The following is a 60,948-nucleotide window of genomic DNA, read 5'->3' as shown; positions in this document are numbered from 1 at the left end:
TATTCTACTCTAGAAAAGAAATAGCTAAAAACAAGGAAAGAAAAATCCCTATTCTATAAGGAAAAGAATAAAGAAAACTAGAATCCTGCTAGAACTAGGATAAAGATCCTACTAATGATAGGAAATTAAATCCTACTAAAATACAAATCAAGAAACAAGAAACCTATTTAGAAAAGGATTCAAGAAACAAGAATGGGAAACAATCTTCAAATTTGAGCTGCTTGAACTTTTCTTTTTCTTGAATTTCAGTCTTGTGTTTCTTGATTTTCATGAATTTCTTGATATTCTTCATCTTTCATCATTCTCCCCTTGTTGAGAAAGACTCGTCCTCGAGTCTAAAGGCTCCATAAATGGTGAAAGATTAGCAAACAAAAAAAAAAATTGGAACAACCCATACCACCAGGCTTTAAGTTGCATTTTTCTAGTTTGTCATAGAGCTTCATCATGTTGAAAGGAATCTTTACATATGGACGAACTAAATCCCACTTCCTTAGTAGTAGTAACTTTATACCATGATTTCTCAAACGTAGCATCTTAAACTGATCTTCAATGTGTAAACCATGATCACAACTTATTTCCTTTTGATCTTCATGAATCTTGAACACTCCCGTGTCGATGTGGTATTTTCATGCAAAATCTAAGTTAGTGCCACAAAAACCTTTAAATAAATCAAATTCATGTACCTTTGGATCAGGGTTAGAGAATAAATCATGTCTTCTTATGAGCTCCTTGATGATTTTGATGCTCTCATATTTGACATGATTATAGCCATTAACCTCAATGAAATTGAGAGATATTAAATCTACACTTTCTTGCAAAGATTCAACCTTTTGAGGAATAAATCTTGCTCGAATTAGATAATAAATTAAACTCTCATTCATAGACTCCTTTTTCAGCAACTTATTCTCTTTCTCTTCCAAATCTTCATAGACTATTGGTCCTATGCAATCCGTTACTTTGGTTGGTGTGGAGTAAGAAACAAAGTTTGTATTCTTTTTTAAATCCCTTTGTGGAAACTCAATCTCACAAATAGTTGGATGCTCCAATGGATCCTCATCAAACTTTGGAGGTAAATCCTCCACTTGTGGATCCAATACATTCTCCTCCCTCTGTTTGTTGTTCCATATTTATGGGACCAATGATTTAGAATTTGGTCACAAAAGAATCATCAACATTCTTGGAGTTTTTAGCAACATCTTCTTGATTCAAGGGAACCAATTTAATTTTTCGTCCATCCTTTGTAAAAGGGTAGGTATTACGATATTCATCATATTTAGCACACCTATCGTACACCCATGGTCTTCTAAGTAATAAGTGGCAAGCATCCATCTTTGTTACATCACATCAAACAAGACCTTTATATATTTTTCCAATAGAAAAAGAAACTAGGCATTGACGAGTTACCTCTAAGCCATCACCATTCTCAAATTCTATGCCGTAAGGATATGGATGATGCTTGGTTGACAAGCCAAGTTTAGAAACCATCTCCTCAGAAACAAAATTAATATGACTCTCATTATCAATGATCACCGAACATACCTTACCATGTGAGGTACATCTAGTGCGGAAAAGAGATCCATTTTTCTTTTCATCTTCTTGAACCCAACGTCCTCTTCTTTCTTGCATATAATCCATGAAATTACTCAACTGCGCTCTGATACCAAATTGATGTGATTGAGATATTACTAAATAGGCTCTGATACCAAATTGATGTGATTTTTCGAGTTAACAAAGAACCAATCGACCAGGATCTTATTCTTGAAGCGATTGATGAGCAGAATTCAAGAAACGGATGTAAATCGGGATATACTTCTCAAAATTATGTGATTTCAAGACGAGGATAAAGATGACGATTTGAACTATAAAAATGTCTCTTGAATCGTTTAAAACAAGTAAATATTAGGGGTACAATGATGGAAAGAAAAAATTAGGGTTCTCGGTATAAACTAGAACGAAATTGTTTTCAAGAAACGCGTTCTTGAATGATCAAGAACAAATAAAGTTCCTAAGTCACCACTTGAAATCAATAAACGTGATAAACAAAACACCACACGCAACTGAAAACAAGGTAAAAACTATCACCACCTTGCTTGGAGCCAAAAACAAGGATAAAGAACACCAAATAGAGAAAATAACTCTATTGCAACCTAGGGTTTAAGCTCAAAAACGTGAATTCTCTATTTACAAGTCATGAGAACCCTTTATATAGGCCTAGGGTCTCTTCTTTTATGACTACAAATCCCTATTTTACTCTAGAAAGGAAATAGCTAAAAATAAGGAAAGTAAAATCCCTATTCTATAAGGAAAAGAATAAAGAAAATTAGAATCCTGCTAGAACTAGGATAAAGATCCTACTAATGATAGGAAATAAAGTCCTACTCAAATACAAATCAAGAAACAAGAAACCTATTTAGAAAAGGATTCAAGAAACAAGAATGGGAAATAATCTTCAAATTTGAGCTGCTTGGACTTTTCTTTTTCTTGAATTTCAGTCTTGTGTTTCAAATTTGACTTTTCTTCAAATTTGATGAAAGATGAAGAATATCAAGAAATTCAAGAAAATCAAGAAACACAAGACTGAAATTCAAGAAAATGAAAAGTCCAAGCAGCTCAAATTTGAAGATTATTTCCCATTCTCGTTTCTTGAATCCTTTTCTAAATAGGTTTCTTGTTTCTTGATTTGCATTTTAGTAGGATTTAATTTCCTATCATTAGTAGGATCTTTATACTAGTTCTAGTAGGATTCTAGTTTTCTTTATTTTTTTCCTTATAGAATAGGGATTTTACTTTCCTTGTTTTTAGCTATTTCCTTTCTAGAGTAAAATAGGGATTTATAGTCATAAAAGAAAAGACCCTAGGCCTATATAAAGGGTGTTATACCCTATTTTAACCGGAGTCAAAATAGTTTATAACATTCCGGTAATTCCGGGGTTGATTAAAGTTAGAGAATCGCCACCTAATTATTTATGGTGAATTAGGGCACCTAAGGTTAATTAGAGTAATTATCTAAAGTAACTCCGTTTTAATATCTACGAAACCAAATGATTCTAGGTACGGGTTCAACTAATTTAAAGGGAAGGTATTAGGCATTCTTTAAATTCCATTAATAATGATTAACCGACCGGACTTACAATTAATTAGGCTAAGTGTAAAAATGTGAACATTTTATGAAAGAAAGTATGTTCAAGATCTGTTTCTAAATATAGTATAGAGTTTAAATTGGTTAACATGATGTTTTAACAAAAAAGTTGATATGATTTTGAAAGTAGAACTTTGGTTTGAAGACTTAGGAAAGTTTGGTAAAAAAAGGGGGCTTAGGATTGAATACCAATTTCAATAATTAACTAACTTAATTAGATGTAGAAAGAAAAATGTATCTGGCTATTGGAGTTGTTAAACGTCCCGTAAAAAATGATACAGAATAGAGTTTTGCAAAAAACGTTACTTTTATACTTGCTGAAGTGATATATTACGGACTTCCTCTTTTAAACTAACTAGGTGTTATGCTCCTATGTGACAAATATACTATTAATATCGAGAGTTAAATGACGCTAGATGATTAAATACAGTCTAATCGTTAACACCATAACGATCTGGTTTCAGCACACAAACACATGAATTAGCAAACAGAGAAAAGAAAGAAGAAAGAGAAAAAAGAAAAAAAAAAAAAAACGTAAGATGACGAGCATGTTCTTCATTCAGTTTTCCGGGGATGGTAAATTGCCCAACTTCGATATTCAACAGGCATAGACGAGAAAATAATATCATGTTGGCTCCATGTGGCGTCGGCGTCGTTGAGTCTCAAGTGAAACTCTTCGGCTTCGGTAATCATGCAAAAAGAAAAAATGAAAAAGGATTAGAAAGAAACCCCGATTAAGGAAATTATGGAAGAAAGTTAAAGAAACTGGAATGGCAACAATGTCTTCAAAATAAATTTTAATGAAGGAAAATAGGCAGGTAGCATAAAGCAGGCGTGTAGAATTTCAAAACATTTGCAGTAAAAATGGAAAGGAAACTGTATTCGGTCTAACTACAGCAGCAAAAGGATCACATATTGATATTGCCTTCAACAAAACAAAACCTAATTAGGTGAAAGAGATATCCCAACATAGGAAAACATATCCTCAAGCACACAGAAAATTCAGGGGAGAAAGTATACTCAGCAATAGAGACATTACAGTGGAGCTTTTATCTGTTTGGAAAGAGGCAGAGTGAGATAAAAGATCGAAAATCATATTGTAAACTTAAATATATTGATTCATTCAACACTAATGGCTCAAACCAGAAAAATAGGACAGAGAGTAGGCTGATTACAAAAATGAATTTCGATCGCTTAAGTTAGTTTGTCTTGAAATCGTCACAGCAAATGAATTCTGCCCGAAAAAAGGTTTAACAGTTCTTAAAATGCTCCAGTTTCTTTTTTTAATCTGATAGTACTAACTATAAATTAAAACACCCCTGCCAAATAAAGCTCTCAACACAAGGGGGCAACTAAGCATCCAAGGATGTTTTAAAATCCAAACAGATTCCAGAACATTAGCTGAAACAGCTTGCACAACATTTAACCTCAAAGTGTTGAATGGATTATAAAAAAAACACACATTAGGGTTCAAACATAAATCAATGATTGCCCATGAATCAAGTAAATCAAAACATTAAACAGAATTGTCCTTCTTAAACGTGAAAAGGGGACTCCATATTATCATGAGCATGTACAACAACTTATGTTTCAAGAAAAAAAAATTGAAATAGGTTCACAAAGACACCCATCTAATTCGACTAAGCCACTGGTCGAAACTTCAATCAAAGAATTCTAACAGGTTTTCCAACTTTGAACTAGACAATGCTGATCAAGATAATTTATACATTAACCAAGTTTTAAGTCTAAACAAGACATTCCAGTCCATGCTAATTCTGTTTAACTAAGTAACTATACAACATAGAGGTAAAAAGCCGTAAAATGACACAAGTTTATATGACACTAGTCATATTTAACTAGACAACATAAGCATACGGACACTGCCAGGACTAACATTAATATATACTAAGGTGTGAAGATATGAACATATTGACTGAAACTAGACCAAGATATGAATACGCAAATACTATTGACTATGAAACTGCAATTAACTAAACACAAATATACACGAATGCTATCAAGCTACAAACTAAGATTAGATTAACTAACAACAAAACACGCATGAACGAACTAAACTGATTGCAACGACAGACATGTGTGAACTCATAAACGCTTACTAAATTACTAAAAACTGAAATTAAAATAGTTAAAGAAGGATTGTTTACCTTCTTTTGGTGCAGTGAATTGGGGAGTCAATGCCTCGAATCTACTCTCCGCGTCTCCCCAATCAGTGTTCAATCCTCATTTCGACTGAAGACTTAGACGATATTTATAGGCAACATTAGGGTTTTCGAAAGAGGGTCACGGACTGAGATTTAAGGCGGGATTTTTAATGGTATAGGATTTGAATCGAGTCAAATGGACCGTTCAAATCTGAACGTTGAGCAGACGGTCATGTGATTCGGCTTCGGTATTTCCGAAAATGGTTCGACCATTCTGTTTCTTTGAAGATCTGTCGCATTTTGTAGCAAGAAAAGGAAACCTTTCTTTGTCAACGACAGAGTGCATAGATGAGCGGACGTAGGGACCAGTTTTCTTTGTATGGAAATGGTGTGGACAAGGCTGCGATAGTGAAAGGGAAACTGAGATTTGCTAAACATGGAGGGGAGAGAGAGAGAGTGAAGAGAGGGAGAACGAAGTGAGGTGCGGCGTTATTGAGAAAAGAACAGAACCCTAATTTGTTTCATTCTTTTTTAACGGACCGGGTCGAGTGAGTGTTGTTGGACTGGTCTGGGTGAATGGCGGGTATAGGCTGAAGGGTAATGGATTTAGAGTGTGGGCTGGTGGAAGGGATAATGGATTTAAAGTGCTGCTCCGGGTCGAGTAAGTCATTAGGACGTGGGATGGGTCCGAATTAAACAAGTGGGCTGATTATTTGGGCCATTTATTTGGCTGAAATTCTTCCTCCATATAAATTCCATTGGGCTTCTAATATAATGACTAGTACACTATATACTATGATAATTAGTGATTAATATGTAGAAAATAAAGGATTTGATAAAGTATAATTAATTTAACGAGTACAAAATCTGAATATAAAATGATGACGAACCATTTTGAAATTTTGTGATAAAGTAATGCTAGTAATAGTGAAAATGAAAATAACGATATTAATAATGAAAAATGTTTAGCTCGCCAATGAATTTAGAAGCTCAAGGAAATAAATTGGAATGAAGGAGAAACGAAATTGAGTGTCAACAAAGGGTTCTCAAGACTTGTAAATACAGAATTCACGTTTTTTAGCTTAAACCCTAGGTTGCAATAGAGTTATTTTCTCTATTTGGTGTTCTTTATCCTTGTTTTTTGTTCCAAGCAAGGTGATGATAGTCTTTACCTTGTTTTCAGTTGCGTGTGGTGTTTCTTTATCACGTTAATTGATTTCAAGTGGTGATTTAGGAACTTTATTTGCTCTTGATCATTCAAGAACACGTTTCTTGAAAAAAAAATCGTTCTATTTCATACCCAGAACCCTAATATTCTTTCCATCATTGTACCCCCAATATTTACTTAGTTTCAACGATTCAAGAACCATTTTTATAGTTCAAATCGTCATCTTTCTCCTCGTCTTGAAATCACATAATTCCGAGAAGTATAGCCCGATTTACATCCGTTTCTTGAATTCTACCTATCAATCGCTTCAAGAATAAGATCCTGGTCGATTGGTTCTTTGTTAACTCGAAGAATCACATCAATTTGGTATCAGAGCACACCTATCGTACACCCATGGTCTTCTAAGTAATAAGTGGCAAGCATCCATCTTTGTTACATCACACCAAACAAGATCTATATATATTTTGCCAATAGAAAAAGAAACTACGCATTGACGAGTTACCTCTAAGCCATCACCATTCTCAAATTCTATGTCGTAAGGATATGGATGATGCTTGGTTGACAAGCCAAGTTTAGAAACCATCTCCTCAGAAACAATATTAATATGACTCTCGTTATCAATGATCACCGAACATACCTTACCATGTGAGGTACATCTAGTGCGGAAAAGAGATCCATTTTTCTTTTCATCTTCTTGAACCCAACGTCCTCTTCTTTCTTGCATATAATTCATGAAATTACTCAACTGCGCTCTGATACCAAATTGATGTGATTGAGATATTACTAAATAGGCTCTGATACCAAATTGATGTGATTTTTCGAGTTAACAAAGAACCAATCGACCAGGATCTTATTCTTGAAGCGATTGATGAGCAGAATTCAAGAAACGGATGTAAATCGGGATATACTTCTCAAAATTATGTGATTTCAAGACGAGGATAGAGATGACGATTTGAACTATAAAAATGTCTCTTGAATCGTTTAAAACAAGTAAATATTAGGGGTACAATGATGGAAAGAAAAAATTAGGGTTCTGGGTATAAACTAGAACGAAATTGTTTTCAAGAAACGCGTTCTTGAATGATCAAGAACAAATAAAGTTCCTAAGTCACCACTTGAAATCAATAAACGTGATAAAGAAACACCACACGCAACTGAAAACAAGGTAAAGACTATCACCACCTTGCTTGGAACCAAAAACAAGGATAAAGGACACCAAATAGAGAAAATAACTCTATTGCAACCTAGGGTTTAAGCTCAAAAACGTGAATTCTCTATTTACAAGTCATGAGAACCCTTTATATAGGCCTAGGGTCTCTTCTTTTATGACTACAAATCCCTATTCTACTCTAGAAAGGAAATAGCTAAAAACAAGGAAAGTAAAATCCCTATTCTATAAGGAAAAGAATAAAGAAAACTAGAATCCTGCTAGAACTAGGATAAAGATCCTACTAATGATAGGAAATTAAATCCTACTAAAATACAAATCAAGAAACAAGAAACCTATTTAGAAAAGGATTCAAGAAACAAGAATGGGAAATAATCTTCAAATTTGAGCTGCTTGGAATTTTCTTTTTCTTGAATTTCAGTCTTGTGTTTCTTGATTTTCTTGAATTTCTTGATATTCTTCATCTTTCATCACAAACCTTTTAAATTCCTATGCTTCTAGCAAGAAGGACCACCAGCATTGATAAATTCATAGTGCATTAAGTGGCAAACCTATACTTGCAAGTAGATGGGTCATCCCAGTGGCGAATTAAAGTGTTAAAAAAAAGTCACGTGAATCTATGATCATCTGATTAAACTCGATATATTATGTGTATAATTCTTACAATATACTCCTTACGGATAAAAAAAAGTGTCCACTTAGCTTTTTTTTGGGTCAAAAAAAGTGCTCACTTATTAAATTAAGAAACAATTAACCTTATCTTTCGAGATTTGCCCCTATTGAGTGTTATGTGATCAAATCCCAATGCCTATTTAATTAGGGGTAGTTTAGTAAATTTACATATTTTTTTCTTGGAGTGAGTAGTTTCTTAAGGGATGTGCAAATGGCTAAGTGGACTCTTTTTTTTTATTTGGAAGGAGTATCAGGTACTACCTTCTGAAACCCATGGTACAAAAGTCTTAGTGGTGCATTTAGTTGAAGGCTAAGTTATTTACCTCAAGGTTCAAGGTCCATCCCCACTTGAAGCCAGTGTTTTAAAAGGCGTTTTTGTGGCGAGCCCCGGGGTAGCCCCGGGGCGAGCCGTACTAAAAACGCACTGAGGCGTATAGGCGGGGCGTAAGTATCTTGAGGCGTTCGCCTAAGCGTAAGCCCCAACATTTGGGGCATTCATTTGGGGCGTAAGCCCCGGGAACTTTTACAAATTTGAGCCAAAATTGCTTAATATCCAGTAATTAACTCATAGTAAATTTTCAAACTAAATATCTCAAAAAGTAAAAAGTTTTTTCTAATCATTTATCCTTATTTCATAAGTTTTTCTCATTGTTGTTTACAGAGTAACATACACACTTTACACCTTTGTATGTAAAGTAAACTACAAAGCAAAGAGTTTTGTCCTCCAATTCTTACTATCTTCCATGTTTGCATTTTCCTTCTTTATGCTTTATTTTCTTCAAGATTTTTTTAGCATTCTTCAATTTATCTTTTTCAAGATAATTTTTAGTGTTAGAATTTCTTTTGATATCACTCTAGTTTAGATAATGTTTTGAAGACTCTACTCTGGCTATTTGTGTTATAATGAGTATTAATTTGTATCTAGTTTTAGGTTTTAAAATAATAACTTTGTATTATTGTCAATTTTATCTTTGAAGTATTAGAACAGACTATCGTTTTGTCAACTTTAATTATGTTTCATCATAGTCATGTTATTGTGTAATACATCTTTACATTCACTTTTTCAATATTTTTTTAATAGTTCATGCATATGTTAGCATGTTAATAATAAATATATACATTTTTATACTAATTATTTTTTATTTATATAATTTTAATATATTTTTTACTTATATTTTTATTTTATTAATTTAGAAAATATTAAAAATTAAATACCCATGGGGCTTACGTCCCGTGCCTCGGGGCTTACGCCTGGGTGAGGCATATGTAAAACGCCTCGCCTTACGCCCGCGCCTTTTAAAACACTGCTTGAAGATCTTTTTTTCTCCTTTATTTAGTAGTGCACCCATCTTCTAGAAATCCTAGATTAGTCATCCAATAACTCCCCCTTCATCTACGCATGTAGAAAGACTAGCTTTTAACAATAAATCCAATGAATATTTGCACTTGGTTCCAAAACTCTTTGCGACCTCATCACTTTAATCCCCATAAGAGACTTTAAATCTCCTAAATCTTTCATATCAAACTGGGTTCTAATCTTCTCTTAAACTCATTTATCGAAGTTAAGTCATTATTAGAGAAAATAGTGTCATTCACGCAGAATAAGGACAATACGTCAATACCTGATGTCGGCCTCCAACTAAACATTGAATTATTCGATTTACTTATTTGAAAACCGGCTCTTTGCACTACTCCTATTTCGGCGCTAATCAAATATTTGGAGGCTTCCAATTACTTTGGATATATAGGTTACTCCCTCCGTTCATTTTTACTTGTCCGTTGTACTAAAAATAGATGTGCAATTTTATTTGTTCAGTTTAAAAAATTAAGAAATAATTTACCATTTTATACTATTCTACCTTTATTATTAATTATTTCTAATTCATTTTCAATGAATGATATGACTTCTAATAATTAGGGATGATATAGTAATAAAATTACCATTCGTTTTATTCTACTAAACTGCCACACCGATCTGGCCCAAATGTGGTCACACCTGTGAAAAGACTATTCTTCATGTATTGGGAAAAAAACTAAAATTGAATTGGTGAGAGATATTTCATGCAAATTTTGCACTAAGGTGCACTTTGAAAGAGAAAGGTAGCAATGACATCATATAAAAAACCTAGATACCCGTGTGAATTTGCTATGCTACCCCTATCTGGGCCATTGTACCCAAAATCAGCGTGGTAGAAATACTTTTTTTGTTTTATTTATTGCTTTTTAAGTGGTGTGTTAAGTTAAATATGGACAAATAAACATGGACGGATGGAGTATTTGCAAATAATAAAATATTTTATAATTTATCCATTACTTAATTAAAGTTGAAGCAGAGAACTTAAAGTTAAAAGAATTAATTTGAGAAGTATTTCACGCGAAATTTATGATCAAACACAATTTCAACTTTCAAATACTCATTTTCATATTTTTCAACTTCAACCAAATATTGTCCAAACGGGTTACTACTAGTAACTCTGAGTTTCCGTCCCACTATGGGGTGTTTTGTGACAGTTTGGATCCCTATATCGTTAATCAAAGTTTTGGGTTCGAATTTTAAGAATAAAATTCGTTTTATATGGAACACTTTATCTTCTTAGTGAACTTGCGAATTCAAATTAATCAAACTAATAAATTTCAAATATCTAATGATTTCAAAACCTTTCATTGGCTGTCATATTACACCCTAGTTCTAGATAAAAAGAGCAAATATTGAGTAGTTTATGATTGGAAAGGATAGTGGAGAGGATGAAAATGAATCAATATTCCATATAGGCACAGTTATAGTTGAGTGGAGGTAAGCTCTATAATTAATAAGCTGATAAAGATGGGAGTGAAAACAACTTGTTTAACGTGTAGTTTTGTCTTCTCTCAAGCCTAGTTCATCTTCTCAGTCTCTCTCTCTCTCTCCTAATCAATTGGAGTGCTCCAATTTTCTTCCCTTTATTCTCTCCTTGCAGCTCCATCTGTTTTATATTTTTTTCAAGAACAGAAAACAAGAAAGCAGAAGGAAAATCATATAGTCATGGGTAGAAGTAGGCCACCAAAATCAGAGTCTAAAACATCAAGATTGCCTGAACCACAATTTGTTGCCTCCAAAAAGAGGTGATTCAGCTCACTTTCAGTTACCAAAAACTCTAAAGAGCATATATTTATATTAGCTAATTTTTGGCATTTCTTTTTGTTTCCAAACACAGAGATAGGTGAGCATAAAAAAGGACTTTTTACTGTTTTTTTTCTGACAGTTCTGAATGTTCTCATGTTAGAAAGATGGCTCAGAAAGTTGTGATCAAAGTGCAAATGGAAGTAGAAGATATAAAGCAGAAAAATGAAGGGCCACCCTCAGATTGTTGGTCCTGGAGAAAATATGGACAAAAACCCATTAAAGGATCCCCTTATCCCAGGTGCATTTACTACTCTTCTCCCCTTCTAAATCTGTCAACTGTTATTTAGTACAGTGCCAGCCGTCAGGCTATAGAGGCGAATTCAAGATTTAGACTCTGTTGGTCAAATTAAGTGTGATCTTGGTGTATTTGCTATCATGGAAGTTATTACTTATTTTCTTAAACATATCTTCGGTGTTTGGTTGAAGTGTGGAAAATATAATTTTGAAGGAAAGCGAAGTCCGTCCAAAAGTATAGGATAATCGTGATGTATTTGCTATGATGGGAAATTATTTTCTTCCTTTTGGTGGAAACTGTACATTTAATCTTTTCTTAGTTAACTATGCTTTTGAGGTATTTACATGCAAAGAACTCAGCAAACATGAAATGGATGATTTTGGATACAGGGGTTACTACAGATGCAGCAGTTCAAAAGGTTGTTCAGCTAAAAAACAAGTAGAAAGGTGCAGTAAAGATGCATCTTTGTTCATCATCACATACACATCCACCCATAATCATCCTGGTCAAAACTTGCCTAATAATGAAGATTCTGCCTTGACTCTGCAGCAGCAAGATCAAGAACCAACAGTGGATCACCACGTCTCCCTCCAAGACAATGGTGATGATGACCCACAAAGAAAATCCCCATTAAATCGTACTACTACTACTACTACCAGTATTTCCCAAGGCATACTTGAAGAGAATCTATCCACTGATAATTTCTTGGGAACAGTTTCACATGATGATTTTCTGCCCCTTTCTTACCCTCAACTAATGAAATTCCCAAAATCAGAATTATCAGAAGAAAATGACTTTTATGATGAACTAGGAGAATTGCAACTACCTCCATCTTCTACTTCCTCTGCAGGCATTTTTGAGGAGGCAATCCTTGTAGATCCTTCTTAGTAAAATGCAGATATCAGTCACAGTTTCAGATAGGTTATAGTAGTGATCTATTAAGTTTGTGAAGTGCTTGATGGGTTTTGTTGCCATTATGTCACTTGGCACGTTGTATATAAGATATCCATCAAACATTTCATTTTGTAGTCATGTACAGGAAACTTGGTGCTTTGTTTTCTTCAATAGGATGGACAGTTTCATTTATTTGTTTTAAGTTTGCAACATGTTGTGTTAACCTTGGTTCTTTTTTCTTTTTTTTTTTCTCACTGTGTGTGAAAAGATTTTGTTGATTATTAAATTTCGAACTCAGAATATTTGGTTATTCTGGTGCTATGTCGGCAGACTCAAGTACCCAAACTGAAATTTTAAGGTATGAATGACTTTAACTTAAAATATTGATAAGCTCCTCATTTCTCTTCAAAATTGGATGTGAGTGGTGTTTTTTTTTTATAATGGCGGTGTTTTGGACAAACTTACTTATATCTCGATTATTTCATAACACATCACATCTTTGTGTGCGTAGGGACATTATACTTTTCAAACCTTTAAATTTTTTGTGTTTTTGGGACCACTGAGCCACCCAACTACCAAGTGTCTCAGAAGGATAGCTAGAGACACGAGGATAGTGACCAAAGGCGAACACGCATTTTTCATGGAGTGGTTTGATTTGATGGGGAAGATATATAATATACTGCCCCTAATACTAATTGGAAAAGAGCCAGATATATTCCAATAATTGGAAAAGAGCCAGATATATTCCAATACTATTGAAAAAGGGTTAAACATACCCTTTTTCAATGGAGTGAATAATACCACGTGGCATGCCACCTCACCGCCCAACTCATTTACCCCTCTCTCCCTTTCTTTCACCCATCACTACCATCTCCTATCCCTTCACAACCACTGCCGCCATTAGCACCACCATCTCCGCCATTAGCTGTGACCAACCATTTGTCAATTATTTAGGTGTCTGATTAAACATAAATAGCTTTTACAATGATTAAACATAAATAGCTTTTACAAAATCGTATTGTTTATTCTATGCTTAGATGATACTCTATAAAAATGGCAGAACCTATGTTGCTGCATTAAATCCAAATTCCTCAGTGCTTTTCTCTTCTCTCACTAATAAGCCAAAGCGTCGCTGCTACATATATTTCCTTTTGAATTTTCCCAGAAAAATCAGCCTTCAAGAGAGCTTATTTTCATTGCTCTTCAAATGGATGCTTTCGATTTTGGTACTGATTAGAAAATGGAAAGCAGAGTTATTCTAATATTCCGAATTTCAAAAGCGTTGCAAAGCTTTTTTGCATCGTTGTAGGTGGAGATGGTAGTGTGGTAGTGCTAATGGCGGTAGTGATTGTGAAGGGAGAGGAGATGGTAATGGTGGGTGGAGAAGAGGGAGAGAGGGGGTAAATGAGTTGGATGATGAGGTGACATGTCACATGGTGTCCACCTCACTGTATTGTTAGTGCCACGTCACATTTGGTGTCCACCTTGGATAATTTTAACGGAGGAGGGTATATTTGATCCAAAGTATAACAGTAAGGATATATTTGGACCCCAAGTATAACGAAGAGTATAATTAGCTCTTTTTTAATAGTACAGGGGTATATTTGAACCCAAAGTATAACAGTAAGGATATATTTGGACCTAAAGTATACCCTTTTTCGGTATACTAATAGGCATATAGGTGCGTGCATTGTAGCTGTTGCTTCTTTGGCATTTTGCTGCACTAATGGTTCAAAATGGGTATATGTTCTTATGCCAGAATCTGCATCTCAAAGGAGGTTTAGATGCCATTAAAAATTCCAATTGTGAACGACCCACACTTGTGGGTCCAAAGGATGAGGATTGAGGATAATGTCTGCTAATGAAAGTGTCTTTTTCACATACAGTGACAGTACATTCAATAGGAATTATTTGGCCTTGATCAATTATGTTTACAGCCTGTCTTAAGTATTTGTTGCTTACAAGTAACAAGTTGCCTCAGCTACGGGCTGTGACTTGTGAGTTCTTTCTCTAGAGAAACATCGATTTGTGGTAGAAAAAGCATTCTTAGAAGGGAGAATATCTGAATAATAGAAAATGGCCACCTAGTCAAAAGCACAATTCTAAGACAGTAACTTCTGAGCCAAGATGTCGAGTGACTGACACATCACATAACACAAAGACTAATTTTTTATTTTTATTTTGGAACTGGTAAATTTATGACACGACGACTAATTAGGTTCAAGTTGTTTCTAAAAACAGCTGATAACCAATTTCACAAACTACAAGTGAAAATAGCTCCCAGGACGAAAGAATAGCTTTTTCTTCCAAACTTGTAAAGCCACAAATCTTGTTGATTTCTGCTCTCCTCTTGAGCACTTGTCCTCACTCCAAAAACATTTTAAAAGCACCACAAATATTAAAAAATATGTACCCATGAAGCCATTTGCTATAGTACAATATGATATCAATCCCAAGTAAACTAGGATCGATTATATAAAATCTATGTTGACCATTTTGCTCCATTTACACCCATTTGATCCAATATTCAATAAATTACGTTCTCTAATACTAGAAGTTCACTACATTTCTGCTGACATACAGATCTACAAGATTAAAAAGAATACATAGCAAATATTAGGCTATGTGAGCATGTCAACAAGACTAAGGGGTGCTTGCATTGACTTTTTAAAAATAGCTTATAAGCTAAAAGTCATAAGTTGGGAGTACTTTTTTGACTTAAAAGTAAGTGCTTAAAGTAACTTTTATCTTTCTCAAACACCACAAAAAATATAAAAGAACTTATTAGCCAAAAGGCACTTAAAATAAACCAATCCAAACACCCTCTGAGTAGTAATCTTGACTAGTGACATCACCTATATAGATCTTTTTCTTCCATTGCACTCTATTTTTTGCCAAGTCTACGTGAATTCCAACGTAGTAGGTCATTCAAGACAACTTCCTATCATATGTGATGTGACTTTGGCTCTACCTTGTCTCTTTTAACACCTTCAACCATGTTCCACACCTAAGATCATTGCATCTGGAAGTCTATTTATGACGTGACGAAATGATCTCCAGCGAACGTTCATTTTATCTTCTACTTATGTTACTAGCCCCTTCTGTCAAACGTGATTATTTCTAGTGTTGTATAACCAACATGTTGGGCCGTAGAGGCCTAACATTCACTCTCATATAACATTGTCTGCCTTACAACCCTTACAAGTTACAACTGTTCGAACTTAACTTGCCTTTTGTTTTGGTAGGTATCTTGCTATTGCTCAATAACTCAAAAGTAGAAAATTGACTAGTTTTGTGCTACATGCAACCTACCGCAATCCTTCTCCTTTATCAAGACCTTGATCCGGTAAGCTGAGCAAGCCCACACAGCAATATTAAGGTATAAGTAATTACTACAAGTCATTCAGCAATTCAAACTTTAGAGGGTTGACAATAGCTTCAATCAGAGTTTCCGTCAGATATACTTTGTATGGAAGTAATAAGACCCTCCTATGACAACTTGCAGCAGAAAAACACACAAAATTTGACATTCCCCAAAGAATGTACTCCTAAAGAGAAGGCAACAATCACCAAAAATAGCTCGACTGTGCAGCAATGAGGTGACCAATAATTAGAAAAATATAACATGTACAAATAGGGATAATGAAATAGAAAAGGAGAAATGACCAATGAACTAGGGGCAGCGGGGCATACATTTATATAAGGAACCAAAATATTCCTGTACACAATTTGTTCCCAGATATCTTTGGTCCTGATTCCTGTATATGGAAAAGATATCCTCATTATACCAGCTTAAATCTAAATAATGTGCAAGAGCATATGTCATAACATCTTTTAGCAGGCTTTCAAGCCTGTCCCTTTTCATGAATTGCCTTGTAGCACTGGAGACTGCACAGAGGAAGTTTTGTCTTAGAATCCCGATACTTGTACGGATTCACGCAGGAAGGACCAGCACATTTCTCACGAGGGGGTGGGTAACTGCAATTTAGCAATAAAAACACAAATCATAACCCCTTAGCAACTTAAATAGTGGTTCCTTCATGTATCAAATCAAAAATATCCAGGCTCCAATTTCACAGAAGACAAAACAAAAATGGGGATGGAGAAAAACCCTTACCTGCAAGGTTTAGAGTTAAAAATATGAGGTAAACCCATATCTTCAGGAAATGTCACCACAGTCCCAGTAGGGCCCATAACCACTCTGACAGTGCTTTTCGCAAGCATCTGCTCTTTGGCAGCCTTCTCCTGCCAGATAGAATGTTCATTAATTGTCAGTTTCGTAACATCGCTACAGAAGGCAATGTACTTATCAACAAGCACTTTACCTGAGCCAACTCTTCCTGCCGCTTCTTCATTTTATCTTCTTTCTTCTTCCTGTTAGAATCTTGACCGAGAATTTTCCTAATTGCCTCAGCCTGCGAATTCCAAAAGGTTATGCTCATTTCATCATCATATAATACATACAGTAAGCAAGAAAAGGAACAAGGGCAAACCTCTGATTCACGAGCGGCCTTCTCATTTTGCATTCTACGTTTCTGAGCAGCCTCTGCTTTCTTCAGTTGCTGCTCAACCTCTGTGAGCTTCTCCTTTTGCTCTGTCGAAAAGCAAAGATGGCAAGACAAATTTGAAAATCAGAAAAAAAGTTCTAGAGCAAAGAAATAAGACCGGAACATATATATGTAACTACAGTGTATTACTTCGAGGAGGCGCCGGCGGTAAACCGTTAGGGAACTCAATCTGACTCACAGAAGAAGCAGAAGAATCCTTGCTAGATAGGAGAGCTCGCTGTCGTGTTGTAAGAGTCATTTCTCCTCTCGTCCCTTCGTTCGATGAATCTGAGGATTCCTTCCTTTGTTTCTGCTTCTTTTTTCCTTCAGGCTCGCCATCAGACAGGAGCTCTTCCACCTCATAAGCAATGTCCTCAGAACCTTGCTCTGATTTCTTCCTAACATCTTTCCTTGACCTTCCCACATTTTCATCCTTTTCATACCTGCTAACCCTTGAAACCCGGGAAAGACTTCTTTTATTGGTCAACTCCTCCTCAAAATCTTTATATCCTGCAATCTTCGAGGTTTTAAGCTTCTCCAAGTATCGAATCTCATCATCTTTGTCATCCTCATCAAACCACTCCGATACACGCCTCTTTGGCACCCTCTTACTCTTACGAGATGGATCTGACTTGTCACCTCCTTTTTCATAGGCATTCGTCACTGGCATCTTCCCCATTCCAGCAGCAAACGAGCCTTTCGGCGAATCTCTCGATAAAATTCCTTGCAACCCACTTTTCCTTTCCGAAAGACCGTCTTTGCTCAAAGTGTCCTAAAATTGGGAGGAAAAGGTTAATTGGACAGCATTGAAATTTATTTGACCAAAGAAATAAATGCCAAAAATTTACTAGCAATAAAAGTAGATTTCTTCCTTGATTAATGATTCAAGGATTTAAGAAATCCAAATAATTAACTACTTGAGAAGAAACATGTGACAAACCTGTGGAGTTAGTTTCTGCCGTGGCAGTGACCCATCCAAGGCTCGTGCACTTGTAGTAGATAAACCACCACCATATGCACCACGATAATCGGTTTTGGTTTGTATGGTGCGTGTCACACCCCCAACTTTCAACTTAACTTTTTTCAGCTTGCTATCACTGCCAACACCATCCTGAACAGTTCCTGGTTGCCTAAGAGAGGAGCCATGCTGGGGATATGTATCATCTCCTGGAACTCCATTACTATGTAAAAGACTAGATCCCCCGTCAGCCACTCTGGAAGCAGAGCCTCTAGACATGCAATGATTAAGGTTGAACATTTTCCGTCCAGCACTGGCATCATCAATGTTCTCATCACTGGAAACCCTACCAAAATCATCTGAAACTGGTGTTAAGGGTGACTGATCGCGGCTATCATGGAAAAACGGCTTCTCAGGTCTAGGTCGCCGCAACATGTGGCTTCTTTTCTTTCTAACAGTAGGATTGAGCCCTTCAAATCTAGTTCCACCAGACTCATCCATGACACGTAAAAAGACTAGGGCCCACCAGAAACACGTGCACTAATCACGGCAAAAAGATGGCACTTGCTAAATGCGTTTGGCAATTGCTGCACCAAACTGGAAACTGCAAACAGTCAAAGACATGTCCTTTATTTTCTAATTCATTTATGTAGAGAAACATCAATAAGCAAAAACGATTAACAAGAAGTTCCTTTCATTAGCAATTAATTTATTTAAAGATGCATCCAGGGGACGCAACACCCACACATGCAGTATACATGCAACACCCACACATGCAGTATACATGAACCCACTATCTAGACCATTGCACTATCACTTTTTGTAACATCACACAAAACCCAACAAATCAAACAACAACCAAAAACGGTAAGGACACTTATCATCTTGATATAGTATTGCACCATGCCTTTAACAACAACTAAGAAACATGATACTGAAATCAATTTGACTATCCACAATTTCCACAACACGGGGAATGAATGTATCCTCGATAAATGCAAGTAACAGTATAATGTCTGTCCTATAGAGCTTTGAGGAACGTACTAATAGCCTTAAATAACTCAGCCTATGTGCAAAGACAATTCATCAACAAGATGTCATAGGATTTTCAATAACTCCGCCTATACGTGATCCCAAGCACGGATAACCCAGAGTTCCAGTAGATTAATGGTTATCTTAAAATAGCCAAACAACAATGAATCCTCCAAATAAAAAACTAGTTGAAAAGTAGCCACACTTGAATAGATACTGAGGATTCATATCTGACAATACCAACAAAATCAAAACCGAATTAGCTGATTGTTTAATTGAATTAATGGCCTGCTCAAAACTTGGGGTTAACTGGATTAGACGGACCCAAAAACATACACTAGCAGAGGAATTACAGTCAAATTGAGACCAGAAGTATTAAATCATAGTAGAGCCATTTACAAATCCAATTCATCTAGGGTCCAGTAAAAGAAAGAAATTGACAGTCCAATTGACATACCCATGAACCAAAAGTAAGATGAAAGCAAATACCTTGTGAACCGAAAAGAAGCAGGAGGCAAACAAAAAGAGTGAAATAAAGGAAAGGTAGAGATAATAGGGTTAGAGCAATTTGATAAAGAAGGAGTAAAAGGGTTGGTAGAGATATTTTGATAGAGATATAGAAGAAAGAAAGATGGGAATTGGGTAAGTTAGTTTTAGGGTTAGCGTTAGAGCCAAAGAAGAGTCTCAATATCTTCTCCATTTTTGCCTTTCCTATTCTAACTCACCCAACACCCCCCCCCCCACCCCCACCCCCCCCACCCCCACCCACCCCCCACACTATCTCTCTTTCTCTCTCAACCCTGTAATTTGTTTTGTTGGACTGCCTTTGCCTTTTCTTAGCGATCCCATACTCAATAATCCTCTTTATTTTCCCTCGTTTTTTCCTATACGTGGTCACATACGTATTTGTGCTTCAAGATGTGCGCATTTTCACAGAGTGTAGTCCCCCAGCACACGTTAGCATCTCCTCTATTATACGCACGTGCTGACTTTCTCATGTTACATCAACTATGGGGGTGTTTGGCACGGTCAAAAAATAAGTGGTTTACTATACTTTATTTTTTTATGTTTTGTACGCAAGTTGGAAAATATCATTTTAAGAGCATTTGCGTATACTTAAAGCAAAATTACTATGAAGTCTTTAAATTTAGAGTACAACTTTTGGTGGTGGAGAGTACGGCTTCGGAAGCGGGGATTAGGTGTAAGAATAAAAACAATTTTATATATAAAATTAAGAAATAGTACAAAATAGAAAATTGGGGTAGGGGTAGTGGGCAGGGGCCAAGGGGGTTCTGAACCCTCTTCGGCAAAAAACTACACTGTCTATACATGGTTAAAATTATTTTTTATGTATATATAATAGACGTTAAACCCCCGTTGACTTCTTCGTGTGTTTACTTTTTCATATTTTGAACCCTCTAAGTGAAAATTCTGGCTCCGCCACTGATAGTGGGGTGGGGTTGGGATGGGGTGGGTGATTTGGGGTGGTGAGTGGGTTTTGTGGATGTTGGGTGTGGGTTGTTTTTATTGATTCGGAAAATGTTTTCCTCAAACTTTTATGGAAAACATTTTCCGTCATACCAAACACACCCTATAACTTGGCTCAATTGGATCGGTAAAGTTTTTCGTGTAAATTCAATTTATATGATTATCGTACTAAATAAAAATAAAAAGTAAGTGATTTATCTATAATAATAAAATAATAATACTCCCTGTCTTTCTAAAAAATTGTCTTAGTTCGAAATAGGAGGGTAAAACTAACTAATGTTTGGTGTGAGTTAGCACATAGTATCTTTATTTTTTTTAAAAAATAAAATTTGCATATTTAGAAACTACATAAAAAATCTATAAATTACCATAATTAACAAATTCAAAATATTTTGGAAAAACTATAATTAAAGAAAACATCTTTTCACTATCCAAATAGTAACTCAAGACAACTTTTTTGAGAAGGTGGAGTAACATTTAAAGCTGACTTCAAAGTTTTACCCCTTCTAGCTCCTCTAAAACGTCGAAGTCGAGCCTAATCCACTCAAACCTACTCCAATATCAAGTCAAGCCAGCTTAACCAAGTCGAGCTAAGATCAAATTGAAATTTAACCGAGCTTAATTTTTTTTTTTTAAACCAAATCAGGTTGGGCAGAACTAGAATACAAGCGAATCGAGTCGAGTTCTGAGCCGGCTCAATTGTTGCTAGGCCTAGCATTTTCACTAATTTAGACTTAGTTTCTCTCCCAAGATGATTTTAAAGAAAAATATTAATTTATTATTAATTACTGGAATATCATAGCAACTTCTTTCAGATCGAACGAAGTTGTTTCCATGCAATTTGTTGGTTATCAGAATCTTTTGCAGTTTCCGAGACTTGTTTGCTAATCTGTACAAGAAACTAAGGTTATCACATACTTATATCATTCTAGTCTTTTTGGTGCCTATAATCTCCAGAACTACCTCTAAGGAAAGTATTGAATTTTCATAGCAAGGCAAAATCGTCTACAGAACCGGCCTAATGGCTAATAGTAGGTTGATCCTATCTCCTAATATTAAGGTAAAACACCTTCAAAGCTCATGCCAGTAGCAAAAGTCCCAGCAACTGAAAATACTTTAGACAATTCGGAAGCACTTCAAAACAACATATTTTACCATGAAATAAGTGCTCATAGTTCTATAAACTCAAGTTTCGGTGGCACTATTTTTACAATCTCAAAATACTCAGCTCTCACTCACACCCTAAACAATTCCTTATCCAGTTGAGTTGTGCTTTGCTAACCAGGATACTGTAAGGAGAATCCATGAAAAGTGGTAGAGCCCTTAAAAGTTGGTATATAATTTAAGGGTAAAGAGGAATTTACAAAGGGGCATCACACAGATACAGAAACTTAAGAAAAAAGAAAATTCAACTTTTATCCCACTTCAACTGAACCACTGCCATCAAATATCAACCAATACATATATACAGGCTCTCATCCAACAAGTAGAGAATGGCCATACAGGGAAAATTGAACACTGGGCTCTCTACAGGGGATGAAAGAAACCAATAGATTTTCCAAAGCATTGGCAGATCCACTGCGCAGGTTCTGTCTCACTTCGACCAACCCACTTCAAATTCTCCCATTCTGCTGCATTATGATCGAAAGATCAGAACACTGGAAGGCCTTCCAACAATCTTCATCTTCCTTCATGAAGATCTTCTGAGAATACAGCTGCCCTAGACACGTCATTCTCGAAGACACTCATCCCAGAGTAAGGACCAGAAGAAAACATAGACGAGGTACCATCTGATTCAAAGGTTGTTGAAGACTGCCTTAAGTTAGGTCGAGTGCCTGAATTTACAGTAGTATCCTGGTACTCCGTTACCCGCTGAACCATTTTGAGCGATTGAACCACTTCTCCCATAGTAGGCCGTTGGCTAGCTTCTGGAGCAACACAAGCCGCTGCAATTGTGCAAACCCGCACAAAATCCTCCTTAGGGTACTTCCCCTCAAGCCTTGGATCAGCAAGTTCTTCCAAACGATCCTTGTCTCTAAGTATTGGTCTAGCCTGAAAACAAAATAGAACCCTTTCTTTTTACAGAACTTTTTCAAGGAAGGTGCAATGACAAAATGAGGACCCGTTTGGCTATAAAAATTATTCACTTTTTCCCCGAGTAATTTTTCACTTTATTTGAAAATCAGCATTTGCCCTGGAAAATTCCAAATCCAACTTGAAGTTGTATTTCAAATTTGGAAAACAGCTTATAACCTATTTTCCAACTCACTTTTCACTTCTGAAGTTGTATTTAAGTACATTCAAACATGAACATTACTCTAACTATTCTTTGCAAAAAGTATAACCAAACACAACTCCACCTTCAACTCCAACTCCATAAATTCCAAATAAAGTGAAAAATATTTGGAATCTATGGCCAAATGCCTATTAATAAGTTTCTACTTTTGTAAAGTAACCAAAAGTAGACAAAATTGAGACGTGAATTCTGAAGATCAGTAAATGCACAACTACACTTGCATGATCTGAAGTAAGAAATGTAATGGTATAAAAAAGTACCAACAGCATAACACTTACACAAGTAACAAGATTCTCCTGTCCCGACGGTTGTGCCATATCTACAGGCTTCTTTCCTGTCAACAGTTCAAGGAGGACAACGCCATAGCTGTACACATCACTTTTTACCAGTAGGTGCCCAGTCATGGCATATTCAGGGGCTACATACCTGCAAAACAGTGCTTCCCAAATTAGACAATGTTAATATCTTAGAGAAGCATGTGTTAATGAATAAACACTAACCCGAATGTTCCCATAACACGAGTTGAGAGGTAATTTGCCTGGCCTTCGGGGGCCTGTTTTGCGAGGCCAAAATCCGCAACTTTAGCATGAAAGTTGTTCTCAAGCAATATATTTGATGCCTTAAAATCTCTATGGATAACACAAGGTTGAGAATCTTCGTGCAAGTATGCAAGTCCTCTCGCTGCATCAAGCGCAATTTTCATTCTTGTGTCCCAATCCAGTGGGCAGTTTAATCCTAAGGGGCCTGCAGCAAGACTGCAGTTGTTAAACTACTTGATAAGTTGAATAGGCCACAACACTGAGTTGTACGACCACCTTATCTAGAAACTTAAACCATTAGAAAGAGGCCATTTTAACCGTTCACTTAAACTTCTAAATGGCTCATCCTCAGGCGCAGGCCTGATTTTTTTTCCTGGGCTCAAGACACGCAAACTGAGACTTGAAGGATATCTACATACTCTATTACTGCGTTATAGAAGACCCGTTTGGCCATAAAAATTATTCACTTTTTTTCGGAATAATTTTTCACTTTATTGAAATCAGTGTTTGGCCATGAAAATTCCAAATCCAACTTGAAGTTGTATTTCAAATTTGGAAAACGCCCACTAAGTATCCATTCCAAGTTTTAGGGTAATGGCTGAATAGCTCAGAACCGTTGTAATGACTTTTGAGACCTTGTAAAACATATGTGAGGATTCCTATTTATCTGTATCTCAATAGACAGGCCATATAAGGAGAGCTGAACACGTTGAAAATTGGAGTTACTTTTCCTTTTCTGACTTCTTACCAGTTAAGCAAATACAAATTAAAACAGCAAGGCAGATATTTTAGCTCTTTAGTTTTCTTTAGAATTGGCTCTCTAGTTGAAGTCACAAAGAAACTTACCATGAAGCCAAGCCTCCAAACTCCCATTTGAAACAAGCTCATAACACAGTAGGTTCTGTGAGGACTCCCGACTGCTATAGTAACCAACAAGTTTCACAAGATTTCGGTGATGCAGCCTACTAAGCATCTCAACCTCAACTAGAAACTCTTTATCACCTTGTTGACCTCCATTAGTAAGTCTTTTTATTGCAACAGCAGTACCATCATTCAGCACACCCTTGAAAACTCTGCCAAAGCCTCCCTCGCCAAGTATACTAGATGATGCAAAGTTATTTGTAGCTTCTTTCAGTTCTTCATATGGAAGATACCGTGTACTGGTTGGATGGGGAAACGATCCCTCAGCTGGAACAGCGGCCGCACGCATTGGTTTTGCTATCAAGAAATCAAATTATAAGTGAGAGTTTATAAAGCTAGAGACTTATGCGGTGCTACAAGTAAAAACAAAAACATCTCCTTTATAGTCTCATGCATTTAAAGAACCGATAAAAATATTTCTAGTCAGCAGAAAAATAGTTTTATGGAGTTCCAATATCTTCATTACTATCAGTCATTTTTTTATTTTATTTTTTGAAACTGGTAACTGTACATTATTATCAGTCATTTAATGATATTTTTTGTTAAATACCAGTAGTTTGGGTTTAACCAACCAGTTCAAGTAGAATAACCATTTTAAGTAGGTTGTAGACAGGAAATTATGCGAGCTCAAGATGTCATAGGCAACCCAAAGCTTCGCAGATGGGGAAAAACTCATTTTAACCCTACTTTTGAACGAAAGATCAAGAAAAGCCTTCTGCAGACTTTTTTCTTTCTTTCTTATTTGACCAGAAGTTAGGAGTTTGCTAGAGTTATTGATCAAGCTTCTACTACTTCTCAAGTAACACAAGTCCAAGTTAACAAGAGAGAGCCATTTCCATCCTTGTTTCTTCTGTTCACCAATCCAACCTTCTGTTCCTAGCAGGTGGAACTTTAAAAAGAAGATGGTCCAAATCCTAGATAGTTTCATAAGTCCACAGAATATACAGTTTCACTTACCAGCTTCTTTGTGTGATCCTTTCTTCTGCCCTTGCTTAGATCCACAGAAACAAAAAAAGAGTGTTGATATGATAGTGATGATTAAGATGCCAGCGACAATCCCAACAATAAGAATTAAACTCGGACGTCTCCCTTTGCCCGAAGACACTGTTACTGCAGGAGCTGAAGGCAGCTTCGGAGATGCTTCAACTGGTGACATAGCAGAACGTGGAGCTGCATATCAAAGAATTCACAAAATATGAAAAGACCTGTCAAATTTAAAGGTTAATAACAATCATTCAAACCCCCCCCCCCCAACAACCCACACCCCAACCATTATTTAGCCTGTGCTAGAGGAAATTATCAGCACATCAGAAGTGAAATATAACCAGAAGCAAGTACCTTGTGATGAAACTGGTGGCTTAAACCAGGTAATGTTGAGCAATTGGTATCCACCCACTAGTGTTGGGTCTAGATGGACCTTATGCGTTGATAATGAAGTGTTTATTGCAAAAGCTTCATTAGTTGATAAGCTAATTCCCTTATTTGGTGTGATATCCATGGATATATTTAGCTTTGAAAGATCCACCATGTAAAAGTTAATTAGCTCAATTTGAGAAACCCCTAAATTCAATTGTGAAGCAAATTGATTTAGAAAAAGTTTCCAATTCGGATTTGATGAGACATTCAAGAGGAGAAGGTCGATCTTTAATGGGTAAACACACTGGCAGTCCTGGCTTCCTCGTTTGAGCACCATATCTGGTCCACAACAGTCTGCCAAAATGAGAAAGAAAAACAAATACATAAATGTGGATATAAATCTCCCCTAGCGATAACTTCACTGACATGTTATAAAGAGATTGCTTTTGATTCTTACATATATGTTTTTGAACTTAGCCACCAAAGGATACTTAGTTAATGAGTCAGTATTTAAATGTGCCCTGTATGTTGCACCAGTGCGAATATATTCACACTCCCATTATCCTTATTTATGTAATTTGGAGAATCGACTTGTTTCTTGATTATTTAAACATTATTTTCAGTATTTTCAAGTGATTTTTGGTCTCAAAACCAATAGGAATGATTTTGGAAACCAAACACTAGTGTTGTTTGGTATAAAACAAATTTCGAAATGAGCGGTCGGTTCTGCAAATAAGCTTTTCCAAACAAAAACAACACTGTATTCTGATTTCTCAACATTAAACTGTGGCCTCTTTTTCATTCAGGTCCTTGCATTTCAGTATAAAACTCTTCTTCAGATTTATGGCCTGTCCCCACCCCACTCATCACTTTTTGGTATTCCCCTCCATTGGGGGTCCATACAGAGAGAAAGTAGTGTTCTATGATTTTTCAGCTATTCGGAAGTTTGGCAGCAATCTAAGATGTGTAGCTGGTTTTTATTAGTAATTTCTAATCATATGCAAGTGTAAAATATTTTCAGCCTCGGAGAGATTATTTTCAAAAGTTCATAACTCATAGATTCTGGAAACGGAACCAGACCAGTAGATCCATAGCCAGCTTCAAAGCCAAATACAACCAGACTCTTTATTTCTAAAATCAAATGGTCTTATGGTACTTCTTATATAGTTTCTGCTTATGAAACTCTCCTGCCCCATAAAGTATAATTCATAACCCCAAATTATGACCCTTGTATCTATTAGTGTCTTCTTCCCCCCACCTGCCACCCCCCACCCCCCACCCCCTTTTTTGTCTTTTTTGTGAGAATGGAGGAAATAGGACATATAAACACAAGGCCGCAGTAGGTCTTCGGTTGAAGTTCATTAAGCAGAAAGATTCTTACTGGAAGTGTGAGGAGAAAGTGGTGGCTGAGCCAAACCAGCCGGTAGAGTACTAGGACTGGATTGTGTTGGAGCAATATCTGCCGAACGTGGAGGTGCAAGGCCAGCACTAGGAGGCACCAATCCACTTTTCTTCATTGATGGCTTCGATAAGCCAGAACTGGAAGGAGGCTGTGCAGCAGTAACTAAAGGACCGTAATCAGGAGGCTGAGCTGGAGCTAGCCCAAGCCATGGCGCACCATGAGGAAAATGTTTCCTATGTTGCCTATGAAATGCAGGTACATTCCTCAGCAGGGGCAGATCAGGTACGCCAGGTGCTTCAACAGGTTTGTTGACTAGAGAGACGGGCTGTTGTTCAAATGGCTTATCAGGCAACTCGGCATTAGTGACGCACAAGACACAAAATAAAATTGTTAAATGCTTCAGCGTCAAAGATAGGCCCCTCTCTGATTCCTCTGAAATCCATATTAACAATAAGTTAGATAAATGAAGCTAAGGACCAACAGAACTGAATAATGAGCTGAGATTGCAGCAGAAATAGCATCAATACAACAAAGTAACATTCTATCAGGGATCAAATAGTCAAGTTGGTCACAATGAGTTACTCCATTCTCACTTTAAGATTTTGCATCTAAAAGGAAGAAATTAACGGTCGCCACAAATGTCCTCAAGAAAAAAGAAAGAGATAAAGGCAAACGTGACAGATGGAGATGCCCCACAAAAGTGCATACGTGGCGGAAGAGAAATAATTACAGAAAATTACCGCAAGGCAAGCCTTAATGAATGGTAATATCTTACACAATCCATTTGTGATTCAAGACAAATCTACAAATACATACGCCTAAGTATTTCTATTTGTTCACAATTAGGGAGGAAAATGCGACAATGTCCTAGTCTTCTCAAAAGAATCACACCATTTACACCTTCAATTATATGAGTAAACACTGTTTTGAAATTGAGAAGTAACTAATTTTACGTCACTTTTTCGTATTAAAATTAAGGATATCATTAACAGTGAAAACTAACATTAAGATAGTGATGCTGTGCAAAAAGTATATCTAAGCAGATATTCAACCTATGCATGTGAGGAGTTCAGAAATGGTATCAATGTATTCACTTTGTATACATTTTCTAATTTACACGATATGGTATATTCAATTACAGAGACGAAATAACTAGTTAGTGTTAAGGGGCATACTTGTAACTGTGTAATAAGTGAGGGGTATAATCGCCATACACTATATATATAACCGATAACTTATTAGAGGGGAATTAAGTCAGTTGAGCAGTTTAGCTGCTTGATTACAGTATAAACAAAGGGGACTTGTACATTGTGAATTATTACAACAACAACATACCCAGTGTAATCCCACAATGAGGGGTCTGGGGAGGGTAAAGTGCACGCTGACCTTACCCCTACCTTGGAAGGTAGAGAGGATGTTGCCGAAATATCCTTGACTCAAGAGAAAGCATGAAAAAAAAGGTTAGATAAGGAATTATTGTGAAATACATTGTGAATTATTGTGAAATAATATCGATATCTCTCTCCCTCTCTATCTTCTTCTCTTTACTTATATCTGCAATTGTTGTTCAGAAGCCATTCCTTTTCTTGGTTCCTTAGAGATTTGCGACTGGTCTGTGCCATCCAGTTTTGGTAGTAACACCATAGAGCTAATAAGTAGAGACATTTGTATTCCAAAATCCAAACTATGACCTGCTTCTGCTTTTTCTTCAAATTCACCTAGAATTGATAGTCACTCAAACTAAATACACTGGTCACCGATTTATATACTCCCACGGGTAATTTCTTTTTGCACATGAACATGCACACACACTAATCTACCGAGATTCTTCTTCTTTCCCATTAATTTTCTCATTTTCCTATGTTAGAAATGGAATAATACTCTTCATTACCACAAGAAGAAATAGATGCCACTATTTCAGCGAAACAAGAAAACAGGATATCATTTGCCCAAGCATCCAGCAGCAATCTTATTACTTCAGAAATTTAGCAATTTTTACAGTAGTTAACCCTAATTTAACCAACTAAACTAGTAACAAAGACGAAATTTGATCGAAAAGACATCAGTAAACAGTTGTCATTTTACAATTTACATGGAAATACAACTGCAAAACCTAAAACCTAAAGAAGCAGAAAAACTCACTAGCATAACGGGGTAAGAAGAGTAGCTTTTCCATGTCCAACATCACTCTTAACGCCAATGAAAATGAACACCGTGTCGGATCTGAACAAATTGAAACAAACCAACGGCTAGATCGAAAAGCACATCAACAACAACAACAAATAACACTACGAGCAAGAACAACATGTATTAGCCATCAAATGAGTAACAAACATAGACCCAAACAAAGAATAAATTTCATATCTAGCCATATTTTGGGTTGGGGGAGTCGTTGGCTTCACTCTGTAATTAGTACTATACTAAAAGCTTTACTTCCATTTTTCTTTTTTTCTTTTTTATTTCTTCTTCTTTTTTTTTTCCGCTTTGGAGTTGTCGGTATGTATACTTTGTTCAACTTTTAACGTGCACCTCTGATAGCTAAATCTTACCATAACGGTAAGTGAGAAAATCGTAGACTCAATTTTGGCACTATTTCAAGTCTGTTGCCAAAAAAGCGACTAATTTGTTTTAGCTATGAGAATCTTTTTCACAAAATGTTAAAATTTTGTTAGCTCATATATAATCTCTTCCAGCTGAAAAGTTGTAGTTTATTGTTGTATTTTAATATGCTTCTCTGAACAGATATGATTTTTAAATTTAAAGAATTTCACTAGATATTAGTGGAATTGGTCATGTATACTCAAGCAAATGTGGACTTAAAATTAAAAGAGACTTGTGAGTCTTAAATTAAAAAAGAAAAAGCACAAATTTAATTATTAATAATCGCTAGGAATAATATAATTTGCATTAATGCTAATGACGTTAAAAAGTGTTTAAGAAAAGGCTTAAATTTTTTGTTTACATAAAGCTCCCTACATATAAAAGTAAGAAAATATCCACACATTAAAAAAAATAAAAATACTACCCACCTGCCAAAACCTTTCTTGTTTCTTCTTCTTATTCAGATTTAAAAATCAGTGTTATTTATCGAATGGATATTGTTAGTGAGTATTAGAAATTACCAAAGAATATTGGTGTAAATTTTGGGGTCAGTTTGAGGTAATTTCAATTATTTTTGGAGTAAATTTTAAAGCTCACCATTGTTGAACCAACCTTGAAGGTTTGAAGTGGTTTGAACATGGGAACATGATTTTCTTGCTGTTTTAGATTGAGTGTTGGTCGAATTATTTTAAATAGTATTTTGAGGTTGAATACAAAATTTGCGATTGTTTCGAATTTATTTGAATTGAATTTGAATTGATTTTTCCTCAAATCAAATCGAAAAAGTAATTAAGACTAAAAAAATTGTAATATTTTATTTCAATACGGTGAATACTATAACTCTGCAATTCTATTATTCTTCTTTTTAGAGATAAATTCAATGGCCTTTGAGCTTGATTTTGAATTTGATGAATTTGATCTTGGAGTTACAGTTAAATTCAAGAGCTTGAAGCTTGATATTGAATTTGATGGATTTGATCTTGGCTTGTATTTAATTCAAGGACTTGAAGCTTTATCTTGAATTGTAATTTTGAACTTGGACGTGGATTTGATTTACTCGTCACAAACGCTTTGGTCGCAACCACGAACAATAATTATCTCACGAACAAGTAACTTTGATCTAGAACTCTTTGATATTGTTATTAAATATGTATCCGAAAATATACTTAAACCAGAAACTGAAAATTTAAGAAAACAACAGAATCTGGAAAATTTTAGAAGAAAGAGTATCTTAAAAAAAAATTGTCAGAATTAAATCGAGCTCACTGAATGCACAATGTGTCCTTAAGGAAATTATTCCCCTCAATGTACCCGAGGTTGTGGAATATATCCTCTTAGGATAGAACGATTTACTCACCGTAGTAGCGGTACTGCAAACTTTGGTGAACAACGAACTCACTCGAAGGTTGTAAATCACACGAGAATTTTATGAAGTGCAAAAGAAGAAGAGAGAATAATATCAGAAATTTCGTAAGGAAACCGGTCATAATCTGGATTTTAATTTATCCGAAAAACCACATCAGAATTTTGAATAATTAATTACTAATTAAACAATTAAAAATTAAATAATTTTGGTCCAAAAAGACTATCAATCAATCAAATTATTTGACCGAAGCCGAGTGACGACGACAGCGCGAGGCTTGCCTTCCTCTCAACCTTTTAACAAACAGAAGGAATGCTTCATATTTAAGTACGAGGACTTTTTTCTTTCCACTACTAATGAGGGAGAAATGCTTCCTCCATAAAGCAAAGGGGAACAATTCATTTTCCCTCCAAATTTCTTCCCTCCATTTCTCATTCAACCAATCATTAAAAACCCAACAATCCCCCACATGAATGGGGAATGGCTATAAGATAAAGGAATGCACAGATAAGTGTGTGATTTACAAGTAAAGATTAATTGCATCTGGATAAGTAGGTTTCCCTTTGAACTTTCCGTAGTGAACTTTTGAATATACTCAGTCAATCGGTAGATGTAATATCTTTGAACCGTCAAGCATCATTGTATACCTAGACAACATAAGTCACACAATTAACCCTTAATTGGCTATGGTTCTCAAGGTTGTGTTCGTTTCAGCCATGAACATCGCCTGGTTTCATGAGTGCATAGAGAATGGGCCTTTACTATCATTCTCCTTGAAGCAGCTTACACTTCACACTCACATAGGTGATTTCGAAATGTGTAATCCTATAGATACACTATTCGGTCATATCCTGCCAAACTTAGAAACCATTAAAAAGCTTTAATGCTTTATTAACTCATCAAAAGCTTTAACGCTTTATCCTTGTTTCTGAACATTGTCTTTATCATGAGAATGGGTTGAGTTATTTGACAATGTTGATCCGTCATTCATAACTTTGTTTGATCTCTTTGAGCCTAGTTCTTGAAATCTCCAGTCTACTAGGTACAGTTACCGCCATGATGACTTGTCCTAGGCCTTAAACCCATTCCCTTCGATGATCTTTTAACTGCCTCTCTAGATAGGCCTTTTGTAAGTGGATCCGACATGTTATCTCTTGACTTTACGTATTTGATAGTGATAACTTCACTAGAGAGTAGTTGTCTAACAGTGTTGTTTCTCCGTCGTATGTGACGAGATTTCCCATTATACATAACGCTCCCTACCCTACCTATTGCCGCTTGGCTATCACAATGTATACATATAGGTACCAAAGGTTTGGTCCCAAATGGAATATCTTCCGAAAAATTTCGGAGCCATTTTGCTTCTTCACCGGCCTTGTCTAAAACTATAAATTCAGATTCCATTGTAGAGCGGGCGATATATGTCTGTTTAGATGATTTTCAAGACACTGCTCCTCCACCAATAGTGAAAACATATCCACTTGTGGATTTAACTTCAGATGATCCAGTGATCCAGTTTGCATCACTATATCCCTCAATTACTGCGGGATATTTATTATAGTGTAAAGCATAGTTTTGGGTGTGTTTTAAATACCCCAAACCCGTTTCATTGCCATCCAATGAGTTTGATTGGGGTTACTTGTGAACCGACTCAGCTTACTAATAACACATGCTTGTTATATCCCGTAATTTGCACATTCGGATAATTTGAGATAATTATGACTAGTAAGATATAAGGCAATATTTTGATTTTATTTAATATATATGTTGTTCATGAAAAATATTGGTGCAGAAATATTGAGGAAGGCTAAGGGCAAAATTGGAAATTTAAAAAAAATAGTTCCATGAATTACAAAAATTAGTCATAAACAATTGAGCTTGGAAAAGAAAAGAAAAGAAGAAAAAAAAATTGGGCTTAAGTAAATGGGCCATGTGGGGTGGCCCAAGGCCCACATGGAGGCCTAATATATATTCCCAAAAGATGACTACTTACTCACAATTTTCATCTTTATTACTTGGAATATTCAAGAAACATGGAGAAGGGCAAAGAAAGAGGCCATTTGGCCATGGTGAAAAAAAAAGAAAAAAATTTTGAAGCCTCCAAATTTGATCCAAAAAAATATTTTCTTCTAGCATTCTTACTAATTCAAGGGTCCTCTTTAACGTGGTATAATTATTGAAGCAAGAAAACCACTCTTGGTGGCAAGTTCAAGATTCTAGTTAAGTGGAAAGTTGAGGAAAGAGGTAAGAATTCATATTCTTTTATATGTTATGGAAGGTTTATATATGTTGTAGTAAGTAGAATTGAATGAAAATCATAGAAATAGTGTGTGTGTATGTTGAATGGTGGCCGTGTGGTTGTTGAATGGTGGAGGAGTGGTGAATAAATTTTATTTAATATGTTAGTTGTGTTGTTGTGGACTCTATGGTGCAAATGAAAGACTAATGGTTCAAGTTGGCATGGAAATTGGTTGTAGGAATTTATGTGATTTTTATATGGTTTTATGTAATTATGAGAATAATGTTGTTAGTGTGTGAATTGTAGGTATAATTCATGAACTTGAAAAAAAAGGAAATGTGTCGCCATTGTTCTTGTTGAATTTGGAAGGTTTTGGATGAAGTAAAAATGTTGATTGGGTTGTTGGAATATTATGTGAATTGTTAGAAGAATTTTTGAATCATGTGAGAATGATGTCGGATTAATATTTGAATGTAGGATCATTGGTGTTAACTTGAATATATGTGATTAAATTTGATATAAATGAAATGCCGTGAATTGGGTGACAAGAGTTGTTGATGTTAGAATATGTTTTGAGATTGATTGTTGAAGTTGTTAGTATGATTGTTGGTAATGTTGTTAATAATTTGGCCGAGTTAAATTCTCGGGTTTGTTGTTGTATTTTGGCCGAGTTGAATTCTCGAGGATGGTGTACTTACAGGGGAAATGCTGCCGAAATTTCGGCAGATTATAAACAAGTTTACTTGAAAGACTAAGATAAGTATGTGACAATATGTCTGATGATTATGTAAATCTCCTTGAATGTAGACTAACGAGCTTGGACGAATAAACGTAGCTAATAGGACGTGGAGCAGGTATGTGAGGCTTAACCTTTTCTTCTTTGGCATGATCCTTATGAAATAAGTATATGATGTATATGTATGGTTTCGGAAAGATTCTTATTCTTAGAGCCACTAGGATGGCTAACATTCTTGATTCTCCATAAGTTGTTCCGTATGGTTTCGATATGTATCCGTGATGTCCGATGATGTGTATCTATGATGTTCGATGTTTGGCTAATATGTTTTCGAATAGCATTTGAAAAACAAATGATATGACTATAGTTTTGACCTTCCAAATGTTAACACATTCGATTGTTCCATCGAGCCTTGATATGTTTCGATACGTACATAAGATTCCAAAAGTTCTACTTGATTTGATTTATAACGGTATCCAAAATATTTTGACATGATTATGGTTTTGGTTTTCCAAAAACAGCTTCCGAAATGCTTATAGAACGTTCTGTACTTCAAAAGCTCGTAACTTTCTCATACTAAGTCGGATTGACCCGAAACTTCTTTCTGAGCCTTCAGGGGTCGGTAAGTATACAAATCCATCGAGTCTTGATTTATGTGCATATGGTTTCTCACTACTCTGCTCGTGCATACTGTTATGACATCGTTCGCCGGGTCCCGAGCCGATATATCTCGTGCGCATGGTTCGCCGAGTCCCTTGCTTGAGGGTCGGGTACCATATATGTATTCCGGAGTATGATGTGATATGGTGTTATGATGTGTTCATGGTTTGCCGAACCATATATGTGTATATGTATATTCTGATCTTATGATGTGATATTATGATGTGTGACGGAGATTACGGAGCAAACCTTCTGGAGTATGATGTGTGTGGCGCCACGTTCCCCGGGTCCCGTAAGGGGCCGGATACCGTTCTTGGCATGCATGATTCGTGTTTCCAGTAAGTTGTTTTTATTATTCTGCATATCGTGCTTAATGTCTGTACTAACCCTCTGCACGTGCCACAGCAAAATAATATCTGTATATGGATCGGGCTGCACGTTCCGCAGCAAATACGTTTGTGGATCGGGCCGAACGTTCCTCGGCACTAATATGTTATATATGTGGATCGGGTCGTACGTTCCTCGGCACTATTATGTTACATCTGAATCCGTTATGCGTGTTTGTATATGATGACATACGATGTTGGCACGCGCAGTCGGTGTTTGGAAAATACACATTTTGGCACTCTGGATGATCTACTTACTTTCTGTACTTCTTCTGATATATGGCATCGGTATATACGATCTGCATTCTGAAAAATAAATGTTTTGAGTATTCTGAAAATGTACTTACTTTTGTACTGTTTTTTCGATTATGGTTCTGCTTTCTGTATTCCATGCTTTACATACTCAGTACATATTCCGTACTGACCCCCTTTTCTTCGAGGGCTGCGTTTCATGCCACACAGACACCCAGATGAGTAAAGGACACTGCTAGAAGATGCTTCAGCTGGATTGGCGAGCTCCACTTCTTTTCGGAGCGTTTGCCGAGTCGGAGTTTGTGTGATATGATTTCTGATCAGGGTTAGAGACTTTGCAGACAGAGTCGTGGGTATAGAGTGTCAGTTTTGTAAGCGGCTCCATCAGCCGACGTGTTTTATTGTATTATGTTACAAATCCGTTATGTTTACAGATTTTGTTTGATTTAAGAATAACGATGAAAAAGAATATTTCTGAAGCTGTAACATGTATTTCATCTTCACTTGATTTAAAGGTCTAAGAAGCTCATGTGTGCACTAAGAGTCTGAGGGTTTGCTCGGCCCTAAGTAAGGGTCGGGTGCCCATCACACCCTAGGGAGATTAGGGTGTGACAATGCTATGTTTGGTCGTGTATAATTCATCATATACATTAAACTTCCCAATACTCTTGCATAGTCCAATTGTGAATCACTTTCACCTTCATTCTTTTAAAATGCAAAACTTACATCAATTGGAGTCTTTGCAACATTGAAATTCAAATACTTGAACTTGTCAAGTACCCTTTCAATATAATGAGACTGTAATAATTCTAGACCTTGTGGAGTTTTATGAATCCTAATTCCTAGGATTAAATCAGCAACTCCTAAGTCTTTCATATCAAATTTGCTAGCCAGCATATGCTTCGTAGCATTTACGTCAGCAAAATCTCTACTCATTATCAACACGTCATCAACATATAAATAAACAATGACTTCATGATTTGGAGTATTTTTAATGTAAACACATTTGTCACACTCATTAATCTTAAATCCATTTGCCAACATTGTTTGGTCAAATTTTGCATGCCATTTTTTGGGTGCTTGTTTTAGTCTATAAAGTGACTTAACAAGTTTGCACACTTTCTGTTCTTTACCAGGAACCACGAAACCTTCAGGTTGTTCCATGTAAATTTCTTCCTCCAAGTCTCCATTTAAGAAAGTTGTCTTAACATCCATTTGATGGATTTCAAGACCATACACGACCGCTAGTGCTATTAACACCCAAATAGATGTTATTCTTGCTACTGGCGAGTATGTGTCAAAATAAACAAGACCTTTTTTTTGTCTATAACCTTTAACAATAAGTCTTGCCTTATATTTGTCAATAGTACCATTAGCTTTCATTTTCCTTTTAAAGATCCATTTCGAACCTAATGGTTTATTTCCGAGAGGAAGATCAACCAATTCCAATGTATGGTTGTTCAAGATTGATGCAATCTCACTATTGACTGCCTCTTTCTAAAATGGTGAATCCGAAGAAGACATGGCTTCTTTAAACGTTTGAGGCTCATTTTCAAGCGAAAACGTCACAAAATCCTGTCCAAAAGAAGTCGATGTCCTTTGACGTTTGCTACGCCTTGGATCTTCTTTACTTGGTGTATTTTCCTTTGGTTCTTCCCGTGGTCATTTAGATCTTTCGCTGGACGACTCACATTCATGTTTATAAGGATAAATGTTTTCAAAGAATTTAGCATTATCTGATTCAATTACCGTATTAACATGGATGTCGGGATTTTCGGATTTGTGAACCAAAAATCGACATGCTTTGTTGTTGGTAGCATATCCAATGAAAACACAATCCACAGTTTTTGGTCCTATTTTGACCCTTTTGGGTACAGAAACTTGTACTTTTGCTAAACACCCCCACACTTTGAAATATTTCAAGTTAGGTTTTCTTTCTTTCCATTTTTCATATGGAATAGATTGTGTTTTGCTGTGGGGCACTGTGTTGAGTACTCAGTTAGTTGTAAGGATAGCTTCCCCCCACAAATTTTGCGGCAAATCGGAACTTATCAATAAAGCATTCATCATTTCCTTTAATGTTCAGTTTTTCCTTTCCGCAATTCCATTGGATTGTGGTGTGTAAGGGGCAGTAGTTTGATAGATGATTCCATATTCTAAACATATCTCTGCAAAAGGAGATTCATACTCTCCACCCCTATCACTTCTTATCATTTTTACCTTTTTATTCAATTGATTTTCAACTTCAGTTTTGTATTACTTAACTGCTTCAATTGTTTTATCCTTACTATTAAGCAAATAAACATAGCAATATCGAGTGCAATCATCAATAAAAGTTATGAAATACGTTTTCCCACCGTTAGATGGTATTGACTTCATATCACAAATATATGTATGAATTAAGTCTAAAGGATTGGAATTCCTCTCAATATACCTATAAGGATGTTTAACAAACTTAGATTCAACACATATTTGACATTTTAATTTATTACACTCGAATTTAGGCAATAATTCTAAGTTGATGAATTTCCGCAAGGTTTTGTATTTGACATGTCCTAAACGAACATGCCATAAATCATTTGACTCCAATAATTAAGAAGAAGATGGAATTTTATTAATACTGTCAACAACCATTACATTGAGTTTGAAAAGGCCCTCTGTGAGGTAGCTCTTTCCAACATACATATCATTTTTGCTTACAACAACTTTATTAGATACAAAAACACATTTGAATCCATTTTTGACTAGTAGGGAAGTTGAGACTAAGTTCTTCCTAATTGTAGGAACATGAAGAACGTTGTTGAGCGTCATCACTTTGCCAAAAGTCATCTTCACGAATATCTTCTCATATCTTTCAACCTTGGCTGTTGCAGTATTTCCCATTGAAAGCTCTTCTTCAGGTCCCGTTGGAGTATATGTAGCAAATGCTTCTTGGACAACACAAACATGTCGAGTGGCTCCAGAGTCAATCCACCACTCCTTTGGGTTTCCAACCAAATTGCATTCCGTGAGCATAGCACATAGATCATCAATGTTATCATTCTTTCCCACCATGTTTTCCTGATCTTTTTTCTTATTTTTCTTCGGGGCCCGACAATCTGGAGCCTTATGTCCAGCTTTGCCACAAGTAGAGCAGTTGCCTTTGAATTTTTTCTTGTTTTTTTCCTTCCTCTGTCCTGAAGGCTTCTTCCTTTTCTTATTATTTGGAGCAACTTCCTCAATGATGTTTGCTCCCATAATCGTTGAATTTCCACGCGACTTCCTTTTGGCCGCTTTATTATCCTCCTCTATCTTCAAGCGAATCACAAGATCTTCCAGTGACATTTCCTTGCGTTTGTGTTTCAGATAGTTTTTTAAGTCTCTCCACGAAGGAGACAACTTCTCAATCACAGCAGCCACTTGAAATGCCTCATTAATCACTATACCTTCAGCAATAAGGTCATGGATAAGGACTAAGAGGTTTTGAACTTGGGTTCCAACAGTCTTACTGTCCACCATTTTGTAGTCTAGAAACTTTGCAACCACAAATTTTTTCAGGCATGCATCTTCAGTTTTATACTTCTTTTCAAGTGCACTCCACAATTCTTTTGATGTTTTCGCAGAACTATAAACGTTGTACAGATCATCCTTTAAAGCACTAAGGATGTAACCCTTGCACAAGAAATCCGAATGCTTTCAAGCCTCAACAACCTTGGAGCACTGATTTTCTGGCATTCCTTCTTCAGGAACAGGAGGATCTTCGTTTGTGAACTTTTGCATACCAAGAGTGGTCAACCAAAATAACATTCTTTGCTACCATCTTTTGAAGTTAATTCCAGAATCCTGGTTTCTTTGCCGGCACCATGGCATGTGCAACAGTTGAACGGCTTGACGATGCAACAGTCGCCGCCGCAACAATCTCCGCTCCAGTAGACATATTGATATCCTATTACCATTTTTTCTTTTCTCTGTCAATAGCTGACAATCAGTTTAATCAATGACAAACAAAAACAGAACAACAAACAGTGAAGATTTATATGTTCAAACTGTTTCACAAGTTAACGATGAAGTTTTTATGTTTTTTAAATCGTTTCACTCTTATGAACTTTAATAATCCAATAAAGTTTTTATGTTCTTCAAATTGGACTAGAAAAATTCAAACGGAGTAGAAAACCAGAAAGGTTTTAATCTCCAGAAACAAAATACAGATTACCAAAAATATATAAATTAATTTCCTTAAGATTGTTATTAAACTTGTAACCTAAAATATACTTAAACCTGGAACTAAAAATTCAAGAAAACAACAGAATCTGAAATTTTTTAGAAGAAAGAGTATCTTTAAAAAAATTGTTAGAATTAAATCGAGCCCACTGAATGTACAATGTGTCCTTAAGGAAATTATTCCCCTCAATGTACCCGAGATTGTGGAATATATCCTCCCAGGTTAGAACGATTTACTCACTGTAATAGCGGTACTGCAAACTTTGGTGAACAACGAACTCACTCGAAGGCTGTAAATCACACGAGAATTTTATGAAGTGCAAAAGAAGAAGAGAGAAGAATATCAGAAATTTCGTAAGGAAAAATCTAGGGATCAACATGTTATAAATAGCCATGGAAGCGTAAGGTGCAACCTTTCATTGGCACCCTTTCAGGTGGCGGGAATATTTGAAATAATCCGGGAAAGAAAAATGGGTCATCGGGTTAGAAACGGATCCGGGTCATAATTTAGATTTTAATTTATCCGGAAACTGCGTCAGAATTTTGGATAATTAATTACTAATTAAACAATTTAAATAATTTCGGTCCGAAAAAATTATCAATCAATCAGATCATTTCCGAAGCCGAGCCGAGCGAGTGATGACGACGGTGCGAGGCTTGCCTTCCTCTCAACCTTTTAACAACTAGAAGGAATGCTTCTATATTTAAGTACAAGGACTTTTCTTTCTACTACCAATGAGGGAGAAATTCTTCCTCCATAAAGCAAAGGGGAACAATTCATTGTCCCCCTATATTTCTTCCCTACATTTCTCATTCAACCAATCATTAAAACCCAACAGATATTTGATTTGGTCTTTGTTCTTGATCTTCAGTATTTGAAATTTGTAAAGAAATGCTTGACTGCATGCAGGATTGTGACTTGTAGGGAAGTTTATAATGTTCGATCCATGAGCTCCTGGTCGCTTCTTATTTGAATTCTAATGTCTTTTTGGATTATAAAGACCCCTATTATAGTTGTGGGAGGGAAGAGTTGTGATGAGGACAAATTCTTTTCAACAAATCAGATTGAAGTGACATGATCATATTTGATTAGCAGGATACCAGGAACATGTCAGTCATACATGTGGTGCATTTTCACTGGCCTTTGATTTGACTGCTAATGTTATGTCATTTTTACATGTGCCATGCTCCTATTAGTTCTTTCACTTAACTTGTGTGTCATATCATTTGACATGTGGCATCAGATCAGGCCTCTAGTATAAGATTTTAGCTTAGACTTAACAAAGCGAGTTCATTATCTGTAGCTCAATTTAATGGACGAATCCAAAAAATTGAACTATTAATTAAATTTATATTTTATTGAACGTAAATAAGTATTTCAATTACTAATGTCAATTGGCCTGCGCTCTAAGATTAAAATTAAATTTGTAATTAACGTTTTTCCCGCTCTTTGCAATATTTTTTTTTAAATAAGGTTAAAAATATTATGGGGCAAAAATTGGTTTAAAAATATTTTTCTTTATTTTTAAAAATGTAGCAGCAGGGATGTTGAAATTATGATTGAAATTAATCTCTACATGTAGTATTCCTGAATAAAATCTTCATTATCGTGAAATTGGTTGCTCTTAATTTGAAACTATCTTGAACATGTTCTGAACATTGCCGAATCATTGGCTGAACCATTGGCGCTGATACCACTTGTTGGGATCGAAATAAATGGTCGTCATGCGGAAGCTAATAATTGCAAACCTTGAACGACGATAAATCAGACGACAAAGAAAACTCTACTAAAAGAAGCATAATATTTAATATAGTTTGGCCAACTGGCCTACATATCAAATAAAAAACTAATATAAAAGAATGATGAAAACTATTGAGAGAATAATCTTCCCATAAACAAGAATCTTTAGTGACTACATTGTGGATGCTATTGTATTCTTTGCAATATTAAGTTATTAAAAGATTAGTTCGACATTTGCTGGAAATTCCTAAAACTAAATGCTCTCCAAAAATTTAAATTGCACAAAAGTATTTAAAAACTGAACAAAGACTTTTTTGTCCTTATTTTAGACTTTTTTTTACCTTCAAACAAATACATGACATATAGTCTCATATATTTTATTTACTTATTGGATTTTATTTAGATTTAAACTTTGGAAATATCTCGGAATCCAACTTAGCTGCAACATACTTGATTAACAACATCTGTTATGAACTATAACATTTTCTTCCAAAAAAAAATAAAAAAAATTGGTTCAAGAGACATCAATTATATATGCTATAGTTATTTTTTTGCTGAAGTGTTCGTAGATGTTATTATGAAGAAAATTAATTACTTTTCTTAATATAATTAAATCCTTTTGCTTTTCAAAAATTTATGTGATGAGGATATAACCTTTTTTCCTTTGTTAGTTTATAAGTGGAACATTAATTTATAAAATGTACATTCTACTCATTTTTTTTAAACAAAGATAAAGCTTCAACACTTCATGATTCATTTAATCATGTTTCCCTATGCTAAACTGACAGTGCGTGATCCTTTTTAAATCTCCCTCCCCCCCCCCCCCCCCCCCCCCCCTCTCCAAATAAATATGATAGTAAAAAAACATAAAAAAAAAAGTTTGCTCCCTTTTGTTACAATTGTTTTGATATTACTATTGCTTGGAAAATTAAAAACTATGTAATATTTAGGTATACATGCATAAAATATGTCATTTTCTTTAATTATACACATTAGTTATAATTGGAACAATTTTGAGGTTTTACAGGTTATTAAGGCTAATGCGTATAACTAAAGGAGATGACATATTTTAAGTGGTTAACTTATCTATGTAATAAGCACTTGAGAATACAAAACAAAGCATTTTTAAAATTTAAACCAAAAATATTTTATCATGTGTTCAGGTGCTCGATTGGAAAATCGTAATTTATGTGTCTAAATAAAATTTACTGACAAATTTACTAAATATATTGAGCCTATAAATCAATTTATAGTAGGAGTAAACCGAGGCATATAAAAGAAGTTATAGTACATTCTACGTCACCCTCTCTAGTAGATGAATAAAGGACAACTGTATAAGGTTGAATTTGGAAGAGAAGCCTTTTGGTTAGTAACCATTAGTTACAACCTAACTAAGGACGATAACATCTTCAATTCTCCCTTATTATAAGTAGTAATATGAGCCCAAACTGTTTATTTTGACTAATATACTTTAAATTTAAAATATAATCTAAATTATTTTACTAATTTATATCCCACAAAAATATTAATGCTTACAAACATCTCTGAGGTCAGGTTTAAACAAAAATCATATTTGAATCTTCATACCCATTTTAAAATTTAAAGGTTGGTTGAATAGTAGTGAACTTCAAATTTTGATCCAAATATGATTCAAATTACTCCAAATTTCGAGTGATTTTTTGTAATGTTTCTTGACTTTTAATTGTTTTCAACTTGAAATGAAAAGGAAGAAGGGGGAGGAGGAGGAGGAGGAGGAGGAGGACAGAGAGATCGTGTAGTGTGGACCTTTCTAATATTTTTTTTTTTGAATTTTAATTATTTATCTCAACTTTAATAATTATAATCTCCTTTTAGACTTAATCGACCTTGTTTAACAAGCGAAAGAAATTCATTTTTCTTAATTTAAAGACTTGAGGGGTCTTTTTCGGTCTTTTGTTTCTCAAGTTATAGGGTAATGTCCAATTACATTCTTATTATATAATACTTAACACAGAGTTATTAATGGTTCTCAATAAAAGTTGACAAAATAAGTCATATTGAATGCTAAATGAAAAATTAGTCTCGCGTCATTATTATCAAGAGTAACGTTGAGATAACTTTTTGTTATGATAGATTATTCCTATTTTCTTATAATCTTATTTTGTATCTCAATGAAACACTCAAATACACGAACATCCCTTAATGAATATATATTTTTTGCTTTTTCTCAATATATATCAATTACTAGTTCATTAACTGCTAAAGTATAGATTGATCTTCAGCTCTTAAACCGTAAACAATGTAATATATGCAGGGTCATTTATCATTCATGTGGATCATTTAGAATTATATTATTTTAATTAATAAATACATTTATTAGACAATAATAGAAGTATTTATTTTCAACTCGTAAATTAATTTTTGTGATATTACCCACTTTAATGATTCAATTGAGAACACAATATTCATAATGTGCAATTAAGACAATTGGTTGATAAGTGTATGTCAACTGAAACAACAGTTTTATGTTCATACTATTGAATCATTTATCAAATGTATCCAATTAATATCTAGATTATTTCTTATTAGAACAAGTTCTTTTTATTTCGGTATGAGATCCATTATTTACATGCAGCAATATTTAAGCATTGTCAATAAATCATCATCATACAATATTAAAAGCTTCTAGTCATGAACACAAATTACTCATCTTATAAATTTTGAATGTGCATTATATGCTATAATTATTGCACCGCAATGTATAAAGAGCGTGTCGACATAAAAAGTGTGAAACATATGTTGGTTATGCTTTTTTTTTGTTTTTTGTTTTTTGGGTCCAATAGAAAAACTTTTTGAAGGATATTTTGACCATTTTAATATTATTATTATTATTATTAAAGTGGCTGTTCAAGAGCATTTACCATCTTTCCGTTGTGGCCATAAATTGGCAGAGAAATGATCTCTGTTGCTCTTACGTTTTGGTGCCTTAAGAGGCCATTACTTTCTATTCTTTCACTATCTCATTATTCATATGAGTTATGAATGAATGTGGTCTTATTTTCCTCGTACTCATTACTCACCCTTATTCATTCTCTTTAGTGTTGTAACTCATGTAACCTCCAAATAATAATTCTTCTATTATCTACCTACTTTAGTACCGCGTTCATACCTTATTCAATTCAAGGATGATTTTCCTAGCTAAAAATAGTTAGTCATCCTTACTTTGTGAGGGTAGAGAAAAAATATAGAGTGCATGAAAAGTGAGTGAGAAAAAAGAGAGTTTTGTTTAGTTGGAGGAAGGTGTTATTTTGGTGGAGCTTTGGACTCAACATCTTGTCCAGAGTTTGTTGAGTTATATGACGTGGTCGGGCTGTTGTATCCTGGAGGGGACAAGTCAAAAAGATTACTGCTGGACCGGTAGATTTGCTGCACTAGGCTTGAATCCCCTTAAAGAGAGCGAGATATCCGCGCCTCAGCCTGAAGATATTTATTTCTTCATTTGTAATTGTAATTTTAGTTGTATTTTCACTAACAATTTTAAGGAGATTCCATGGCTACAATTGAAAAATCTGCGGATGTCAAAGTGGGAGATCTCAACAAGCCATTTCGATTCAACGATACTCATTTTAAGAGATGAAAGGGTAAAGTATTTTTCTACTTAAGTCTTCTCAATGTTTTTTATGTGTTAACTGAGAAGAATCCAAACAAAGTAGATAACTCTTACATGAACGATGAAGAACTTATTTCTCTTCAAGAAAAAGTTGAAAAGTACGATGAGGATTCTTACAAGTGTCGGTATTATCTGCTTAATTGTCTATCAGATAATTTTTATGATTATTATGATAGAACTTACTCTACTGCAAAGAAAATTTGGAAAGCATTGCAAAGTAAATATGATACCGAGGAGGCTGGAGCGAAAAAATATGCTGCTAGTAGATTTTTTTCGTTTCCAAATGGTGGACAACAAATCAGTGGTAGACCAAGCTTAAGACTTTATAATGATCGTTGGAGAGCTCAAGTCCGAGGAGATAAAAATTGGAGATAACCTTATTGTTTGGGGCATAATAGATAAACTTCCACCTTCATGGAAGGAATTTAAAAAAACTATGCATCACAAACAAAAGGAAACTTCACTTGAGACATTGATTATGCGAATCCGCATGGAAGAAGAGGCAAGGGGCCAAGATGCACTTTTGCAAACGGAAGAGAGCAACTTACAACCCGTCACAAATAAGGTAAATTTAATTACTTCAAATAATGTTGCTCTTAATGCTAACAAAAATACCTCTATGAATCCTAAGAAGAAAATATTCAAGAAAAATAATGGTGAAAATAACCAAGCACAAAATGGAGGACCATGCTTTGTCTGTGGCAAGAGTGGGCATATTGCTCGATTTTGCAAGTTTCGAAAAATGTGGTCCTACACCTCAGGCGAACGTTACCGAAGAGCCACTTGTGGCGATGATAACAAACATAAATATGGTTGAAAATGTTGATGGATGGTGGGTTGATTCTGGTGCAAGTCGTCATGTATGCTATGACAAAGATTGGTTCAAAGTGTATACTCTTTTTGAGGAGCCCAAAACCATCATGCTTGGTGATTCTCACACTACTCAAGTGCTTGGAAAGGGAGATGTCGAGTTGAGCTTCACTTCTGGAAGGGTACCAACATTAAAAGATGTACTTTTTACTCCTTCCATGATAAAAAATTTGATGTCTAGTTTTCTTCTTAATAAAGCAGGCTTCAAGCAAATTATTGAGTCTGATCAATATGTAATAGTGAAAAAATGTGTTTTTGTGGGAAAGGGGTATTCTTGTGATGGGATGTTCAAGTTGAATGTTGAGATGAATAAAGTTTCTAATTATGTTTACATGCTTTCTTCTACTAATTTTGGTATTTTGTGTCATATTAATAATCGTCATGTGGGAATCATGAGTAGTTTAGGATTAATCCCAATGATTAAAAAGGATTTTGAAAAATGTGAGGCTTGTAGTAAAGCCAAAATCACAAAAATGCCTCATTTTCAAGTTGAAAGAAAAACTGAATTGTTAGAGTTAATTCATACGGATATTTGTGAACTTGGAGGAATTTTAACTCATGGAGGAAATAGATATTTTATCACTTTTATCGATGATTGTTTTTTAAGTATACAAGTGTTTTCTTGATGAAACATAAAAGTGATGCTTTTGAAATTTTTAAAATTTATCTCCATGAAGTTGAAAATTAGTTTGGTAGAAAAATAAAATGTTACACCTTGCACTTTCAGAGCATGAGTACGCCATGTATTTCACCGTATTAATGGAGTATCAGAGACGTCCCATAAAGTTTTAAAAGGTACAAGCCAGGGAAAATACGTAACAATGAAGTAAAGGATGAATTACGATCTCGTAAGTCTTAACCGGGAAGGAAAACCTTGGAACCAAAGAACATGACCATTATCAAGTATGATTAATGATAAATATCATGTATGGAGAGTTTCGGAAGATTTCAGGACCAAGTAAATAGAAGAAAATAAGTTTGTCAAAAATTTGAGAAAAGTTGGCAGAATTTTGGACAAAAATTTTGGTCCAACTTGGAGAAAGAATATATTTTAGTATATGAGGAGTTTAGAGCAAGGCAAAAGCCTAAATTGAAGTTCATGAAGTCTAGTTTCCAACGCAACAAACCGCTCATCGATAGGACATCGGAGTAGAGAGTCATGGACGTTACAAATTAGGCCGCCGGAGCAGAAATTAACCCTTCGCGAACGCGACCAAAGGGCCGCGAACGAGAAGAAGAGGGCTGAATAACCCTTCGCGAACAGGACACAAGGCTGCGAACGCGAAGGGCAAATTCTGAGTCGGTGGAAACCGACTCTAGAACCTTAAACCCTCTCATTTTCATCAAAACACCCCTTTAAACTCCCCCAAACTTTCTGGGATAATCCCCCAACTTCCGTCCATCAAATTTTAGCGCAAATTAAGTGGAAATCTCCGGATTTAGGTTCGGACAACATATAGTTGCGATTGCAATATCGTCTTGCAAAGGATCTTAGCTTGGATTCAAGGCGGATATGGAAGATATTGTGGTTCTAGCGGAAGTAAGGTATGAATCTTCCCTTATTAATATTGATTTAGGTTTATTTACGGAGATAAAGTTATTAAATAGCCGTATTACAAGTTGGTTAGTTGAGAAATTTGGAAAACATCGTGTGGATGTTTAATGAAATATATTGGTATGGATAATGGCGTTGATGATGTTGGTATTGTTGTTGTTATTGATTGGTTGTTGATATTATGATTTTGGGCTAGGCATATAAACAGGGGAGATGCTGCCCGAATTTTGGCAGCTTCTAAATGAATTTAAATTGAAGGCTTAAGACGAACATATGAGGATGAGACTAACAATAGTGTGAATTGTTTTATATGTAGATTACGAGACTACGAATGATCTTAAGTAAATTGCAAGACAGAAAGTAAGTTGGAAAGTCGAGAAATAAGCGTCCAGGTATGTTAAGGCTAGTCCCTTCGTTTCTTATGAACCCTACTTGATTTCCATAATGTTCTTATTCCCAAAAAGCTAGAAGTTCATAATTATCAAAGTTCTTATGATAATTGTTCCTTCTTTTCTTGACATGATTCCATATAAGGTAAGAGCATAATAACCTTGCGACCAGAAATTGTCTAAGTAGAGCTTGACATATTGTTGCATAATTTTCGAGTGTTCTGTTATTGTTTCTGAAGGGCTATATCCCCTTCCTATGTCCTGGAGTTCATAGAGAGACAGAAGAGACATGTTACAAGGTCGGTATTTTTCAACACATGCATGATATACATATATTTACATTTTATTTAGCCTGGCCACTTGGTCAGTGAAACAGAATGCCTGGCCTACGGGTCATGGAGTTATTACCTGACCTACGGGTCATGGAGTTGAATATAAGTGGCCTATGAGCCATGGAGTTATTACCTGACCAACGGGTCATGGAGTTGATTATTCCTGGCCTATGAGCCATGGAGTTATTACCTGACCAACGGGTCATGAAGTTGCTTATTCCTAGCCTAAGAGCCATGGAGTTATTACCTGATGTCACGAACCGACTAGGGGTCATGACGGGTACCTGGGGCTAACCACCGAGCACCACTCATTCTGTTACTCATCATGCTCATTATACACTCCTTTACTATTCATGTGCTCATAATCATAAGAAAACCATTTTTCATTTGGAAACGTAAATACCTTAATATACATAAGCCCTTCGGCTATCAAAATAATACATATATACAATGAGAACATCGTGAGACCATATGACCCACACATGCGTATCTACGAGCCTCTACTGGAGTACTAGACATATGGACGGGACAGGACCCTATCGTGCCCAAAATACGTATACGTACACAAAAGAATAAACCAAGTAGCACCTCCAGAATAATGGAGTGCTCCTATAAATCTGCTGATAACTCCTACGAGTCTGGATCACCTCTCTGTCTACTTGTGGGCATGAACACAGCGTCCAAAGAAAACGGACGTCAGTACGAACATTGTACTGAGTATGTAAGGCATGAATCAAATGAACATAATAATGGAGAAATCATAAGTCATAAGATGAAGATATAACTTGCGTAACTTTTAAGGGTGGATACATTTCATACATATATATATATATAACCATAGCACGTGTATCATCATAGCGCATACATCATCGTATCATATAGATCATCATCGTTAACCCGCATCCGGGTAACCATCATACGCTGCCCACTAGTGGTGATCATGTCCGGCCCTCTAGGCGCGGTGGAATCATAAGCAGCCCTCCTTAGCGGTGACATGTCCGGCCAACTAGGCACGGTGGAATGATAAGCAGCCTGCCTTCGCGTTGACATGTCCGGCCAACTAGGCACGGTGGAATCATAAGCAGCCCGCCTTCGCGGTGACATGTCCGGCCAACTAGGCACGGTGGAAGCATAAGCAGCCCGCCTTCGCGGTGACATGTCCGGCCAACTAGGCACGGTGGAATCATATCATCGTGTGCACACCATAGACTTATCGTTATTATACATCTCATAGGCATATCATGATCTTGTCATGACTTAGCATCACTATACATTTATCGTCATATATATCTCGTAAGCTTATCATAACTTTTCATAGAGCATGCATTTGGATTGAAAGACAATTTATGAAAATCATATCATATTCGTAGTATGAACTTTGTAAAAATATCGTATGATAGACTTTATAATCTCTAAACTTAGGCTCATCGTTACCATCATCATTTCTATGGCATATTTCTTACCTTTATCTCATATGGAACCCCCTATGAACATAGACTCGTAACTTTTCGGAACATTGGTCATAGGACATGCATTAGAGCTTATAGACAATCTATAACAATATCGGGGTGACATAAGGTCGAGAACTCCCGATTACATTATGAAGTGATCATATTCGTCATATCTCACCTTGAAGGAACTAACATTTTAAGGTGAGTGTATACAAGGAAAAGCATCAAGGGATCGTAAATAGGATCATTAACTCCATAGACATCATATCTTGCTTTAGAATCCCTAGGCTTAAACTTATCATCATTATTGTCATGCTCATAACGTATCTCTTTTCTTTATCTCGTATGGAGCTCTTTATACTTGTAAATTCATAATTCCCAATATGTAGGAAAATCATAGAAAGATAGGAGGATTCATGTCATAAGATTCATGCCTTAGAAAGAAAGGACTAGCCTTACATACCTCTTTCGTTTAACAATTCCCATCGCTTGACTGTTCTCCTTTAATGCTCACGTTTCTACCTTCAAGAGAATTCGCATTAACATTAGCTAATCGATTATACGAACATGCTTACTAAGGCTAGAGAAAATTGGGAAGCATTTCCCTTGTTTATACAACCTTCCCCATATGGTATATCAACTCCCAAACATTTATAATAACGTTCACAATATCATAACCAATAATCTTCATTCATCTCATTACCCTCATTTCACAATTCCACTTCAATTCATCCATAATCATGGTCATAGTATACTAGTACGTTTTCTCACGTATAATGTTTATCCCATGTCCTTAATATAATTTATAACATAACCATATCACAACACATCAAGAATCATGACTCAATTCAAGCTATTACTCAAAATGACACTATTTCCACATTCATGACCCATTTTTCTATATTCTTCTACAATCCAAGTGTTTCAACTTTGAAATACCTTAAACAGCATGGAAACATCATAAAACGTACCTTAGATGTTGTAGGAATAAGCTTTGGATGGAAATACTTCACTTGAGCCAAAACCCTAGTTCATCTCCAATGAAATTTCTTGGCTTGAATGATCTTTAATGAGTTTCCTTACACTTGATTCACTTAGTTTGATATAGTTGATCACTAATATCCCTTGAATTCTTGTGGGAGAAGTGTTCTAGAGAGTTCTAGAGAGAAGGGGTGTGAAAGGGAAATGAAATGAAATGAAACTTGGTCCCTTATTAATAATACTCAAATTTGTCCCGACCCATTTCTACGGACCAACATATGGTCCGTATAAATTATACTGACCGTATGTCTGGCCGTAGATTTGGTCGAGAGAGGGATGCTAATCTGGGCTGATTATACGGTTGAACATATGGCCAGTATGTTTGGCCGTATAATGCCCAGTTTTCCGAAGTTCGTTCTCGTTGACTCGTTTGATCTCCAATCCTTATGGAACCTCTTTAGCACTTGTTTATCACCTCATTAACAATCTAAAGGGCGTTATAACTTTTCTCCAAAGCATCATTAAATCATCATTAAATCGTTACTCGTAAATCCTTTCCGATACATCTCGTATGCCTTGCCTCTTCTTGGCAAACTTTCTTCTCTTACTTCGAATGTCTTTGAAATCTCATTTAGAATCATCAAATGCTACTTCTTACTTATCAAAACATCGCATACGTCGCGCCCTTCGTCAGTCTATTCACTGTGCGTGAACGGAAATTTTTTCGAGGTGTAACACCTGACCTACGGGTCATGGAGTTGATTATACCTGGCCTATGAGCCATGGAGTTATTACATGACCTACGGGTCACGAAGTTTATTATACCTGGCCTATGAGACATGGAGTTATTACCTGACCTATGGTTCATGGAGTTATCTATGCTTTGTTACACCTCAGAAATTTTTCCGTACTTGTGTGATGAGTAGAACAATGAAGGACTTGAGTGTATGGTGTTTTACTAAGTCGGGAATGGCTAATTTTGCATTTTTGGAAATAATAAAGTTGCAGAAAAATTTTCACCCAGTGGTCGTATATGGCACTATACGGCCCGTAAAGTGATTTACGGACCGTATAGTGCAATCGTCTTTCATTGCGTCAAAAATCTCAAGTTTCTGTTAAGTGTTGAAATGGTTAAAAACGACCCAGAATACGGCCCGTAAACTGGTTTACGGACCGTAAACTGGTTTACGGACCGTAAACCAGGTCGTAAACTGCCATGTCCACCAGCCAAACTCTCTGTTTTTGGAATGCTTAAATACGACCACAGTGGACGACCCGTAAATCAAAATACGGTCCGTAAACTGCAGTTTACGACCACTGTTCATCCCGACAAAAATTCATTAAACATCAGCTTTTGAGTTATTAAAAGGAACTTAGGCCTCATTTTATTCCATTCTTCATTCATACAACTCAAGAACACTCTAGAACTCTCCAAATACTTCCTCCATAAGAATCCAAGAGAATCAAGGGAAAGCTAAAGATCAACAACACAAAACCTATGAAATCAAGTGCAAGAACACATCAAGGGATCATCTAAGTCAAGTAATTCCCAAGAAGGTGAAACTAGGGTTTTGTCCAAAGTGAAGTATTGCAACTCAAGACTTGTTCAACCAACATCCAAGGTAAGTTCCATGATATATTCATGTTGTTCAAGGCATTGAAAGGCTTAGACACTTGAAATGTAGAAGAACATAGAAATGGGTCATTATTAAGTAAATAGTGACATGAATGAATGATAGTGGAATTGAACTACGAATATTGGAGTGTTGTGAGTACAAATACGTTATAAATGATGTTTATATCATGAAACAAGCGTTAAACGCATGAAAATGCAAGGACGAGTCATAAGGCTAATTATGAGGGAAATTGGAGGAAAATGGTGGATTTTGCTAAATGTACGTAAACGACGATTGTTGATTTCGATATTGTGAGTAATGCTATGAATGTTGGGAGTTAATATAAAACATGGGAAAAATAGTATAAACAAGAGAAGCGTTGTCCGACTTCTCCTAGAATTAGCGACGCGTTCTTGTAGTTAGTATGCTAATGTTGATATGAATTCTTTATGAAGGTAACGACACGATATTGAAGGAGAACGAGTGAGCGATATCTTAGCTAAACGACCAAGGTATGTGAGGCTAGTCCCTTCTTTCTGATGGCATGAATCTTGTAGCACGAAATTCCTATTCTCTTCATGAGTTCCTATAGTCCGAAAGGCTAAGAGTCTAACTCCTTAATGTCTATATAAGATGAGGAATACGATATGATGATGCTAGTATAATGATGATGTTAATTATCGCTTACACTCACCTTATGTACTAGTTCCTTCAAGGTGAGGCAGAGTATCAATAGTTGTTCCATAATGTAATCGGGGGATCACGACCTTACGTCACCCCGATAGAGTAAAGTTGATCTTGAACCTTATGCATGTATTACAATGAGATAAGTATTTTATGATGAGTATATTATTATTATGATCATTTTATGATAAGCATGACATGAGCATTTCACACCGTGCCTAGTTGGCCGGGCAGTCACCGCCAAGGCGGGCAGCTATACGGATACACCATGACCTTCGGGCATGGGCAGACACCACTAGTGGGCGGCATGAGATGGTACCCCGGACGCGGGCTAATATTATTGATTATCACACCGTTCCGACATGGACGGGCAGCTTGCATATGATGTATATATGTTATGAGTATGAGTAAGATGGCACACATGATTTTCTTTATGATTATCAGACAGATCCAGATATTTCACGTTGATGTTATCACTATATTGTTGATGTTTTCTTTCATTGTTTATGCTTCTCATACTCAGTACAACATTCGTACTGACGTCCTTTCTTCGGACGTTGTGTTCATGCCCACAGGTAGACAGAGAGGAGAGCTTGGCCCAGATCCTCAGTAGCAGTCAGCTGGTTGAAAGCACTCCATCGTCCGGAGGTTCTTAGGATTATCCTTTTGGTATATATGTATATTTTGGGCACGACAGAGTCTTGTTCCGTCCATGTATATACAGTATGTTAGTAGAGGCTCGTAGATACGCAGTGTGGGTTAGATGGTCTCACAAGACGTTTTCATATGCGTGTATATTATTTTGATGGCCGAAAGGCAATTGTATATAAAGTATTTATGTTTGTTTAATTATGATTTTCCTACAACTGGTATGTAAATTGATAAAAGAATATTAAATGATCAAGATAAGTAGTAGAGTGAGCGGTGCTCGGTAACTAGCTCCGGGTACCCGTCGCGGCCCCTAGCTGGGTCGTGACAGAAGTGGTATCAGAGCAGTTCGTCCTAGGAATTGTCTACGAGCCGTGTCTAGTAGAGTCTTGTTTATGGTGTGTTGCGCGCCACGCTAATAAACAAGAGGCTATAGGGCATTTAGGAAAATGACCATCCTTCTTCTCATGAAATCGTGCGATAGAGCCATGCTTAGGATTATGTTATTCCTAAAAGTGCGTTATGGTTTCAGAAAATGCCGCCAAAAGGAAAAGATGTAGCTGCCCAGAAGGGCAAAGCTACGACAAAGAGGCAGGCGGAAAGAGAGCCTCCGGCAAATGTAGAGGAAATTGAATCGCAAAGTGAGGCCGCGCCCAATGTAGAAGAGCAGGGAGGAGCCTCAGCTCCGATTCCTCCACCGGGTGCTTCGGGTCAACAAGTGTCCGAGGCTATCCATTTATTGACACAATTGGTTGCCGCTCAGGCACAACGACAGGATGCGAGTCCAAGGGATCGTTCAGCTAGTACGAGAGCCCGTGACTTTATGGCCTTAAATCCTTCGGAATTCTTTGGGTCAAAGCCAGATGAAGATCCGCAAAGCTTTATTGATGAGATGTTGAGGACTTTAGAGATTATCCATGCTTCCGAGACCGAATCTGTGGAGTTCGCTTCTTATAGACTCCGCGATGTGGCGGTGTTATGGTATAAGAATTGGGTGATAACAAGAGGAGAAAATGTTCCACCTCCCGTGTGGCAGGAGTTTGTAGATGCCTTTATTCGTCACTACTTGCCACCCGAAGTCCGCCAAGCTAGAGCGGACAAGTTCCTGAAGTTAAAGCAAAGGGGTATGAGTGCCCGAGAGTATAGCATGCAATTCAACTCATTGGCTCGATATGCTCCGACTATGGTGGCCGACATGGGAGACAGAATCTATAGATTTGTGAGTGGTCTGGGGCCACATTTGTACAGAGATTGTTTGACGGCCTCCTTGCAAGACGGGATGGATATTTCCCGGATACAGGCCCATGCTCAGAATCTCGAGGAACGACAACGACAACAAAAAAGTGATCGTGATGGTGACAGAAGACAAGGTAAGAGGGATAGATCTATGGGAGAGAGCAGTGAGTATAGAGAGGGACCGAGACAGACATATCTCAGGCACTCAGGTCAGTCCGCGACTAGTGCGCCTCCCAGATTCTCAGACAGGAGGTTCGATCGCTCTTTCCAGTCAGGGCAGGGTCAGAGTTCGAGGGCCCCAAGTTCTCAGTATCAGGGAGATTTTAGTCAGAGGAGACCTCCAGTACCGCGGTGTAGCCAGTGTGGCAAATTACATTCTGGACGGTGTCGTCAGGGTTCGGATGCTTGTTATGCTTGCGGGCAAGTTGGTCACATGATGAGAGATTGCCCCTCAGCGAGAGATAGAGCTGGGACTCAGCCTACAGGTTCAGCAGCGGGTTCTTCTTCAGCACGCCCGACAGCACAGTTTCCTCAGACTACAGCGGGTAGAGGCAGAGGTAGAGGGGGAGCATCTACTTCAGATGTTGTTCAGCCCCGTGTGTATGCTTTAGCTGGGCGACAGGATCTCGAGTCTTCCCCAGATGTTGTCACAGGTACCCTGACTATATTTTCCCGTGACGTATATGCTCTGATTGATCCAGGTTCTACCTTCTCATATATTACTCCGTATATCGCTGATTGTGTTGGGGTGAGACCCGAGCCAATTAAACCTTTTGAAGTATTCACTCCGGTTGGTGATCCTGTAATAGCGAGGCAAGTATATAAGAACTGTGTAGTCATTATACGTGATCGTCAGACAAAGGCTGATTTGATTGAACTTGAGATGATAGATTTTGACGCAATTATGGGTATGGACTGGTTGGCGTCATGCTATGCTAATGTTTGTTGCCGGACAAAGGTAGTTCGATTCAAATTTCCGGGAGAGCCCATACTCGAGTGGAAGGGCAATACAGTTTCCCCAAAGGGTAGGTTTATTTCCTACCTTAAGGCGAGAAAGATGGTAGCCAAGGGTTATATTTGTCATCTAGTTCGGGTTCATGACACGGAAGCGGAAGTGCTAACTTTCCAGTCTGTCCCGGTAGTGAATGAATTCCCAGATGTGTTTCCCGACGAGTTACCAGGCCTTCCTCCAGAAAGGGAAATCGATTTTGCTATTGATGTAGTACCCAACACCGTTCCGACATGGACGGGCAGCTTGCATATGATGCATATATGTTATGAGTATGAGTAAGATGGCACACATGATTTCCTTTATGATTATCAGACAGATCCAGATATTTCACGTTGATGTTATCACTATATTGTTGATGTTTTCTTTCATTGTTTATGCTTCTCATACTCAGTACAACATTCGTACTGACGTCCTTTCTTCGGACGCTGTGTTCATGCCCACAGGTAGACAGAGAGGAGAGCTTGGCCCAGATCCCCAGTAGCAGTCAGCTGGTTGAAAGCACTCCATCGTCCGGAGGTGCTTAGGATTATACTTTTGGTATATATGTATATTTTGGGCACGACGGAGTCTTGTTCCGTCCATGTATATACAGTATGTTAGTAGAGGCTCGTAGATACGCAGTGTGGGTTAGATGGTCTCACAAGACATTTTCATATGCGTGTATATTATTTTGATGGCCGAAAGGCAATTGTATATAAAGTATTTATGTTTGTTTAATTATGATTTTCCTACAACTGGTATGTAAATTGATAAAAGAATATTAAATGAGCAAGATAAGTAGTAGAGTGAGCGGTGCTCGGTAACTAGCTCCGGGTACCCGTCGCGGCCCCTAGCTGGGTCGTGACAGAAGTGCCCCTCAGGTCACGAAGTTATATCTATAGAGTTATGTTATCTTGCCTCAGATGAAAGGCAATCCAGGTAGAGCACCTCCAGATGCTTTCTTGAATTATCCAGAGTATAGCTTATTATTTCATTTCAGTTGTTATCTTGCCTTACATACTCGGTACATTATTTCGTACTGACGTCCCTTTTGCTTGGGGACGCTACGTTCATGCTTGCAGGTTCAGGTAGTCAGACAGACGATCCAGCTCAGTAGGCCTTCCACTCAGCTACAGTCAGTGCGCTCCATTTGGTTTGGAGTTGTATTCCTTCTTGGTATGTTATTTTGACATATATATGCATGGGTATGACGGGGTCTTGTCCTGTCCTTTCTGCAGCTCGTGTTCCCTAGAGGTCTGTAGACAGTTGTATGTAGTTGGAATGTCAGGTAGCCTTGTCGGCTCTCAGTTTTGTTGGTCAGCTACATAGCAGCCTCGTTGGCTTGCTCAGTTGTGTATATATATTTTGGGTATGTGTGTGCCCAGTTCAGAAGAGATAGTCAGTATTTATAAATATATATATCCAGATTACGGCCTCACCGACTTGTTGGTATTATCTGTGTGCAGGTAGGCCTTAGTAGAGTTTCAGATTTAGAGTGGTTCACTCGGGCCTTGTTTGGCACCGAGTGCCGGCCACACCGTTCCAGATTTGGGGCGTGACATAAAAAGAATTAGAAGTGATAGAGGCCATGAATATGAGTCTAATGAGTTTAATTCTTTTGTTAGATCATTGGGAATATTTCATGAAATTACTCCACCTTATTCTCCTGCATCTAATGGCGTAGCAGAAAGAATAAATAGAACCTTAGTTGAGTTGACAAATGTCATGCTTATTGAGTCAAGTGCACCTCTAAATTTTTGGGGTGAAGCTATTTTGACTGCTTGTTATGTGTTGAATCGTGTGCCTCATAAAAAGACAAAATTAACACCATTTGAGTTGTGAAAAGGTCATGTCACAAGCCAAATTTGAGATATCTAAGAGTTTGGCGTTGTCTAGCTTATGTAAGACAAATGGATCCAAAAATTTCTAAGTTGGGTAAAAAGTTACTACTTGTGTTTTTCTTGGTTATGCTTCAAATAGTACAACCTATAGATTTTTTAGTCTTGAAGATAATATAATAATAGAATCAGGTAATGCTATTTTTCATGAAAATAAATTTCCATTTGATTCTAAAAATAGTGAGGGTCATAGGACTAACAAAAATATTTTGTCACTACCTAGTTCTTCTACTTCTGTTTTGAAAAATAAAGAATATCATGATTTTGAGTTAAGAAGAAGTAAAAGAGCTAGAGTAGAAAAAGATTTTGGTCCTGATTTTTATGTTTTTAATGTTGGAGATGACCCTCTCACTTTACAAGAAGCTTTATCTTAACATGATGCTATTTTTTGGAAAGATGTTGTAAATGATGAAATGGAGTTACTTATTTTCAATAAAACTTGAAAGTTAGTGGATTTACCGCCGGGTTGTAAAACAATTGGGTGTAAATGGGTGGGTCCTTAGAAAAAAGTTAAAATCGGATGGTTCTGTAGATAAATATAAGGCTAGATTAGTTGCTAAGGGTTTTAAACAACTAGAAGGCCTAGAAATTTTTGACACTTTTTCTCCGGTAGCTAGAATTACATCCATAAGGCTTTTAATGGCTATTGCTGCAATTTTTGATTTGCATATTCATCAAATGGATGTAAAAACTGCTTTTTTAAATGGGGACCTAAATGAGGAAACATATATGGAACAACCCGGAGGTTTTGTTGAAGCAGGCCAAGAAAGCAAATTGTGTAAACTTACTAAATCCCTATATGGCTTGAAACAAGCACCAAAGCAATGGCATGAGAAGTTTGATTCCTGCATGATTGAAAATGGTTTTAAAACAAACGACTGTGATAAGTGCCTTTATCATAAGTCTTGGAATAATTCACATGTTATTGTTTGCCTCTATGTTGATGATTTATTGATCTTTGGCTCTAACATGAATGTTATTGGTAAAACTAAAAATATTCTTAGAAGCCATTTTGATATGAAAGATCTTGGTGAGGCAAATTTTATTCTTGGAATAAAAATTACTAAAACATGTGATGGAATTTTCCCTGACCAGTCACATTATGTTGAGAAAATTTTGAAAAAATATAACTTTCTTGATTGCAAGCATGTTGTAACTCCTTTTGATTCAAGTGTTCCCTTGTTTCCTGTTCAAAGTGAAAATGATGTGATAAATCAAAAGGAATATGCTAGCTTAATTGGAAGTTTGAGATATGTGACTGATTGCACTAGGCCTGATATTGCGTATGCATTTGGAGTACTTAGCAGGTTTACAAGCAAGCCGGGTAATGAACATTGGCATGCTATAATGAGAGTTATGAAATATTTAGTGGGTACAAAAACTTATGGCTTGTTTTATAAAAAATATCCTGCTGTACTTGAAGGCTTTTCTGATACAGATTGGAATACTTTATCTGGTGATTCCTGTTCTACCACTGGTTATATTTTTACGTTGGCAGGTGGTGCTATTTGTTGGAAATCAAAAAAGCAAACTATTATTGCTAACTCTACCATGGAGGCTGAACTAATTGCTTTAGCTTCAGCTAGTGAAGAAGCAAATTGGTTAAGAGATTTATTATTTCAAATTCCTTATTTTGAAAACCAATTCCTCTTATTTTAATTCATTGTGATAGCACCGCTGCAATTGGTAGAGTTCAGAACCGTTATTATGACGGTAAATCCAGACCTATAAGGAGAAAACACAGTACTGTGAGATCATATTTGACAAGTGGTACCACTAACGTTGATTATGTCAAATCTTGTGATAATCTTGCAGATCCACTAACCAAGGCCTTGGCAAGAGAAAGGGTCTGGAGCATATCGAGAGGGATGGGATTGAAGCCCATAAATTCATGAGTCGTATATGAGGAAACCCAACATGGGGACTAGAGATCCTATAACCAGGTTAAATGAAAAAAACGAATCATATGATGACTTATTGAGAAAATGCACTATTTTATTTATTCTCTCCCTATGGTGTGAGTGCATTATTCTGTAACAATTTGTAGAATTTGAGTTTATAAACTCTTAATGAAATTCTGTAGCTAGTATGAGCGGGGTGTTAAGTTACAGAAGCATCCTTGACAGATTTCACCTATGTGAGTGTGGAAGTAGGCCGCTTCCTATGAGAATTGGGCTCGTTCTCAAAAGCATTCATGAAGCCGGGATAGCACAAGGCCGTAATGTGCTGGCTGTGAAAGCTCATGTCAACACCTTGATTATTATGTGTAAGCAGTAATTCTTTATTTCCCTTAAGCAATCATAGTTCAAGTCTGAGACTACTATGACTTTGGAGTAAAGATTATTATTTTACTAAGTGGAGATTCAATGCAAAGTACACCTTCATTACGCATAATAGTCTACCTTTAACTGATAAACTCTCTGATATTAATATTAAAATGAGTGGGAAATTGAAGGATATTTTGACCAATTTAATATTATTATTATTATTATTATTATTATTATATTAAAGTGGCTGTTCAAGAGCATTTACCATCTTTCCGTTGTGGCCATAAATTGGCAGAGAAATGATCTCGTTTGCTCTTTACGTTTTGGTGCCTTAATAGGCCATTACTTTCTATTCTTTCACTATCTCATTATTCATATGAGTTATGGATGAATGTGGTCTTATTTTCCTTTGTAAATTCCTACTCATTACTCACCCTTATTCATTCTCTTTAGTGTTGTAACTCATGTAACCTCCAAATAATAATTCTTCCATTATCTACCTACTTTAGTACCGTATTCATACCTTATTCAATTCAGGGATGATTTTCCTAACTATAAATAGTTAGTCATCCTTACTTTGTGAGGGTAGAGAGAAAATATAGAGTGCATGAAAAGTGACTGAGAAAAAAAATAGTTTTGTTTAGTTGGAGGAAGGTGTTCTTTTTGGTGGAGCTTTGGACTAAACATCTTGTCTAGAGTTTGTTGATTTATACGACGTGGTCGGGCTGTTGTATCCTGGAGGGGACAAGTCAGAAAGATTATTGTTGGACTGGTAGATTTGCTGCAGTGGGCTTGAATCTCCTTAAAGAGAGCGAGATATCCGCGCCTCAGCTTGAAGATATTTTATTTCTTCATTTTATTTTTCATTTGTAATTGTAATTTCAGTTGTATTTTCACCAACACTTTTCATTCAACCAAGTAAGCCAATATGTACAACTAGCTCATTTGACTTTAGAGTTATATGTACAAGTTTTTCTCATGATGTCAACATTATACAACCTATTATTAAGATCTAGCAAGTCATAGCACAAAATGGTGTCCCATAATACCAAAACATCGCTGG

At 36.3% G+C, this 60,948-nt stretch overlaps 3 protein-coding genes across 8 annotated transcripts; 1 reads left to right on the top strand and 2 right to left on the bottom strand.

Annotated features, from left to right (window-relative positions):
* The first annotated feature begins 11,098 nt into the window (after nucleotides 1–11,098).
* On the top strand, nucleotides 11,099–12,793 carry LOC132644928 (probable WRKY transcription factor 35). 3 transcript variants are annotated; one of them, XM_060361599.1, is made up of 3 exons: nucleotides 11,099–11,411; nucleotides 11,552–11,710; nucleotides 12,097–12,793. In XM_060361599.1, the coding sequence occupies exons 1-3, from the start codon at nucleotides 11,332–11,334 to the stop codon at nucleotides 12,593–12,595; spliced, it is 738 nt and encodes a 245-aa protein (XP_060217582.1). In that variant the 5' UTR covers nucleotides 11,099–11,331; the 3' UTR covers nucleotides 12,596–12,793. The 3 variants fall into 3 exon arrangements, with proteins under 3 accessions (XP_060217582.1, XP_060217585.1, XP_060217584.1); XM_060361602.1 differs by having other exon boundaries at nucleotides 11,108–11,411; nucleotides 11,577–11,710; XM_060361601.1 differs by having other exon boundaries at nucleotides 11,110–11,411; nucleotides 11,573–11,710.
* A 3,363-nt stretch (nucleotides 12,794–16,156) lies between these two features.
* On the bottom strand, nucleotides 16,157–19,890 carry LOC132644927 (uncharacterized). 3 transcript variants are annotated; one of them, XM_060361598.1, is made up of 7 exons: nucleotides 19,596–19,890; nucleotides 18,089–18,710; nucleotides 17,299–17,920; nucleotides 17,095–17,195; nucleotides 16,927–17,016; nucleotides 16,719–16,846; nucleotides 16,157–16,579 (listed from the first exon to the last, which is right to left on the bottom strand). In XM_060361598.1, the coding sequence occupies exons 2-7, from the start codon at nucleotides 18,605–18,607 to the stop codon at nucleotides 16,447–16,449; spliced, it is 1,593 nt and encodes a 530-aa protein (XP_060217581.1). In that variant the 5' UTR covers nucleotides 18,608–18,710; nucleotides 19,596–19,890; the 3' UTR covers nucleotides 16,157–16,446. The 3 variants fall into 3 exon arrangements, with proteins under 3 accessions (XP_060217581.1, XP_060217579.1, XP_060217580.1); XM_060361596.1 differs by having other exon boundaries at nucleotides 19,628–19,890; XM_060361597.1 differs by having other exon boundaries at nucleotides 18,089–18,703; nucleotides 19,628–19,890.
* Nucleotides 19,891–21,775: 1,885 nt separating this feature from the next.
* Nucleotides 21,776–29,748, bottom strand: LOC132644926 (PTI1-like tyrosine-protein kinase 2). Of its 2 annotated transcripts, XM_060361594.1 has the most exons (8): nucleotides 29,283–29,748; nucleotides 27,120–27,572; nucleotides 25,721–26,092; nucleotides 25,340–25,552; nucleotides 24,308–24,679; nucleotides 23,423–23,666; nucleotides 23,201–23,348; nucleotides 21,776–22,678 (listed from the first exon to the last, which is right to left on the bottom strand). In XM_060361594.1, the coding sequence occupies exons 1-8, from the start codon at nucleotides 29,323–29,325 to the stop codon at nucleotides 22,307–22,309; spliced, it is 2,217 nt and encodes a 738-aa protein (XP_060217577.1). In that variant the 5' UTR covers nucleotides 29,326–29,748; the 3' UTR covers nucleotides 21,776–22,306. The 2 variants fall into 2 exon arrangements, with proteins under 2 accessions (XP_060217577.1, XP_060217578.1); XM_060361595.1 differs by lacking the exon at nucleotides 25,721–26,092 and having other exon boundaries at nucleotides 29,283–29,747.
* Between the last annotated feature and the right edge of the window lie 31,200 nt (nucleotides 29,749–60,948).

This window comes from Lycium barbarum, chromosome 6, assembly GCF_019175385.1.
Source record: "Lycium barbarum isolate Lr01 chromosome 6, ASM1917538v2, whole genome shotgun sequence".
In the NCBI taxonomy this organism is placed as follows: Eukaryota; Viridiplantae; Streptophyta; class Magnoliopsida; order Solanales; family Solanaceae; genus Lycium; species Lycium barbarum.
The sequence above is the reverse complement of the archived record's forward strand: the minus strand, read 5'-3'. Positions and strand labels throughout refer to the sequence as shown.

Excerpts from the sequence above, each read along its gene's own strand:
- LOC132644926 (XM_060361594.1), bottom strand. The coding sequence starts at position 29,325 with ATGTTGGACATGGAAAAGCTACTCTTCTTACCCCGTTATGCTA. Across the intron at positions 27,573-29,282 it reads CTTCTTACCCCGTTATGCTA|AGGAATCAGAGAGGGGCCTA; the intron begins GTGAGTTTTTCT and ends TATGGATTTCAG. Across the intron at positions 23,349-23,422 it reads CGTGTTATGGGAACATTCGG|GTATGTAGCCCCTGAATATG; the intron begins GTTAGTGTTTAT and ends ACTGTTTTGCAG.
- LOC132644928 (XM_060361599.1), top strand. The coding sequence starts at position 11,332 with ATGGGTAGAAGTAGGCCACCAAAATCAGAGTCTAAAACATCAAGATTG. Across the intron at positions 11,412-11,551 it reads TTTGTTGCCTCCAAAAAGAG|TTCTGAATGTTCTCATGTTA; the intron begins GTGATTCAGCTC and ends TTTTTCTGACAG. Across the intron at positions 11,711-12,096 it reads AAAGGATCCCCTTATCCCAG|GGGTTACTACAGATGCAGCA; the intron begins GTGCATTTACTA and ends TTTTGGATACAG.
- LOC132644927 (XM_060361598.1), bottom strand. The coding sequence starts at position 18,607 with ATGGATGAGTCTGGTGGAACTAGATTTGAAGGGCTCAATCCTACTGTT. Across the intron at positions 17,196-17,298 it reads ACCGCCGGCGCCTCCTCGAA|AGCAAAAGGAGAAGCTCACA; the intron begins GTAATACACTGT and ends GCTTTTCGACAG. Across the intron at positions 17,017-17,094 it reads AGGCCGCTCGTGAATCAGAG|GCTGAGGCAATTAGGAAAAT; the intron begins GTTTGCCCTTGT and ends TGGAATTCGCAG.